The sequence below is a fragment of the Cryptomeria japonica genome, chromosome 8, assembly GCF_030272615.1.
Source record: "Cryptomeria japonica chromosome 8, Sugi_1.0, whole genome shotgun sequence".
NCBI lineage: Eukaryota > Viridiplantae > Streptophyta > Pinopsida > Cupressales > Cupressaceae > Cryptomeria > Cryptomeria japonica.
In genome coordinates, this window is record NC_081412.1 from 395,636,709 (window position 1) to 395,708,797 (window position 72,089).

At 37.9% G+C, this 72,089-nt stretch overlaps 1 protein-coding gene across 6 annotated transcripts; it reads right to left on the bottom strand.

Annotated features, from left to right (window-relative positions):
* Positions 1-3,095: 3,095 nt before the first annotated feature.
* Positions 3,096-44,384, bottom strand: LOC131079437 (probable phosphopantothenoylcysteine decarboxylase). Of its 6 annotated transcripts, none has more exons than XM_058017389.2 (4): positions 44,216-44,384; positions 43,713-44,005; positions 28,114-28,516; positions 3,096-3,621 (listed from the first exon to the last, which is right to left on the bottom strand). In XM_058017389.2, exons 3-4 carry the CDS (start codon positions 28,474-28,476, stop codon positions 3,358-3,360), a joined length of 627 nt encoding a protein of 208 aa, XP_057873372.1. In that variant the 5' UTR covers positions 28,477-28,516; positions 43,713-44,005; positions 44,216-44,384; the 3' UTR covers positions 3,096-3,357. The 6 variants fall into 6 exon arrangements, with proteins under 6 accessions (XP_057873372.1, XP_057873369.1, XP_057873368.1 ...); XM_058017386.2 differs by having other exon boundaries at positions 28,114-28,519; positions 44,216-44,382; XM_058017385.2 differs by lacking the exon at positions 44,216-44,384 and adding an exon at positions 44,053-44,141 and having other exon boundaries at positions 43,713-43,930.
* Positions 44,385-72,089: the final 27,705 nt, after the last annotated feature.

Genomic DNA, 72,089 nt, shown 5'->3' on the forward strand with positions numbered 1-72,089 from the left:
GTAAGGCTCGCCTTTGAAAAGGGTTAATTTTATTTTCTCAAGATCTAAGAATTCATTTACAATAGTTCACCAATTTTGACATTAAGTTGTCAACATCTACTTCAAATTTTCCTTCCAAAGTTGGAATATCAAATTTTGCATGTACGTTGAAAGGGGTGTGATCACTGAATGATCTTCCAATTGTATTTGTTTGTAAGCTATACCAATTCTACTAGAGCAATTGATTAAATTATTTTATCATCTCGTTGTGTAATATTTTCAAAGCAACTTCAACCAACAACTCGAAGAGGTCTAAAGTGTCACCCCTTTCCTCAATCATCTACAGATATTGTACCTAAAAGGAAGGTAATATGATAAATACATTGTCTTCAACCCAAGCTTCTAATACCATAACCATGTGTGATGTGACATACAACATTTGAGAAGTGATTGACAAAAAATTAGTTCCCCAAATATGACATCAAATTGTCAACATCTACATCAATTTTATCTTCAAAAGTTGGAATATCAAATTTTACTCATATCTTGAAAGGGGTCTGATCACTTAATGGTCTTCCCATTGTGTTTCTTAATTCTGCTAGAGCACTTGGTTGAACCAATTCATCATAGCCTTATATTGTCTTTTCAAAGCATCTTCAACCACCACCTTTTAAGTGGTCCATTGAGTCACCTTATTCTTCTACCATTTATGTTCATTATGCCTCGAAGTCAGTAAAACAGTCGATCCCTTGTTTTCAACCAAACTTCTACTACCCTACCCATAGGTGACATGACATATAGGACAAACAACAATAATTATTAAACCTCATTCACTCTCAAAGAAATAAAGCACCAAGTTAAGCTAACCAAAGTTTAGTTAAAGAAGCAAACTAGTTCAAAAGAGCCATGTACATAAGAAAAAAAAAAGAATCAAGCAATTCTCATACTGTGGAAGTTTTTATAAAGTAAACCAATAAAAAAAGTTAAAATTGAAAAAACCTCAGATTTCTAGACAATTCTCAATCAAAAATAAATAAATAAATAAAGTAAAAAATAAAAATAAAGTTGTTTATAAAGTAGCCCTAGAGAAAAGTTTGTTACACTAAAAAAAAGTCCTCAATACTAGCACCACATCATATGGGGCCTTTTGAATTACTATAAGAAAACAACTTAGAAGCCTACAAATTAGACCTTCCACCGCCTCTACACAAGATTCACAATATCATTTATATCACTTACAATTGTACAATGTTAGTTCATTTCACATTTTACAATGACATGCATTGCATGTGCAAGATGAGTGCTCTTTGTTAAACCCCTAAGAAAGCTCAATCAGTATTTACGCATAAGAGAGAGTAATTAGATCAAACAAATTGTAGATGCAAAGGCTTTCTCAATAACTACTTGATTTACTTAGTATAATATTGCATATTTAGAGGAAAGGTGTCATAATCTTCAAAAACATTGAATTTATTATTGTTAAACATTATTTAATCAAAGACTATTAAAAATTGATCATTAAGAATATATGTTTTAATCAAATGGATTGTTTAGTTAATCAATACTTATTTGATGTGTTGTAATTCTATGACCAATCATAAATGATGATCACAAACCAAGCATAATGTATAAAATAGTAATGATATGAAGTCTTGCAAATGTCTAGTTTGAAGCATTAGAGATTACTTTCTTAATGATATAAAATTAGGCATAAAAATTTATTTAGCATTAACCTCTAAGTAATAATAACAATTAAGTAATTATTGTCTCCTCACTACTCTAATAAATAAAAAACATAGAACAACATAAGGTCCAACAAGACCAACATGTAAACAATAACTTACGAGGTCATATTCAAGATGTAAAAGATTCTTTTAATATCTAAGTGACTCATAAGCATCAAGCTAATGTGCTTTAAAGGGGAGTGATCTTACAACCTTTAAAAGCATTATATTTATTTGTGTTATGAATTCATTGATTATTTTAAATTATGTGTTTTAATTAAATGGATTGGTTAATTAAATAATATTCATTTGAATGATTTTTAACTGTGTGAACAATCAAATATGGTCATCGTGAATTATTCATATAATGACAATAAAATTATCTCTCACAATCAAGACTACAATGAATTTTATTTGTTTGTGAACAATCAAAAATGATCATGAATGGTTCATATAATGACAATAACATTCTCTCACAATCAAGACTATAGTACAGAATGTATATGAAAATTTCAAAATAATGTAATATAAGTTCAATCCTAAGTCTTAAAGGTGTATTTCTTAATAATGAAAATTACACATAAAAAATCATACAACATAAAGTTCCTAGAAAGAATAACATTTAAGTAATTATTGCTGCCCCTTGAAGTAAGTCTTAAAAGAATGGTGCTCTACTGTGATAGATAGGAAGCAAATGGTACCCAAGCAACGACAATGAATGCAAAAGTCAATAGGGCTGTGTTCAATAAGCAAGGCCATAAGGTTCTCATGTTGGAAATCCATATTCAAATCTCTTAAAATGGCATCTGTGTGGCTTTTATGTTGACTTGAGTTCATTATGTAGCTTATGAGGCTTCTAAGTTGAATGGGGAGGAGGTTACAAGAAGTTGAATGTGTTGAATGGGGAGGACATCCCACTTGTAACCTCTAATAGTTTACGAAACAAAAAAATAAAAAACAATGAATGCAAACCACAAAACTCATGTCTAACATTTTTTTGTTGCACAATCATTAGCAGGTCAAACCATATAAAAAATTTTGTCATCTCATCTTACATGTCACTTGTTCTCATTATTTTGGTATCTCATTACAAATGTAAGAGCTGTTTCCAATTTCTCAATGTCCTAAGATTGAATAGCAATGGCCTTGGTCTTCATTAGCTAACAAAAATTAAGATTAGTTATGCAGTGTAAATTACTCTACTTCAGTAGAATCACCCAAAATAATCATCTCGAGAATTGCTAACCTCAAGTTTTCACTCAAAGGCAGCAATAGTTCCTCGGGAGGAGAAATTAGATGTCCCTCTATAGAATCTCAATTTTTAAGTATACTTTAAATGAAATACTCAGTTCAGTTAGATCCTTCATGACGCATACCAATTAAATCAACACATGGTCTTGAATCATTAAATTCACTATTCCCAACTCACATTATTTACATCTCAGTTGGAAACATGACATAAACAGGAACCAACCAGCAGACTTAATATAACCAGAGGGGAAGATAAATTAGAAGAAAAGTTAAATCCATATGATTCTTTGAGTTTACTTCGGATACATCTAACTTTATACCAGTCAATGGCACCATGGAACTCTCACTTCATTAAATGAATGTGTTGAATGTGTTGAAATAGCTATTACATACTCCGCATTTCTTAAGCATCAAAGGAAGCCCTGAGAGTAGTATCTATCACAGAAGGTTCTGCCATCGCACCATTTCCATAATCACCGCAAGCCAACTTCTTTGATATTGGTGGGATAAATGATGTTCCCATTTCAGTAAGTACGTCCAAATGCCGTTGGGTGAAAGGGCTGTTCCACATATAAGTGTTCATTGCAGGAGCTATAAAGAGAGGCTTTTTAAAGTCCCATGCACGTACAATGCAGGTCAAAAGATTGTCACATAGACCACCTGCTACCTGCAGATGCCAAAATTTCAATTGACAGATGTCCAACTCACCTGATCACCTAGTTGTCTGATACAATGTACATCTAAAAATTTGCATCACCATCTACTATCCCATTAGAGCTATATTTTTAGCAAACACTACGCGTTAATTCTAATCGACGTCAAATGATATACATATTAGACTCAATTTGGCATCATACCAAGACAAACAAAAGCAGGATTTATAATCCAAGTCAGAAGACAAAAACCAAACCGTTAGCTGATAAATAGGCTAGGTGGCTTAACCCGGTTTGTAATGCAGCTTTTGGGTAGCTTAGCATGCTCGTTCCAAATGCCTCAACAATACTGATATCTGACATGCAAATTTATAAAGCTAACAAGAAATACAAGAATCATGCTTTTGTGACGTATCCAACCAATAAAAAAAGAAGAATAACACACCAATATCAAAATAAGTGCTTTAATATGCATGGAAAAGCCTGGCATCGCTAAGCTTCCATATCAAGAAGGATCGTGAAGGACATTTGAGAGTTATGCCTTTTGGAAGAAAATTTTATTTAAGAGATCCTAAGCAAGGAGAAGGGGGCATATTGATTAAGCATTCTATTGTTTTATTTCTAATCTTTGTTGGAGCATTGGACTTTGATTAAGGATGAAAAACCGCAACTCTTTCAAATGATTTTACACTGAAATCATATTGTACAAATTGGATTAATTTTCAATTTGTGATTAAAGAAATATCCTTTCAAATTTACAATTCATAATTGGTTTACAGCGATCCATATTCTTCAAGATCGCAGCAATTAATATAGTCTGAATCTAATTTGAGGTAACTGACCTTCTGGGTAAATTGATCTGCTATCTAAATGGACTGATTGTATCAATTTGTAACGACATCATTCAGCAACAAGGTTTAACAAATCTTTACAGGAAGGGGACAGCAGTACTGAGTAAAGGGCAATGGTTGCATGAATAAAATCTGTCACTTTAATAAGCTGATTTCATGCTGATTATATATTCTGGTTTAAAAAATTCATCATATTATTGTTGGAATCAACTGCATACATTTTAGTTGTAGAATTAACTCTTATTTCTGGCTGCAGATCTATATCATTTAATACTGTTCCTTAATCTTCTGCCTCAAACTAGATTTATCATCCATAATTACTCCACACATATTTTCAATATTACAACTGAATAGCAACCAATAATATTTAATTTTGTTAGTGAAGCTAACCTTTGGAAATTATTGAAGCAAATTAAAATTAGATAAATATCATAAAACATTCCTTGGGATATTTTAATAAATATCAGAGCTAAATCTTGCCAACTTGTGAGATTTCCTTCTTATGCAATCAAATGGCAAAGCCAGTAGGGATCATCAAATAGAAATTAGAAAAAATCAACATCAAATTCCCAAGAACAAACTCCTTCACAATTTGGGGCAGAAAAAGTAAATATGAAAAGGGAGAAGAAACCTTTGAAAGATCTTACAGATAGTTTGAAAGAGAACTTGACCTTATGTTAGATATGATTGGACATATGTTATACATATGAGGCATAACATCACAAAACACAAAATAATACAAGAAATTCCAACAATCAAAATAGAAAGTTTTTCTAGAGGCTATAACAGTAACAATAAGTAGAAAAGTCACACACAACCATGGTTTCATCTGTCAACAGATATCTTTGTCCTACTTTCATTCAGAGGGAAGAAATTCCTATGGGGGAAGCACAAATTTCAATCCAAGACGATATTACCACCTGTTATGCAAAGTATAGAAATTTCCCTATAGAGATTCAAGAAGCAATAACTCGCAAATTACAAGAATATGAAGAGAGGCAGAAGTGGATCAAGAATTGAATCTAGATCCCAACCAAGATAACTTGGCCATCAACATGTTTTGGGGAGGCTAACACTATCTACATTTAATGGTTCTAGTAAGTGTACTGTGTGTATCGGTACAGAAATTAGATACATCTATCTCTAAAACCTATGACCAAGGATGACACCAAATTGACCACCTTACACTTGAAAGGCACAGTACATGAATGGGGGTACCATGGGTTAGTTACCCAAGGTCGTAGTCTAATTGACACATAATGAATTTTGTAAAGGATTGATCGGATGATTTAATAGAAAAGGTCCTGAAGTTCATTTTAGGGAGTTAGCCAAATTGAAGCAAAAGGGAACAGTAGAAAAGTAAGTGGAGAATTTTCAAAGATCATCTCTAATGGTGTCTGATGCAATAGAAAAAGATTAATTGTGCTTTTCATAGAAGGGTTAACCAAACCTCTCAAGGTTGATTAGGGTGTCTAATCCATTGTATCTACAAGAAGCTATTAAAAGAGCCCTAGATTGAAGACTACAGTCCCAAGTATAAATTTCAGAAAAGGAAATCTTATACACAACCACAAAAGAACATACCACTAAAGACAAAGATAGAAGATGAGACCAGTGTATGGGCAAGAGAAAAATTCATTCTATTGAGGTGGTTTCTAATGAAGAGGAAGAAAAAGATGAACCTAAACCACGTCCAAACGGTAGAGGAACACTTGCTTCTCTTTCAGAAACACCAAGATACCATCCATTCAGATTTCAAGGGACTCTATGTGAAAGCAGAATTTTAGTACTCTGTGATAGTAAAGCTACTCAGTCATAACTACATTAACGAGCTTTAAGGACTTGATGTGACAGTTTTTCATGTGTTTATAATACCATACAAATAAATTAGTCAGCTTAAAATGGGCATAGAGGAGCATAAAGTGTGTGACAAACTTCTATATTGTTGGTTTAGGAGAATCTGACTTAATTTTGATTATTCAGTGGTTGTCCTCCATTGGGAAAATTACTCAAAAACTTCCAAACTTTTGAATTGGAGTTCCATCCTGAAGGAAGGGAGGTAAAACTCAAGGGGCTTCCTAATGGACAAACCAGTCCAATTACAGCATAAAGTGTCGAAGTGTCCACCTACAATTAGCCACTAATATTTATATAGACTCTTTGCACATATTGTTCAATTCACATCAAAGTGGCATGACAAAAATTAATTGGAGTAAAACAAGATTTTTGGGAACTTACAAAAACTTTGCAAAAAAATTATAGACAATCGGAGAGGTAATTTAAGTAGGTTATCTTTGAAGATGTCTTTCAGCCAAGTACATTGAGTGGATGACCACACAAATCTCCAAGGCTGATTTGAGATCCTGGGAACTCTAAGAAGATTCAGTCAAGTGGAGAAGAAATTCCAGAACATCTTAGTTGTGACTGCTTGAAGACAAGCAATCCTGGGAAGGGTGGACTGTAATGACCCCCTTTTCAAATTCGAGCCAAGCTGAAACCTGAAATGCTTATCATACATTTTCCGTGGATTTTGGAAACTTTGCACTAAGAAAATGGAATTTTAACAATAAATTAAGAGGTTCATAATGTCACAAAGTGATATTATAAAATAAAATTATAATAAGAGTGTGTCAAGTTAAAATATAAAATAAAGAGGTCTCCTATAATAATTTATTTTTAATAATTCATCTTAAATATCGATCAAGGTCATGAAGAAAATTTTGAGAGATATTTTGGAGAAAAACTCTGTTTAAGATAGGCCAAGCAAAGAGAAGGGAACATGTTGATTATGCATTCTATTCTCTGATTTCTACTCCTTATTCGAGCTTCAGACTTTGGTTTAATTAATCTAAAGATGAAAATCCTCTAAATCTGGAATTGGAGGATAGAAACCCACAATTCCTTGGAGTGATCTCACACTGAAATCACCATTGTGCATATTGGATTAATTTTCAGTATGTAATTAAAGAAATATCCTTTCAAATCTGCAATTCATAATTGGTTTGTGATCCATATTCTTTAAGATTGCAGTGATTATTATAGTCGGAATCTTGTTTGAGGTAGTGATCATTTGGATGAATTGATCCACTATCTAAATGGGTCAATTGTATCAATTTTCAGCGACATCAATCAACAGCAAGGTTTGCCAAATCAATGTGAAAATTACACAGCGGTACTGCGTAAAGGGCAACGCTCATATGAATAAAATCTGGCATTTTAATAAAGCTGTGTTCATGGTGATTATATATTCTGGCTTAGCTATTCATCAAACCATTGCTGGAATCAACTGTATACATTTTAATTGTGGAATCAACTCTTATTTCTGGCTGTGGATTTATATCATTTAGAGCTGTTACTTAATCTGTTAGTTCAGACTAGATTTCAATATCCATAACTACTGCATACATAATTTCAATATTACAACTAAATAGCAATCCATAATATTTATTGTTAGTGAAGCTAACCCTTGAAAATTATTTAAATGGATTAAAATTAGGTAAATATCATAAAATATTCCTTTGGGAATACTGCAAGAAGTTAAGTTTTTTATCTGACATAAACATCTCCAGAAAAGGGTCTGCCGTGGCTTCAACACTACTCTTCATACATTTTCTTGCAAGAGGCTGCCTTTCCTGCTTGTTTAGCTAAATCCTACCCTATTTAATTTATTCAAGCAGCATAAGCAGCATAAAATGTAAACTGCCTAAACTCCGAGGATAGCTTATCATTTAAAAACAAGATTTTGTTGATCTTCTAATTAGTTTAGAAGTGGCCATTCATGTAGCATCAAAGTGTGGCAGTGGCAGTGACAGTAGCACTCCTGGATGTCTATCTAGCTCTAATATTGCTAGAAAGCATGAGGAATCTTGATTTACAGCTTCAATATGATCATGATATTTACTACACAACTGTAAAGGATCCTTTCTATGAAGTTGATACATTCACATGAATACTGAATGGGTAAATAGATATTTTTAAACTTTTAAAGTAATTTAATTATCATTCCCCAGTTAGAAAAACCAATAGTATTTAATATTTTAATGTATATTATATGACTTTTTTTTAATATGTTTTTGTACTAATGTTTCAATGCTGTACCCTATCCAGTGTAAGAAAAAAACTTATAAAATAATAAGAAGGAAAACTGCAGTTGCTAATATATTACATTCCATCTATGTAAGCGGTAATCAAAGCAAATGCAATGGATATAATTAAATTTAAGAAGTCAAAACAAGTATTTAACTATGCAGAGCATCCTTCTTAATCAAAGTGTCAATCACAGTATCTTGAAATAAACAGAATCTACTTACCCAAATCAGCCTACACATCTACCCCAAATTTGAAGAGTTGAGGCATAGATCGTAATATCATTCATGAAGCCTACTGTTGCAAGATTCTGGTTGACCTAAGTCTGTCTATTCAGGTGTAATATATTCTGTAGATATGGGAGGAATCATAGAACTACATTGTAGTTTCTAGAATCTAAATTGTTTACTCACTAGTGCAACAGATGGAAGAATAGGCCCTGTGAGTGTTAAAGATCTATATTCACTGTTTTTCTAATTGCATTGACCCCCTTAATCCTGTAAGTTGAGCCTTGATCCATCTATTTCTTGATCAACTTGGCAGCATGTTCATGCTGGTTCATTAACTGATTCCCTTCAATTATTAATGCTTAACGGTAGGTACAAAACATTTAACTAAGCTCAAAATATAGTAAACCTATACTAAGAAACTTCCAACAAGGACATCTAGATCTCATCTTTGACCTATCACTGCTATTAATTCCAAATTCAATATAGTTTGTAACATAGGGTTTTATTTAGGATTAGAATGAGATAGCATATAACATGATTTGGTAATCTAAAATCTTAGATATCACAAGCGTATTGGTTCATGAAATCACCATTTTTATTATTCTATGTGACCAGTTCTTCCCTAGTCAACGCCAAGTCCCGGTCCAGTTCAAGCCAGGTTCCAGGTCCTGGTTCAGTCCTTTGTGGGTTCAGCCACGGTCCTGCCCACAGCCTGTGGGTTCGACCCAGATGAACCCGAGCCAGTGAATTTGGATGTTTTTAAAAAAAAAATTACTTTTTACTTTTTATTGTAAGCTATCCATCTATAGCAATGGTAAATCATAAATCAATTCTTAATCTCTTATGTTATCAAATTTATAACAATGCATGAATCATGTTTATTGTTGTTACGGACACTAGATTGTGTCTGCAAGAGTATCAAATGGCTGCCTTCAGTACTCTATCAAGTGTGCAGGGGCAGTGATCTGTAGATAATAGTGAGCAAGGGTCAGAACCATGTTATAACCTTAGCACCAGTTCAATACTTTAAGGATACCTTAAGCCTTATCCAAATTCCTGACACATTTCAAGGTCCTGTAAACTCAAAAAGAAGCAATCTTAATATGCATAAAGACCTTGTGGTACAGCACTAAACAAAGATAGTGTACAAGGAAGCCATCATAAGAGTCATAGTAAACTTCAAATGATAGGCATATCAAAAGAGAGATCATAGTGGTCTATGAAGATTATCCTATGTATCACAGTGTTCTATGAAGAGCCATGGATATGATAGTCATCAAGTTGTTATCTATGAAATGTCAAACACAGTCTACTAAGACCACAGTCTATAGAGCTCATAATCACAAATGATTGTCATGTCAAGTAGACCCAAGTCAAATGACCTACAAGAAGATAGTCATAATATAGATGATGATGATATGGTTAATGACCCATATGATATTTGATCAATGATCAATGATCAATGATGGCTAACTGTTGACACTTGACATTATTTTTTTTAACTTTAAAGTTTAATATATATCATGACATTCAAGTTTGACTAATATTTGACTATTAATATGGTGGTGTGTTCACTATGTTATTTAACTATTAATATGGTGGCATATTTTGAACTTAAATACTGCTGCAAATATGCATATATTTCTGATTTTTATATGTTTTTGTATTGATGACCCCAAAACAAACCCAACCCCCAAAAACATTTTGACCAAACCCACGAACTGAACCACCGGACCTGAACCTGAACCTGAACTGGTAACTTATATATTATTATATGACTGTAATGTCGTAATTTGTATCCCTTCACAATTTCTCACTTAGTTTGGACCCACTTTGACGGTTGTGCCTAATGTGTACTTAATTCATGCCTAATTGTGCTCAATTTCAGATCCATTTCCCCAAACTTGGGGCATTCCCCTATTCACAACCTTTTTCATGGCCCAAACTACTAGGACTAGGGCACACAATGCCCGTCTCAACAATTTGGCTCTGAATTTGGAAATACAAATGTTGGCTGTGCAAATAGCAAGAATTTGCTCTCCAATGTCGGCCTTCCCCATAGATTAAATTCGAAAAGACGTGAAGTTGCATCTAGATACAACTCCCTCTCTCATTTTAAACTCTAAGTCTCAAGTAAGTTCTAAGAAGTAATTCAATTACATTCTTTGAGCATTCAATCAAGCAATTGAGAATAGTTCTGCAATCAAGGAGTCAAGCATACAACTTTGTCACGACAATCATGATCAATCTTAATGTGTTTCTCCATGATGAAGAGCATTAACATCTTTCAAGCAAGATCAAGCCTTGTGTGAGACTTCCAGCCAAGAGTTTCATACTTAAGGTAATATTTGTCAATTCAAGAATTTTCCATTACCGTTTAGCCTCTGTCCTTCTAAGGATATGCTCTCTTTTTCATAAATCATAGCTGTTGTGGAGGTGGAAACAAACACGAGGTTTCTCTTAAGCAAGCCCTTATGCAGCACAACCCTTCTTCCTCATTTACATGTGCACAGATTCAGATCTGACAACAAAAAGTGGTACAGGAGCACTGAACACACTGTGACAAGTTGCAACAACTTTTGAATGGACAAAAACATCAATACTAAGGCACTCAATGCCCCTATCTCGCTCTTATAGACTAAATTTCAGTGAGACAGACCTACAAGACCTTTTGACTACATTTTTCGTCATCTATTGCAATTACAGTCACCTTTGGACTAGGGCGCCCAACACTCACGTCCAGCACTTCCAAGCTCAGTTTTCAAATCCAGGTTCCTCTCGGTGTCTTATTTCCAGATCTAGCTTGTTGTGTTGGTTTTCTATTTTGTAATTTTTTATTGGTGCAAGTCATCTTTTGGCTATGATTTATCCTAGATCATACATACATTTATATCAATTCAAATCAACCAAAAAAAGGGAACATAGATCCAACTATTCAGCTCTCCTATTAGCATTATAGCAGAACCTATTTGTGTTCCCCAATGATTCACTATGGAACTTTGAGATCTTAGTTTGCATCCATAGGCTAGGATATCATTTTCCATACCAATCAATGACTATAAACCAAAAATCATTAAGTAGATGTTGTTCCTAATTCATAATATACAACATCTTTTCAAAAATTAACTTGATAGTCCAGAGTTCCGTGACTCGCGGCGAGTCACGCGAGTCAACGGGCCGGGTGACCCCTGCCGGGTCACGGTGACCCTGACCTGGCTCAGACGGGTCAGGGGGCCTGACTCGCCTGACTCGCCGAGTCTGAGGGTCATGACCCAGCCAGAGTCACTTAAAACAGTGCAGTAAAAAAAACATAACATTTTTTAATTATTTTTTGGCCTCGCGGGGCGCTGCCCCTCAACCCCGCCCTGTATCGCGACAGGGAACGCGCAAGGGGCGCTGCCCCTTGACCCCAACTTGGGGGCGCTGCCCCCAAACCCCCGTTGAAAAATATAGGGGGAAACCGCGCCGATAGAAGTAGGGAAAATCTAACCTACGAGTCTGATTAGGCTCCATATAACAACACAACTTAGAAATCTTGGTAATTGGTATTTAGATTTAGTATTTCAAATTTCCTATAGTCTCATTTGACAATGTAATTCTTATACTGTAATAGTGTCATACATCTTTTCAAAACTAGTTTTTCAAGTACTATATGTATATGTATAACTATATCAGCACCACCACCCCGCCACCCCCCCGTCGCCGTCCCCCTGTCGTCCCCAAACTTAGGCCCTTGGCCCCCCCGTCCTGGAAACGCGTCCCCTCGTCCCCAACGCCCGTGGAACACTGGAAAAATAGGAAGCCATAGTTTTGCAACCAGCTGAGAGGAAGAGGTAAAAAGCTTGCACAAATCACATTGGAGCAACACTACAGTCTAATTGGCTCACTGAGTCCACCGATCCAGTCTTCACTAATGAGGACCTTGAGTGGGTTGACCAAGCAGACAGAAAGGCTGAGGCTGTGGCTATGGCAGAGGAGGAGGATAGAGCACGATCAAGCACAACACCTATGGCTGCTCAGACTGGCACATCACAGGCAGAGACTATGGCTAGTGGCTACTCAATCATCCAGGACATACCTTAGACGCCTTTCTAGGAGGCAGATAGACGAGGCTGAGCCAGAGCCTAAGCCATAGACTTGTTTTTGTTTACACTTTAGAGTTACATATATGTTTGGGAACATTTGAAGTCATGGATTTTATATATATTGGACAACATTTATAACTCTATATATCTATGTTTTCTAATTCCTTCAACTACAATTTACATTTCTACGCATGTGATGGATGTATGTTTATGTATGTGATCAAATTAGCTTCTATTTGATGATGTTATAGTGTCTTTAAGCTTAATTCAATAATGGGTGTATGAAACAAGTTTTAAATCGTTAAAAATCTCTAAATTTCAAGGGTTTTCTTATTTTGCCGAGTCATTGCCGAGTCCGAGCCGAGTCACGAGTCGAGTCAGCCTTGCCGAGTCAGAGCCGAGTCCGAGTCTGAGAACTTTGCTTGATACTATCTGAATCAGGAATAGATTACTAATGAACCTAATTAAGGCAAGGAAGAAATGGCAAACAAGTGAAGCCATTGATTATGAATATTTAGCCGTTACCAATCTTATGAGCAATTTTACCTAGTTCTGTAGCTTGTCTATTAATCCTACTCTTTAAGCTCTCTTGTGTTGTTGTCATACCATACTATCGTAGGAATCAACCCCCAATATATTGAAAGTTCTTGGATTCCCATTCATGCTAGCATAACAACACTCTACATCTCCATCATGCCCAAACACTCTCCTCAAACGAAATATCTCCATCCTTTCAACTTTGATGGATACCCATAACTTGTTTGAAGCTCCCATTTTAACATAAGCAATGGGGATGCTAGCAACGGTTGTAGAATTGACTTTATAATTGCCAATTGTATTTGCTCAAAAGTTCCTAAAGCCTTTTCAAAAAATCCATTTTGTGAATATCTCTTCATCATTGTAGTCCATGAAACCCCAGTTCGTCAATGCATTTCATCTACCTTTTGCACTCACCCTCTCTCTTTCTTTGTAGCCCAATGTCTAATGGATTTCCTCAGACACAAAGGACATTCGTTCCCAATGTTAAGCACCCATACATGCCATGAAATTTCTTAGTGAGCCATCAAAAACTTCCCCCTTTCCTAATCGTGAAGCTTTTTTTTTTCCTTCTCACTTGCTCTTTTTGCACCTCTTGTAGTGGGGTCTCTCCTTTTCTTCTTTGCAAAATTATTCTTTGTGCATGCCATCTCACAAAGTTCCTAGCTTTTCATTGATACTAGCAGCAATTGTGGAATTTAGCTTTCCATCGATTTTAGTTCCAACTCTGTCACATATTGGAATCCCCTATATGATAGCAATCCTAGAAGCATATTATAGACCATCACACAATGCCAAATCAAAAGGGTTTGAATATCAAAATGAAGTATGTGTTGCTCACCATAAAATGAAATGACATGCATTCCCTTGATCACCAACCAACTCGTTGCCCAAGCAACATGTCTCTTGCAAGAAATCCTCATAGCTATGATGACTCTAGTGATCTAAGATACTTCCAAGCATAGTTACAAGACTCGTCTGAACTTGCCCAAACTCGACGAGTCCACGAGCAATTCAGGTCAAAAGAGACCCAAGCACCCAAGACTCGAGCTTGCGCAAGTCTACAATTCTCGCCAAACTTGGCGAGTCTCGAGCCCAAGACCCTGTCACACAGGTGGAGATAAAAGGCAATAAAAAACAAAACAAAAAAAAGACTTTCAAGTCAAAATAAAAACACTATAAATTATCCCCTCCATCCTAAAAAGTCATTCATTTTGTTTTCAATCGCGAGGAAAGAAAAACTACATTTTGAGCAAAAAATGCATGCCATTGGAAAGAAAACCAGCAAATTGATTGGGGGCAAAACAATGTTTGCAGATCATTTGGGCAAGTTAGTAGCTTCCAAAAATGTATCTAGAGGAGCTTAAGAAGGATTATGAGGAGGTCGCCACTGATTTGGAGCTACATTTCTTCATTTTGGAGCAAATTTGAACAGGTAAGTTAAAAAAATTTGTTGTTCTTTGTTTTTTATTTTCAAATTTCCATTGTGTTTTACGCTGTTTTATTTTATTTTAGATTAATAAAAAAAGAAGAAACCCTACCTTTTTGTTTTTTCCTTAATTTTTTAGCTGCAAACCCTAATTTTTCTTAGTTTCTTTCTTTTTTTATTATTTTAATTTAATTAGAAAGTGTAAATGTTAATTTTTTTTCATTTATACTTTATTGCAGCTTACTATTCATTTTTAAATTGATCCAATTTTCAAGCATAATGTCTAACCCAATTAGAAAAGATATTGTTGGAAACATGCCATCCGTATGACAAAAAAGGTGAAATAACATATGCTAATTGCAAAACAAAATACAATGCGGGAGGTATTAATCGGTTGAAGTATCACCTTGCACACATTTGATGCCCTGATGCTAAACCATGCACAATAGCACCCCTAAAGTTGTACGTGAGTTCAATGACAACTAGAGACTTGAGCAACAAAAAAATATTAAAAAGAGGCAAAGGGAAGAAATGGCAACCATTGGTGGAGAGAGTTCTTCAATCCTCCATTTCCTGGATCTGAGTAGTGACAATTATAGTGACAATGTTAGAATTGGGCCTCAAATTCATAAATCTTCTTCCACTATAGATTCATATTTTGTTCCATGTGATCCTCCCAGCTCCCAACCATCGCTTGAGAGCATTAGCTGGAACAAGGGCAATCATGAAGTTGCAAAAAGTACAATTGGAGATTTTTTATTCTACTGCACCATTTCATTCCATGCAACCAAGTAAATATTATTATTTTTGTTTTAAAATAAATAGTTTGATTTTTATGTCTAATGATTTTTTTGCTTTTAAGAGTATGTCGCATTGAAAATCTGAAAGTGAGTACTTATTTTGTTTATTTAATTGGTTTTAGGTCTCCTTATTGGCAAAATATGGTAGGTGCCACTATTGTTTGTGGTGTGGGGTTCAAAGCCCCTAATGATGAGGAGATAAAGGCCTATATTTTGACTCAAAAAATGGCTAATGTGAAAGCCAAAATTGATGAACAATGTGACATATGGAGGAAGAAGGGTTGCACCATCATGACCGATAGTTGGACAGATAGAAGTAGAACATTGTTGAATTTTCTTCTTTCTTCCTCAAATACTTGTACTTTGTAAAATCCATTGATTTAGTGATTTAGATTTTTAATTTTAATTTATTGAATCACTGATTTTTTCTTTCTCAAGTGCCACGGTGTTCTTGAAGTCAATTGATGCTTCAAGAAATACAAAAAATGCCTTTTTCAGTGAAGCCTTTAAGGGAGTCTTGGCCAAGATGGATGAGGAGAACGCGGTACAAATAGCTACAGATAATGCAGCAAATCATGTTGCTGCAGGTAGACATCTTATGGATAGGCACCCTATTGGCAGTTGTTGTCATTGATAACTAAGTGTTGTCATTGATGTCAACCCTCAGCTTGTATATTGATGATATACTCAGTATTGTGTTGTGATTGTCAAATTGTGGAGAAGTGTTGTTGAGGATACTAAAAACAATCGTCAATGTAGTTATGAGATTGTGTGTTGTCATTATGGTGCAGTTGTGTGCAAAGCTATGATGGAGATTGCTATGATGGAGATCACTAGGTGTTGTTATTAATGAAATGTTGATGGTGAGCTATGTGGTATGTGTTGGAAGTAAATAATGCTGATATGTTATGATTGATGGATGGTGTAGATTGATGTCTCATGTATATGGTGTTGATTATTGAATAATGTAAAGCTCAGGTGCTGTTGTGGATTCAAGTGTAGGTGTAGATGGTTGATGGTTGAAGGTATTCTCTATTATGGATGTCCACCTTCTTGGTGCCAATGTCTACACTCCAGCATGTTGCAGTAATGTGAAACGCAGATGAATAGTAAGGAGATGACCAGATGGTTGATTGTCCTATCAAATGTATGATGTCATTAGTGTAGAATGCAGAAGTGTGTTGTGCAAGTGGTTCATAGTTGATGTCTACCTTCTTGGTGTTGATATCTATACCTTGCATGCCATGGTGTTGTGATATGCAGTTGAGTAGAGATGTTGTTGATGATGTTGATGTCTCACCATTTATGAAGAACAATGATAATGAAGATGTTCATATGAGGCTTGCTCTTGTATCCTTAAGATAGTGACGGTGTTGATGCCTACATTTAGTATACTGTTGATGTACAGTGCTGGTGGTGATGCTCATGATTGATAGCAGAGATGGCAACATAATAATATCATATTGAGATGAGGATTAGATGTATTGAGATGAGGAATAGATGCATTAAGTTGAGGATTAGAAACATGATGATGGCTGGCTGGTCTTGTGCATACTAAAAGTTGTTGTAGTATCTCATTTGTTGCTTCTAAGTGAGCAAATGACATTTCAAGGTGTTCTGGTCTCCAGAAGTTGATTAAGTGTGTGAATGCTAGAAAATATGCTGAAGACAGTCTAGAAGAATGCTCTGCATTACTTCACATTTACAGATGCGGCCTTGCGGTTCAAGATATAATGTGTATGCTCTGTGGACATTGCACTCCTATCTTTTCAAGTCCCTGGTGTTCCAGTTATTGTTTCTGGTTATGGTAATATGTCAGCAATTTGATGACTGCTTAGGACTAGTTTGGAGAATGCTCCGCAATGATGTCTTTGTTGTTGCGATTTGGAGGACATGCTTATAATGTTCGTGCAGTGTCTCAATTCAGATTCCAAGTGATGAAGTGTTTCGGAAGTCTGTTTATCAATGTCTTATCTCTTGACTGTGTTTACTGGCATTTCGGTAATGAAATGCTCTGTATTAATTTGATTTTGCCAGTCTTGGCTTGGCAGTAAGAAAGATGTGTCTAGAAGTGTTGATGGATGTTTTCGGAATGTCTCCATGTGGTCCACATGATGTTGGTTGATCTTTTTGGTGTAGCATTGTGTTTGGTGTTGCTTTTTAGGGTAATCTGCAAGTATCTGGCCAACAGGGCTTGTTCTCTTTGCTTGCGCTATGTCTTTGGGGGTCTATGCTTGCATCGGAATTTGTATTGAGTTGAAATTGGGTCCTACAATGGCTTGTGGGGATTTGCATTAAGTAGATTCATTTGGAAGAAGTGTTTTTGGGCCAATTGGTTAAGGGCTACATGTTACCATGTTGCTGACTTTGGAGGATGTGTGCCAACATGTGTGATGCTTGGGACTGCATTGGATGATGAAATTAGATGTTTTAGGTCCTCTCTATCTCTTAGATAGGACCGATTTCACCGCAATTATGTTTTGTGGCTGACTTAGTGGGATCATTCCTTGTCCCTTGTTTTGGTCGACCTAATTAATGTTTTTAGGTCTTGCAGATGGTATAAATAGAAGATCATTTAATTTGCAAGTAGTGTGGATTGTATATGGATTAGAGTGGAATGTGGAAGATGCAAATGTGAAGCGAAAAGAGTGAGTGGTGAAAGTATTGGATCTGAACTGTCAAATGGTTGCTTGAAGCAATGAGTCAAGAGCAGCTACATTTCAAGGAGATTGTTGGATGCAGTGAAGTTGAAGGCTTATACATTACAACTCATATTTTCATGTATCTTTCTCAAAGATAGTGAGTCTTGTTAAAAAGTCCCTTATATCTTGCCCTAAGGTAGTGAACCTCAACCTGCAAGTCCTTTCAAAATCAATGAGCTTCCCTAGGCAATGAGCCCTAATACAAACATTGTAATACTTGTTCATATAATGTGAGTCAACTCTCACGATGTTTTTGCCCTTCTTGGATTTTCCACGTAAATTTGGTGTTCTCTTGTGCATGTGTGTTCATTGTTTATCTTTCATTACTTTTGAATGGCTTCATTAGGATAGGTAAGGATCGAATCTTAGGAATGCCCAATGCAAGGAAGAGTGGGAGGTCAAAATTCAAAATTACCCAATGCAATAAGCAAGGATAAGAAATGCAACATACCCAATACTAGAGTAATGAGGGAAAAGAAAACCCAAAAGTACATTGATGTGGCAAGGTCTGAGGTTCTAGAATATCAAATATCCTTTAGATATGTCAATAGGGAAAATTTTGAGAGCCTATTATATAGTGGATTTCAAGACTTGAAGATACTTGATACTGCAAGGAGTAGAGCAACCAATTCATTTAGAGGGAGTGGGAGGAGAGAAACAAAACTCTGAAATCCCACACAGGAGACAAGGGATTGGAAGCAGGGGTGCAAGGAACTAAGGTAAGGGATGTCAGAAAAGGGAAGTCTAGAGATCCCAGGCATAGGAAACTAGGTGATCAAGGAAATGAAGGAAACAACAAGGTAAAGGCAAACCCAAAAGCTGGAAAATTTAAAAGGATCAAGAAAACAAGAAAGCAAGGTTGAAGGAAAGACATGACAAGATGAGAAAGCCCAAAAGCCTGCCCAATGTTGCAAAGTGACTCAAACACCTTCATACAAAGAAATTGGGGCATTACAGTCAACTACTTAATCTTGATGGTTGCCATTAGCCTATTATTTTCCTCAATGCCTATTGTCACCTTTTGGTTATATAGATATTTTTAGAGCGTACCCCTATTAGCTAACCAATTCACTCCCTCTCTACCTTAGCCTAGATCTAATTTATTCTTAGAAAGCACGTTGAGCATTGCCTCAATCATTATCCATGATGTCTTCTCTCTTCCACATATGCATCCTTACCTGAATTACTGATCGGCACTGAGGAGCTCTGTCATTTCCTGCAACATCATGTAAAAAAGCACATGGTTGAACATTTTTCCCTAACAAATCAATTGCTACCTCGAGATGCATACACCCTTAAGGTCTTGTCATCCATGAATGAAATGGAAGGAATACTTTGGATGCTGAAAGGAAAAATCCATGATATACAGATTAATATGAACTTTCCATGGACCCAATATTTCTGCACTTACAGGTTTAGGAGAACTGAAAACCCTTAGAGAGTTAAAATTCTAAAGATGCCAAAGAGATATTTTATGGCTCTGTTTTCATCCAAACAAGAAAGGGAGCAGATCTTAGTAGGAAAAGCCATGGTTCACAAAATGGGTGGAAACCCTTATGAAACACTTGACTCACCCAGTACTGTCCCAATATGAGTGATTTCCTCTTCTACCGAGAGAATACTGGGAGGAGTATGTACTAAATAAATCAGAACAGCCATGGGGGAATAGATAACTCTACATAGAAATGACAAAGCATCGAATTATTCTAGAACTTGGAGGAGTGGAATAAAAACAACCTATAGTGTTGGCTTGATGATGATTGTAATATATTCATCATATGTTGTCATTGATGAAACACATACACACACGTGTCTATATTGTCTACCGGTATAACTTCAAGTTGTTTATACTACAACCGGTATGCTAGAGGTTATACTAAGAGGTTTATCTCTAACCGATACTTTGTGATAACCGGTATGTGTATAAGAGATAACCTGCGGATATACTAAGTCGACATCAAGATGGAGATTAAGATGGAGATCAAGCGGAGATCATGACAGGAGATTCAAGGATAACGGTTCATATGTTTTACTCAAACTGGTATTTGATTGTTCCAACCAGTATTCGGTAATTTTGTGATGAGTAGCCACAAATCATGATGAATTACTAGCACCGACTGCTTGGCGGTAATTTTTGTGATGAGTTATGATCACTTGTCCAGATTCACTACACCTAGGAAATTATGTTATGATTTCTTAAGGCCGACATGAATTCATAATGTTTATATATTGACATCGCAATGAATTATTTGATATAAGTGAAAGTGTTATGTTATGTGCGAAGGTAAAAATAAAAGAGTTAAGTTGCAGAGTATGCAAAAGAGCAGTGTTGAATATGTTTAGAAGGATCTGATCAAGCAAGTTTTGTGCTACTCAGATAGATCAAACCAATCCTGTTGTTTTCTAACAATTACAGCAAAATCAAATCCCCTAACCGGGTAAGCTCTAACAAGCTTCAATGTATAAATCCTCTAACAGGGTGATCCATTAGTTTGGATTCAGAAATCCTCCACCGAGGTTACTCCTAACAGGGTACTACCTTTAACAAGGTATAAGCTTCTAATCAAGCTTTGGATCTCTAACAAGATTCACTCCTAGCAGAGCACTTTGTAGACCTTAACCGGTCAGTTATCTATTACTGCAGATAGTTAACTTGTGAGTTCCATCTCACCATGGTTTTTACCTATTTAAGTTTTCCACGTACAAACACTTGTGTTATGGTGGATGCTTTACTTTTTGTGGATGTTGTTATATCATTTTGGATTGCATGCATTGTGTTTAAAAGCTTTGTTAAGTTCATCTACCAGTTAGTGTTTGAAGTAGTTTTATTTTTGGTGTCACTGATCCACCCCCCTCTCTCAGTGCTTTTCAAGTCCATCATATAGACTATGAGAATAACCCTTAGCATTGCGGGTCCTATTATGAACATGAAGACCTAAGTAGGTTTTTCCCTCACCTACCACTAGTGAAGGAAGCACAAGCTGTGAACACAACAAAAGAATTTTCATATCTGCAAACAAAGGACCAGCCAACACATTCAAAAGAATACTGGAAAGATAGATGAAAATAAATTCCACAACCATAGCTACCCCTCAATTAGCCATATCAAAACCTTTGATTTCCTAATGCAAGGATACATCAGCAGATCAAAACTAAATTTTTACACAACCAAGTCTAACTCGATTTAGGAGTAAAAAGGGCAAAAGGTGGAAACTATTTCCAAGCAAACACAGGAATAGCTCACAAAGAGAAGATATTAATCTAGATGTAGAGAGATCAAACCCATCTTTCCAACTCTAAATGCACCATGCTGGCACAATGGTATATACTTCAAGGAGCAAAGAACATGAAGCTTGAGCATGAAAACTTGGAGGAAAGTGGAAAATTTGAGCTTAATTGTCAAATTCGCTCCTGACCCTTCCAAGGGTAGAAGAGCGAATTCTTCCTAAGCTCCCTTTTGCTCTCCTAATTAGGACAAAATCTCACTTTGAGGCTTGGATTAGAGAAAAATCAACTTGAATTCACCTTTGAAAGTGAGTTTGAACATGCTTGAACTTGAAGATTTGATGAGGAAGAGGGGAATTTGAACCAAAAGATCAAATTTGCTCCTGACCCTTCCAGAGGTACACAAGCGAATTTCCCTAAAATCCCCTTTTTGCCTCTTACTTTAGACCAAAACTCATGCTTCCAGGGCTCAACTAAGGCAAGATTGATTCATACGTGCCTTTGGAGTAAAATTAAGCCAAGTTATATGATGAAGTACGGAGGAATTGAGCAACTTTGTCAAATTTCGCTCCTGACCCTTCCAAAGGGTCTAGAGCGAATTCCTCTTGGGGTCATGTACCTTCCAAGGGTACAAGAGCGAATTTCTTAGGGTCCCTTCTTGCACCTAGTTTGGACCACAAACCTTGCTCCCATGGCGTCTTTGAAGAAGTTAAATGCACTTGGAACATGAAGAAATGGAGAATTTGGGCAAAAACGCCAAATTCGCCCCTGACCCTTCCAAAGGGACAGGAGCGAATTTTCTTAAAACACCTATTTGCTCCTTGTTTGGATCGAACTCTTTGTTCCTATGGTGTGATTGAGGGAAGATTAATGACTTAAAGTGATTTGAGACCTAGATGAATGACCTTGGACCTTGAAAGAGTTAGGAATTTGACCAAGATTGCCAAATTTGCTTCTGACCCTTCCAAAGGGTCCAAAGCAAATTTCACTTTAAGCATGTACCTTGCCCAAGGTCCAGAGCGAAATCCTTTTTTAGGCCTTTTTGGGGGTCGAATAAATGATGTCTTCAAGAGAAAGGGATTGAAAGGCGAAGATCAATGCAAATTGAAGTAATATGGAGTGTGAATTGAGCCTAAAGGAAGAAATTCGCTCCTGACCCTTCCAAAGGGTCCAGAGCGAACTTCTTCAATGGACCTTGAACCTTGCCTTAGCCCTTGAACGACCCCATTCCTAAGCAATTTTTGGGAGCAAATGACTTGTCTATGCCTAGAGGGAACACAATTATGAAGTCTAATGCCTTGAAGAATGAGTTATGATAAGGGAATTAAGTGAAATTGCTTAATTCGCTCATGTACCTTCCAAAGGGTCCAAAGCGAAATTGATCCTAATGCCTTCTTGTTGATGGTTTGAAGTGAGAAATACCATGTTAGGATGAATATATCATGTGTACTTAACACCATTTTTGTTTGTTTTGCAGATCAACAAAATCAAGTTGGAGGAAGATCAAGCCAGGACAAGGGCGACCTCTTCGAGTTTCATCATCATCAAGGACACTTCAAATGCGTGAGAGAGGACTCAAAGTGCTTCCAAGTTGAAGGACTTCAAGTGTTCAAGGAGTTGCAAGCAATAGAGAAAGCTATCCTCAGAGTCCTCATTCTACCAAATTAAGAGATCACAAAATGTCAGAGAGGGGATCATACAAACATTTCAAGGCAATATGAGCTATCAGAGGAGTGACTTGACCATGACTTCCTATCACCATTATGCAAAATCAAGAAGAAGTCTCATCAAACACAAGAGAGCCAAGGAAAGGGTACATCATTCATCGGGTACATCGAGGAAGAAGGAGGATCAACCAAGGTCATCACAGAGCAAGTACCAGACAAGGTGGCATCCCAGTCATTGTTCCTCCAGTCAAAAAGGTCCACATCAGCATGTCCAGATTCGATGAATCATGCTTATGCACGAAGGCACAAACTCTGATGTACCTACCCTTGTTTCCTATTGGTTATCATGCATTGAATGTAATTTTCTCAAGGGCTAGAGGAGTTTGTTGTAACAAACCCTAATTAGGGTTTTCATCTTAAAATCCTAGCCATTGATTGTAAATCAATCTGAGCCATTGAAATGTAAAGAGCTCTCTATATAAAGCTCTGGCTCTTCATTTGTAAAGGTTAATAGAGGTTAGAATAGTTAATAGCAGTAGTTAATAGTCAATAGATAGTCTAAAGATAATAGAATAGAAGTTAGAGTAGAGTAGGAGGAGAAGGCAAGAAATTGTAAATGAACTCCCTTTTCATTGAAGTTATGGTGAAATGTGTCGTTTCTATCCCTTTTCATTGAAGTTATGGTGAAATGTGTCGTTTCTTTGCAATATGCATGGTCTCTTGTTGGATCTTCATGTTAGATGGTAAATGATTAGATTGAATGAAATAAATTGTTGAATGCACTCGTGTGGAATCCGCCTAGTCCATACCACTAGCCTCTTACTGATTGTAAGTGTGCCCTGTGTGGTCAACTGGCATTGAATGAGCTTAATCTCGAATTGTTATGCGTCTATTGTTCATGCATTAACTTGAATGGTGATCAGTGTCTGATAGTGTAACAATTTGAACATATTCGAAGCGTTGCTTAGAAGATTGCATTGAGATGGTGTCGGATTGTTCAACTTGATGGTGAGACCCAACCGAGTAGGACTCCACCTAATCATTCATCTATCTTCTTGCATTCTAGTTCTTAGATTAGACTCTCTAAACCTTACACCTTTTGCTATTTATTTATCTCCCAGTGAGTAGATAGGATTCAAGTTCCAGCAAATCGAGCACTCAGGCATTCGAATGTAAGTCCCCTTATGATTCCAACAAAATCACATCAAACCAACTAAGCTTATCCACACGTAGAGACCCTACATACCAGAACCTTGGAGTTATTTCGATTGATCCTTAAGCAAATCTTCAGCATTCAGATAACTTTGTTCAAGAGAGGATAAGATACCTTGGTATTTTATTCTGTGTTCGCATGTGCATGAAAAACACATCAACACTTTGCCATGAAATAGTTCCAAAATTTGTAGTAAAAACAAAGCTAATAGCAAATCTTTTGTTAATGGTACCAGCCCAATTAGAACTTGTATAACCTGGCAACCAAATCTCTAAAGATTGCTTGTATGAGATGCTACAATACAAGAACCATGCCTAGAGGTCCAGATCCGATACGAGTGCAAAACGGGTCTGGGTATAATCTGGTTCCACCCCTGAGTTTGTCCTTTGGCCTGAGCACTTGGATTCGCCGTGGGTTCGGCTTGGCCAAACCCACAACAAATCCAAGCACTTGGGCTAAACCCAAGCATACCCAATCATTTCCAAACCCATGGGTTCCCAAAAATGGGACCCACTTCAATAAAAACACTTTTAAAACATAAAAAAGCATGCCAAACCCTAATTTCAACCTATGAATGCCTCCTTTTGCTTATTTCACTCATTTTTCATCACAGTAGTTGCATTTTTCACAAAAAAATTCCTCCAAACTTGTTTTTGAAGGTTGTTGCATTTTTCTTCAAAGGTGTAGACTATGGAGGTGTGAGACACACACCAAAGGATTGAAATCATTGGAGAAGGAAATATTTGACAATCAAAAGTGAGTGAATCTTCATTTTTTTCAAGTTTTCAAGAATTTTTTCAAAAAAATTCAAGTTTTTTTTTTTTTTATTTTAAGAAGTTTTGAATATTTCTTTACACTTTGTATGCATAATAGGGGGTTATAATGCCAAAAACATTTCAATAATGTTTTCAGCTTTCCATTTTAGGTTCATTATTCGTACATAATGGTTCCAAGTGGAAGCTCTAGTTTAGTTGCCCAAGACCAAAGTGAAAAGAGGCCTTTTAAAATTGATGTAGGTTCACCACTTTGCTGTTATACAACAATGATCAAGCAAATGTCTAGCAATGGGAGCTATCTTTGGCAATGTAACCATTGTGGCATAAAGTATACAAGCTCATACTATCAAATGAAAGGTCACTTATGCACCATCCCTAGACATGAAGTAAACGCTTGTAAGGGGTCATATAACAAAGGGATATAAAAAGCTCTAATACTAGAATATATTAGAGAACAAGAGGAAGTCGACATGATAAGCAAGAAATCAAAGATTGATCATCTTCTGGTCAAGACAAGCACAAAGAGGCCTCCTAGTGGCTTCACAAAACTGGCTGGCCCACATCCTTTCATGCCAATGCCACCACCTTCTGAACCAGAGGATGTCGTGGTTACACAAAAAAGGGCCCATTGGATAGGGCCTTCAAAAATGAAATCAGAGAGATTTCAAATCAAAGCATTGCTCGTTGCATTTATGGCAATGGGCTTCCTTTCAACATTGTTAGATCACCTTATTGGCAGGAAAAGGTGAATACCCTTTGCAATACACCTCTTGATTATGTTAGTTCGGCCATGAAAAGGTGTGAACCACCTTATTGGCGAAGCAGAAAGCTTCAGTAGAGACACGATTGAGAGTGATCAAAGATACATGGTTGAAAACAGGTGTGTCCACCATTTCTAATGTATGGAAAGATTGCAAAAATATGTCATTGATCAATGTTATAGCAATGTCCCCTAAAGGAGTGATGTTTTTGAAAGCAATGGATTGTGAGGGGTAAGTAAAAGATGCAAGTTTCATTGTCAATATCCTCATAGAATCCATTGAGTGGAGCCTCAAAATGAACAATGCTAAAAATTGTAGCGCAACTAGGTCTATACTGGAGGCTACATATAACCACATATTTTGGACAAGTGCAGTCCACTCACTCAATTTAATCATGCAAAATATTGGCACACAAATTGATTGGGTCAAACAAGTTTACATGGAGGCCGAGGAGATTCAAATGTTTGACTAATCATCACATGTCACAAACCATATTCAAGACCTTCTCCAAGTTGGAGTCGTTAAAGGTAGTTTAAATTTTATTTTTTATAGTTGACATATGACATGTATTTGTTATGCCATGATAGGTTGCTGAAACACAATTTGCATCTCACACACTCCTCTTAAGACGACTTGTGAAGATGCAAGAGGTCTTGAGTGCCATAGTCATCAACACCTTGTGGAGTGTATGGAAGTAGTCAAACACAAAAAGAGCCCAAAAAGTAAGTGCATTGATCCTTGATGACAAGCAGTGGGATCGTGTGGAGTATGTTTTGAGTTTCACTCACATGGGTGAAATTTATGATGGCATGGACTCTATGGTGGAGAAAATAAGAGCAATAATAGAGGCTAAGGAACATGACCCAATAGAAACATTTTTCAAAATTGTGCAAAACAAATTATTGTAGACCGTTGGAACAAGATGACCACCCCCTTACATCTCTTAGCATATGATTTGATGCCAAAGTTTTATAGCAAAGAGATACTTGCATTGCCAAGGAGGATGCCACCATATAGAGATGTGGAGATTGCTACTGGCTATAAGGTTGCATTTAGAAAGATATATTCAAATGATGAAACTCAAAATATTGTCTTGAGCGAGCTTAGCCAATTCCTATCTTCAAAATATCATGATACTACCTCTCTTCATTCCAAATATAGGATGGATGTTGATGAGTAGTGGTATGTACATGGTCAAGGCTCTGATTTCTTGCAGCCTCTTGCAATTAAAATTCTCTCCCAAGTATGTATCTTTTTTATTTTTTATTTTTATCAAATCCATTTGATGCTACCATATTAAAATATTTTTATTTTATAATTTATGTTTTAAGTTTTTAACTAGATGTTGTATGCAAACTCAACAAGTTACAAGTTCTTCTTCAAGTGAGCGGAATTGGAGTACATACTCCATCCACTCAGTCAAGCGCAATCATTTGGGTGCAAAAAAAAGCAAAGGATTTGATCTACATACACTCCAACCTTCATATATTATCACATAAGAAACCTGAATACAATGAGGGTGTGACAAGGAATAGGGATCTAGCCCTTGAGTGTGCTGATTTAGATGCTACAGTTGCACAACTTGCCCAAGTCTCTATAGATGGGGCAGCTCTTGCACTTGACACAATCATAGCTAGTGGGAGTGGCGATCTAATAGATTGTGGTTCAAATGATGTTGAACCAAATGTTGACCTTGATGCTTCTGATGAAGATGAATATGGATATTAATTATGAGCCATGGCTTGTAATCAAAGTTTTCATTGTGTCATGACATTTTGAGACTTGAATATTATCATTTTTGCAAATTATGAATATGATATTATGAGGTATTTATAAAAATTATTTATTGGTATATGCTGAGGACCTATTCAGGATGTTTATAGATGCTTATACAGTCTCCCCTTTTGTTTTCAACTATTTCAATTTGGACGACCACAAAAACTTAGGTTCAAATAAATAGCCCAAAGCTGCAATTCTAGCAGAAAAATGATCATACTAAAATTATGACGCATGAAATGACAATGGCTGCTTGCTAAAGGTTTTAGCATCCAATCAAATACTAGACCATTTCACTAAAAAATATCTATATCCTGCCAAACAAGAAAAACTATATAAAGCAGTAACATATTCTGAATTAGATATACCTTAGCAAGTGTGTTTGCTGATAGTGGAGCAACTACCATAGCATCAGCCCATTGCCGGAGTTCTATATGCAATACAATGTCACCTATCTTGCTCCAGCTTGACCATTCATCGTCATCAGTGTAAAAATTAACATTAGCAGGAAGAGATGTTTTATCAATGAAGTGCAATGCAGATTTTGTAGCTACTGCTTTGACTTCTGCCCATTCACATAGACTGTGGGCAAGAATTCCAAATTTAATTGCTGCCACACTTCCACTTGCAGCTAGAATAATTCTTGGCTTACGAGATACATTAACATGTGTTTTGTGTTCACCAACTGAACAGTTCATCGCATCCATGCCTTGCATATCCATGCTTTGCATCAAAATATTGATTTAAAAGGCATCATTTAGAGGGCATTGCCTGCTAACACAAAGACAAACAAGACATTCAGCATATCAACCATAACAAAGAAAACAAACCTCTCATGAATTTCTGAAATGCAAATAGCATGAATACTTCGTTGCACACAGCCTGGGGCAAATTTGAGTATATTTCATGCTGCATATACCCAAATGAACAAGAATTGGAAATTTCAACTTACTCCTGAGCCAATTGATATATCAAGATTTTGCAATGAAGATGCGATATTGAATTCAACACAGATTTGCTACAATCTAGAATTTCAATGACAAAATTTGTTGTCTTAATTCCTTTTTTGTTTCTGGACAGTCCTCTAATTTTGTTGTTTCAAAGGGAATACCACATGATATTCCTTGGAAAGTTTTGTAAGCAAGGTAACTTAACACTCTATATTATAGAAACCAAATAGTTAAAAGAGATTTCTTTGAACACCTTAGATCTTTAAAATTGATCATTCAACTATGTATGAAATATATTGTATTAAAATTATGTGCACTAAATAAAATTATACACAAACATAACAAAAGAACACATCAATTTATGGTGGGAAAATCACAAAAGTGAAAAAGCCCGTAAGCGTCATTATATTGAAAAAACTTACAACAATGTCTAAACCATTACAAACTCATAAGAATCTAGGGTTTCAACAATCCCTTCCCCCTCCTCCAATGGCCTCACATAAAACCTCTCTCATGCAATCATAGTGAATATCAAAGTATTCACACATAATTAAATTCTCTCTCTAAATATCGCATACTTGAGATTCCTTAAAATAAGGGTGAAAACATAAGTTGCACCCATTCAATTAGTTATCAACCTTTTTATGAGACCTTTATTATTTAATTAATATTAAAGAAAAATATTTTTGTGTTAATTAGTTAAATTTTTTATAAAATGTTATAATTTATTTTATAAGGTCCTTGTAATGTCCCCATTTTGAAATAGGATTTAATAATAAATAATAATAATATAATATATTAAAACATTCAACCTGTTAATGGGCCTAGTTGGGTGCATCCAGAACTTAGTCATTCAAAGGAGGTGACATGGACGAAACCAATGAAAGGATGCTATAAAATCAATTTTGGTGGAGCATCTAAAGGCAATCCGGGTCCATTGGGAACGGGGTTTGTTGTTAGGGATTGGCAAGGGAATATTATTGCTTTGGGAGCAAAGAGACTAGACAACAGGACGAATAGTGTTGTAAAAGATAAGGTAGCTACAAGGACTATGTTGATTGAAGGAAATGTTCCGAAGATCTATTTGAGAGAAGTTGTTAGCACTGTTGTTTACACATTCAACCGAGTTCATATTAAAGGTGATACTGGTAAGACTCCTTATGAGTTATGGTTTGGTCATATTCATACTGTGAGATATTTTATTTAGAGTATTTGGTAGCAAGTGTTATATCAGGAGAGATGAGGATATAGGAAAGTTTGATGCAAGAAGTGATGAAGGAGTTTTTTTGGGTTATTCTACAAAGAGCAAAGCCTATTGGTGCTACAATAAGAGACTGAGAAAGATAGTAGAGAGTGCAAATGTGAAGGTGGATGAGAACCTTGGGAAAGAGATCAAAGCATGTGGATATGATGATGGTCAACATGTTGGTATAACACCTATTCAGACTGAAGAGTTGAAGCAAACTGATCCGGTAGAGACAATCAATCCGGATGTTGTTGTTGTTGTCGGTGGAGAGGTGCGAGAACCTAAAAATCAGAACAATCAGAAAACTCCGAGGTATGTAAGATTGAATCATTCAGAAAATCAGATTATTGGAGATAAAATTAAAAGTGTGATGACTAAAAGAAAGCTAGCTGCTAAAAAGGTATGTTTGATTTCTAAAGTTGAACCTAAAGATGTTGTTGAGGCTTGTAAAGATGAAAATTAGATGAGAGCTATGGAAGAAGAACTGGATCAAATTGAGAAGAATAACACATGGGAGCTTGTACCTAGACCTAAAGAAGAATGTGATTGGTACTAAATGGGTATTTAGGAATAAATTGAATGAAGCCGGTGAAGTTGTCAGAAATAAAGCAAGACTGGTATGTAAAGAATATTCACAAAAAGAAGAAATTGATTATGAGGAGACTTTTGCTCCGGTGACCAGACTTGAAGCTGTTAGATTGTTGCTTGCATAAGCTGCTTATAAAGATTTCAAGGTATATCAGATGGATGTCAAATCCACCATTTTGAATGGTGACCTTGAGGAAGAAGCTTACATTGAGCAACCTGATGGATTTTCATTATCAGATGATGGAGACATGGTATGTAAATTGAAGAAAACTCTTTATGGATTGAAACAAGCCCCTAGAGCCTGGTATGCTAGATTAGATAAGTATTTGTTGAAATTGAGATTTAACAAAGGGACTACTGATAGTAATCTGTATTTTAAGATTGAAAATGATAACATCTTGATTGTTGAAGTCTTTGTTGATATTATCTTTGGAAGTGATGATAACTTGAGCATGAAGTTTGCCAGTGATATGCAGAAAGAATTTGAGATGTCTACGATAGGTGAGATGAAATTTTTCTTAGGTTTATAGATTTCACAGACTACAAAAGGTATTTTTCTATCTCAAACTAAATATGTGAAGAAATTGATGAAGAAGTTTGGGTTAGATGACTCCAAACCGGTTGGAACTCCTATGGTGACTGGCTGCAAATTATCCAAGAATAATGAATCTCCGAAAGCTAATCAGAGTTTGTACAGATATATGGTTGGTGGACTGCTATATCTTACTCAGACTAGGTTGGACATTATTCATGTTGTGTGCATGGCTGCTAGTATCAAGCTGATCCGAAAGAGTCATGTCACTATTGTGAAGAGAATATTCAGATACTTGAAGGGAACTGTGGATTATGGTTTGTGGTATCCGAGGAATGATGATTTCATGTTATGTGCTTACACTGATGCTGATTGAGTTGGTGATGTTGATGACCAGAAGAGTACATCCAATGGTGCTTTCTTTTTGGGTAAGAAATTGGTTTCATGGGCTAGTAAGAAACAAGATTCAGTATCCTTATCTACTGTTGAAACTGAGTACATTGTTGTTGTTGGTAGCTGCACTCAAGTGGTTTGGATGAAGCAAATGTTGAAAGATATCAGTGTTATTTATGATGAGCCTACTGTCATATATTGTGATAGTTCCAGTGCTATTAACATGTCAAAGAATCTAGTGCAACATTCAAAGACTAAACATGTGTCAATCAAATATCATTACTTGAGAGAGAAAGTCAATGAAAAGGAAGTTAAGTTGGAGTATGTATCTACAAAGGAACAGATTGCTGATATTTTCACTAAACCTTTGCTTACAGATACATTTGTCTATTTGAGAGACAAGTTAGGGGTATCCACCCCTCCTAATGAGAACTAGATGCATTGAGCTGCATCAATTCGGTGGACTTCACAGTCTTATCTTTTTATCCGGATTGATGAGTTTGTGTTGCTCCTCTGGTGGAGTAGTCCGCTTATGTGTTTTAGGGGGAGAGATTCATGAGGATGAGTTTTGGGGAGTAAAGCATAATCTATATCTTGGCTTTGGCATTGTTGTCAAAGGGGGAGAGAAGCATGTGAAAAACTATTTTATCTGCTTGATCTTAGGAGAGTTTGTTGGAGATAATTTCTTTCTTTGCACTGATTGTTTTTCACATTCATATGTTGCCATCAATGCCAAAGGGGGAGATTGTTGGACATTGATGCTACTAGGATATGTTGTTGTCATTGATGTCAACATATTCCTGCTCCGGTGATTGCAGATTGGTTTATTAGGATTATGGTTTGGTGTATGGAATATTTCTTGTATCACTATATTCTTATGTATTGGTCTTGGTGATTCGGGAAGCTTAATTGATCATATCAGATGATCCGGTTTTGCAAATTGTTTATCTGATTAGTGCTTTGCAGAGTTCAGTATTTCCTCCGGTATATTCCAATGTGATCAAATCTTGTGCTAAGATTTGGGAAGATTGTTTGGGATGGTCTTGTGTATCTTCATTTCAGATGGTTCGTGATTTGGTGCTCCACAAGTTATCTTTTCTTCGTGACATTTGTTGTTCGAGTATTCTTGAGGTTCATATGTTGATCGATGAAGATTTAATAAGTGGTGTTGGTGCAATTGTTGCTGATGATTCTAACATGCTTGTTGGTGTTTCCTAAGCATGTCCTATTTGTCTTGACCATCCGCATTGATCGTTGTGCGAGTTCTTGGTGATTTTGTTGAACCGGTGATGTTCTTCGTGTTATGCGGTTTTCTTGGTGGTGTAGCATATTGCGATTGATCTTGGCGTGATTTCCGGTGGTGTTGCGTATTTGGAGATTTGGTTTAAGACTATGTTATATTATGTAAATCATTGTATTGGTCCGGTGGTCGATCTTTGTATCGTGTGATGTGATTTTGTAATTGTGAATTGAGGGTTTAGCCGAACTTGTTGTCAAGGTTGATGAATTGTATAAATAGGTGATATTGTCATGTAATTTAGTTATCAAGGTTGTGTCTACATTATCAGAGAGTGGTGTATGTGTGATCAAGTGATTCATCCTTTGGCATTGTGATTGAGCAGAGTTTGGTGTTGCAAAGCAGACATTGTGCTTAACCGGAACTGTCATCAGGCGTTTGGAGATGCTATTATTGCAGTTCATTCCTTCCGAATTGTAGTCTGAATCTTGTTGTAAGTCAGTGAGACTTCCCTGAGGGTTTCAGCCTTTCGAGCCATTATCTTTTGAGCAATGAGCTCTAGGCAGTGTGCCTGAATGCATGTGCATTCCTAACAAACTTACTCTGACAGATAAATATTCCACCATCCAACATGCATTCCCCATTGTAATGTTTTCACATACTACTACAGAGTATCATCTTACTGTGGGTAGGTTCCCATAGTGGTTTTTCCCTTAACTGGGTTTTCCACGTCAAAATCTTGGTGTTGTGTGTTGTCTTATCATCTTGCTTATTTTTGTTATTGCTGCGGTTTATCAGATTTGTTTTTGTGATTAAGTTTGTAGATCAAGTGAAAACTGATTCACCCCCCCCCCCTCCCAGTTTTCCCTCAATGTTGTTGCCAACAGAGAAGTCAAGTCAAGAGGGTCACATAGGGCGAAATTTGTCTAAGTATGGGAAAACTTCCATTGCTCATGCTTTGGAGCGAACTTCCTTTGCCTTGGCATTGAAGCGAATTTCTTCCTTGCCCATTAAAGTGGAGCGATTGCACTTTTTCTAGAGGAAGGTAGTATGAGGAAGATGAGATTAAGATTGATAAACTTCCTTTGCTCCTTTGGAGGAGTGAACTTCCTAAGTTGACTGACCTTGCTCATTAGCTTGGCATAAGCAAGAGATAGAAGAGAATTTGATGGAGGAATCCTTTAGATCAAGTCTAGCTAAATATGCAGGTGTTTCCTTCATCATCCAAGTTACCCAGTCATACTTCAGTGAGAGGTGAGATAAGAGAGCAAAATTTGACTAAGTATCCAACAATTTCCATTGCTCCTCCCTGGAGCGAAATTCACTTCCTTTGCTCCAATCTTGGAGCGAATTTTGCTTCCATTGCTCCCCTTTAGGAGCAAGATCCCTCTCCAGGCCTTCCAAATCATCTAAAATTACCTCTAGCCATCATGAGGTGTCTTGGTTCGAACAATGAATGCAATCTTTGATCAACAACCTTGAAATGGGCTAAGTGTGGGGGCCATTTCCATTGCTCCCTCTCAGGAGCGAAATTCTCTTCCTTTGCCCTCACCTTGGGGTGATTTTGCTCCCTGTGCATATTTAGGGGCAATTTGATGAATTTCAACTAAAGCAACCTTGTTTTGATAATTAAAAGGATCAACCTCATCAAGTTCATCATGATTTTGACTAAGGAATAGAGGATGAGTTTGAAGGTCACTTCCATTGCTCCTCTCCACGAGCGAAAAACACTTCCATTGCTCTCCTTCGGAAGCGAATTTCCCTTCCATTGTCTTTGGTTAGGAGCAAAATCATCTCTAAGGCTTTCATAGGGGGTAACTTGATAACATTTTGTGCATGAAAGCAGGAACCTAAGGCATGAGTTGATAAGACTGATCTAGAGGAATTAGTTTGAAGGTCACTTCCATTGCTCAAGGTTCAAAGCAAAAAACATTTCCATTGCTCCTCATTTGGAGCGAAATCTTCTTCCTTTGCTCCCCCATGAGAGTGAATTTGCTTTTAGAGCCTCACATGAGCATAATTCAATACATTTGAGTTGGTGGAATGAAGGTAAATGGGTGAAAAGGAGTTAAGTTTCAAATTTGAGTTTATTTCCATTGCTCCCTGATTGGAGCGAAATTTACTTCCATTGCTCCTCAGTGGGAGCGAATTTGACTTCCTTTGCTTAAGCTTGGGAGCGAAGTTGATTTTAGAGACCCCTTAAGGTTGATTTGACACCTTCACATGTGTAGATGGCAAAATACCCAAGCATAAGTTGATGAAGGATGAATTTGAATTCATTTCCTTTGCGCCTCTCCAAGAGCAAAATTTGCTTCCATTGCTCCTCCTTAGGAGCGAATTTGACTTCCATTGCCCCATCCTACAAGCGAAGTCATCCTCAAGGCATTCGGTGAATGAGATTTAATGACTTTTGCACATGAAGACTAAAACTTAAGGTTTGAGTTGGTGGAATGGAGAAAGTGGATGAAATTTTGGCTAAGTATGAAATAATTTCCATTGCTCCCTGATAGGAGCGAAATTCCCTTCCTTTGCCTATCCTTAGGAGCAACCTCCCCTCTGAATGCACCTGTCAAACCTGCGACACATAAAATAGGAGATCATGTCAAATTGAGAGCATGTAAAGGTTATATATCATGTGTGTTTGATACCCATTTGTTTGTTTTGCAGGAGGTAAAGAAAGAAATCAAAGGGACCAGGTTGGAGGAAGATCGGAACAAGTATCCCAAGGAGGAAATTTCAACATCAAGATCAAGATACAAGGAAGATGACTTCAAGAGGAAAGAAAACTTCATCGGCAAATACAAGGGCATCAAGACGTAGATGAAAGAATCAACAGCATGAAGGGAATCACAAAGAAAGAATTTCAAAGGAATGAAGAAGTTATGACATCAAAGGTTCATTCCAAGGCATTATCAAGATTCAAAACTAAGAGGGAGTCAACATCTACACCCTACACCTTCATGGCTTTCAGCATTGAGATATTCAAGAGGATAGTTTCGAATCAAAGTTAGAAGATCATTTGGTCAACTGGAATTATATGACCTTAACTTCAATTGCTACTTGCCTCACGGATATGCATCGTCTTGATGGTGTTTATGCCATTGGTAGTGATTTGAACATCATTTTGCTCTCCTTAGAAGATCGCACTAGCTTTGTAGAGTTGTTCTTTGATGGCGAAGCAGAGCTTAGTTTAATTTCACTCAATAATTCATTGTCTCTTGCATTCTTAGGATTAGATTAAACTCCCTCAACCCTTATGTCTTTTGCCCTTTTTTATTCTCCACGCAAGTAGATAGAATCAAAGTTCCAGTAATTCAAGCATTCATGTATAATGTAAGACCCCTTGAAGAAACAACAATCACAACGACCAACTGTGCTTATCCACGCATCGTGACCCGACATTGAGGAACCTTGGAGTTGTCTCAAGTGATCCTTATGCGAATCTTCAGCATTTGAGAGACTCTGGTCAAGAGAGGATAAGATACTTTTGGGTATTTTATTTTGTGTTCGCATGTGCCTTAAAAACACATCAACATGGACGAGTTGGCAAAAAGAGCCTCAAAAGCCATTGCGAGAAGATGATTTGGCATAGGTCGATTTTTCAATTGGATGTGGCAGATCATGCACACAGCTTGGATTCTGGACATCTAGAATTGAGTACTTCCAAAAAAAAAACATCACATCTCTCACTCCTTGGCAACAGAGTTGTACTACACGTGTTCATACAAGGGAGTATTTTGTATGCGATCTTCAGAAGATAGAACTATTGCTTATAGATGATGACATCAGCACAACTTTAATTCACAATCAATAGGAAGGAACGTGGAATTTATGCAGTGAGATACGACAAATATTGAGCCTTGAAGTGGATGTATATCTCATGATGAAGACAAGTGTGGGAGGTTTATTTCAGGCAACATTGACATGCAAAAACTCATTTTGGCAAATTTCCTTAAATTGTGGATTGAGACTATTGGCAAAAACATGGACATGCCATTGCTACTATAATCATCCAAAAGACAAATGGCATTCTTAGGCGAAGTCATAGACAAGAGGTTAGTCACTATCATGGTGTTTGGGCACCCATTAGTGTAGCATACGGTGAAATCGGTTTTGGGGAAGGAATTTCTGAAATGCTTTTCACCGCTATAGGGTGAACACAGACATCACTGCAATGTTTTTGGTAAAAATGTTATATGGTGGAGTGACAAAAGGGAAAGCTAAAAAGTTGTGTCAAATTCTCTTTAAGCATAACTTTCTAGGAGCGATCGACGTCGCACTGGACAATGTGGCCCAAAAATTAACGGTTCCCCTTTCGCAGAACTATTACATGACATGTGGTGGGGACAATGAAATCAGAAAATTCCCAATTGTGAGGACTCTGGAGCCAAATGTGTTCGAGGAGCATTGGGAGGCTATGGGTCACAGCATCCTCTTCTTGCAGAGACTCTTGGGAGTAGTAGCTTGCAAAGAGGGCGGTTAAATTAGCACTTACATGAAGGAGGGTTTGGTGGTTGCTGAAGAAGAAACCCAAGATGATGCTAGTTCTTGGTCTATCTACGACTAGTGAGGAATGGTTGGAGAATGCCATGCAAGATTTATGGAGATGGCCAAAAGCCCGGCTCACCATGCGTGTGGTCTGGAGTGCCCTATGGTTGCTCGTGTCATTGCTTCTCAAAAGCCCCTTGCAAACGAAGATGAGGAAGCCAAGACTGAAGAAGATGAGTAACCTATTTGTCATTCTAGGGTTATGCTATTATAGATAGTATTGTCTATAGATATGGTAATAGTATAGTGCTTGCGTCACTGATGAGTTTACTATAGATTGCCCACATTCTGTAAATGTCAGTGGGTTTCTGGATGGCTTGCAATTTGGGGGTAGTTTTGGCTGGTTCACCCCCTATTTTGTTAGGATTTTCTGTGTCGGGTTTGTAACAAGGTAGATGTTTTCGGGCTATATAGGGTATACGTATCTTTTGGATATATGGACACAATGTTCATACTTTAACACAATTTTATTATCAATATAATAGGAGCTGGCCTTTACCAGCTACTTACTAACCAAAAAAAAGGTATAAGGGTTTTAAGTAATTGTTCCCATTATATTGATAATAAAAGTGTGTTAAAGTATGATCATTGTGTCCTCAACTGAGACAACTAACGTTTTGTTGAACCTGTTGCGTTTCAAGTGTGTTCTTTGCAAATAACAACAACAAATAGAATTTTGACAATCTTAAGCACAAAAAGCAACTAATGGTATTTGCTGAAAATCAATTTATATTCAACAACACTGATCAAACCCTCATTACATCCGTTCATCATTTATTTAATACTCAAATAAAAATAACAAGCAGCTAGAGAAGAACTGATAAATACCAGTATATTCTGTTAAAACCCTATTTTCCTATTGTTGGTCATGCACAGATTTTATGACAGCAAGCTGCAATTTATTTTAAACTGACCCAAAATACTCGCATGTTAGCCCGATGGAAAGACATTGGCAAGGCGTCCCTTCTGGCATTTGTTTCGGAATTTTTGGACTCCTCCTCAACAAAAATCATACCCTTTCAAGGAAGAAAGGTACGGCAGATCAGCAAGCTGTACATGCACAAAACCCCCATCTGTCACACACTTATTCCTGCCTCTGTTCTGACTCTGCGGCAATCAATCTTTTGCATAAAAATTAATAAACCCCTTTCCAATCTGTCCAATCTTGGTTTCTGGATAAAACCAATTGAAAGAGCAAAATCAGCTGATATTTCACAACCTCTGACAACAGCAATCCCACGTTTTCCTGTACTGATACCTCTAATCACTGCAGAAGAATCTTCTGCTGAAACCCTAGGCCAAAACTCCTCTCAGAGCTCCAAACAAAAATATCAAAACTTAGCATAATGAAAAGAAGACCTAAAATCTTCTTTAATCTTCTCCATTTAGGGTTGGTGCGATTCCCAAGAAAGGTGCGACTTGGCCTTTAATGATGTTTTAACTTTTATTATTTATTTTTGACTATTGAAGTGTCAAAAAATAAATCATCTTCCATTTAATATAAAAAACTGGCCCCATCTGATGAGAAATAGACCCTCACTTAAGTTATAACTTAAGTGACTTTTTAAAACATTAAAACATTAAAGTTCGCCATTTAATATTTAATTAAAAATAATTAAATATTAATATCTCTCTAAGTATTCATCAGAAATGCCTGTCGTTTGAACTGGAGACTGCCAAACCATAATCTGTCCTTGCCCAACCTACTGGCTATAAATAACAGGACTGCTAAAAATAGAAAGTATCTCAAACAGAGTCCTGGAGACCTCAAACAAAGACCAGACCTGGAGTGCTTGCTCTAAAGATGGTGAATCAAACTTTGACGGACCCTCTACCCAACCTCATCAGCCTACGAGGGTCAGTGATAGGCTAATCTACTCAACTGACAAATGTCAACTAGAAGGGGACATCACAAGTGCCCTATGGTTGCTCGTGTCGTTGCTTCTCAAAAGCCCCTTGCAAACGAAGATGAGGAAGCCAAGACTAAGGAAGATGAGTAACCTATTTGTCATTCTAGGGTTATGCTATTATAGATAGTATTGTCTATAGATATGGTAATAGTATAGTGCTTGCATCACTGATGGGTTTACTATAGATTGCCCACATTCTGTAAATGTCAGTGGGTTTCTGGATGGCTTCCAATTTGGGGGTAGTTTTGGCTGGTTCACCCCCTATTTTGTTAGGATTTTCTATGTCGGGTTTGTAACAAGGTAGATGTTTTCGGGCTGTATAGGGTATACGTATCTTTTGGATATATGGACACAATGATCATACTTTAACACACTTTTATTATCAATATAATGGGAGCTGGCCTTTACCAGCTACTTACTAACCAAAAAAAAGGTATAAGGGTTTTAAGTAATTGTTCCATAATTCCAAGATATCCTAAAAGGGACATTACAAGTGGTATCAAAGCATTTCATTTGTGGATATATTGCATTGTTCCTAAACGGAACATTACATAAATCAAAATGGTTTATATCATAGTATCATTAATCGAAAATGACTCGACAAACCAAAAATATAAATGAAATTCACTTACTTGGAATCTAATTGAAAAAAATACTATTTTTCCATCTGAAATGTTACAAAATAATATTTTTTGAAGGCTAGGGTAAAGGTCTGGCAGTAGTAGCCCTCAGCAAAGTCAAGGAGAAGGACCTCCCGTAGGGTCTGGAGGTGGCGCTTATCATGCCCAAATAAAGGACTTAAAGGCCACAAGGACATTCATGGCACACCCCATTTTAAGTGTGAAATAACATATATTTAAGTTGGGGGAGTTGCACCCAACCCCCTGCATCCCAAAAAACACATATGCCCAATACTAGAAGGGCACAATTCATTATGGGTTAAAAAATGTTGGAGATAAAGAATCGACATTTCATGGTTTCACAGATTCAAACTGGGCAAATGATGCTAGTACTACAGAGAACATTTCAAGGTTTTGATTCAACTTGAGGTCATGAATGATATCCTGGTTCAACAAGAAACAGGTAGTTATAGCATTAAGTTCTGCTGATGTGGAGTACATAGTAACTTCTTATGCTATTTGTGAGGCTATCCAGCTTTGCAAATGGATAGGAGAATTTACTAATCCAATGTTGAAGCCGACAATAGTTTATTGTGACAATCAAAGTTGCATTAAGCTCTCTAAAAATCCAATGTTTCGTTATCACTCCAAGCATATCGATATTCGTTATCATTTTCTCAAAGACCAAGTTTAAAGGGAGTGGTATTTCTCAATATATTCCTTCAAACGAGCAGATTGCAGACATTTTGACAAGGCCCCTACCAAAAGGAAAGTTTAATGTACTGAAAATGAAGATGGAAATAACAGAGAACACCTTCCTCACAAAGAGAAAGTATTTGATTTTTTGAGATTGCTCAGATGGTGCTATGGCGCAACAATTAAGATAAATCAAATATTAATTTAGTGAGTAATGCTGCCTGCTGGGCACTGAAAAATGTAACAATTATTATTATTTAAAACTGTTGTTGAGGAGCAAAATTTGTCTTAATTTGAGCACAGATTTTAAGGTTCTTTTCAGGCACTGCTTTGTTTTATTTTCTACTTTATTCTAGCTGGACAGTGGACAAACGACAGACATATTTTTAGAAAATTCATTAGGATGAAGACATCTAAATATAGGATAATCTGATCACCCAAGTTGGCGGCCTATTTATGACCTTGGGCACTCACTATTTAATAACAAACAGAACAGAAAACTTAGAATAATAAAATATTAAAAAATCGAGAGTTACATATAAATTAAAACAGAATTAAGAGGGGATTGTAAATGTTATGGGGGCAAACACTAATAATAATATTGTCATTATTTTGGCCCGTTCATGGGCTTTCTTGGGTGGATCCAGAAAAGAAGTTGGGGAAAGGGGAAATAAAGGTAGGAGTTGTATGGCAGAAGCCAGAGGAAGGTTGGGTGAAGGTGTACTTTGACAGGGCGTCAAGGGGTAATCCAGTGCCTCCTGGGGCTAGATTTGTTGCTCGGGATTGGAAAGGGGATATCCTGGCCATTGGGGCTAGGAGACTGGTGGACAGCATGAACAATGAAGCAGAGGTGCAGGCAGCGTTGTTGGGGGTGAGGATGGCACATAGTCTATCAATTTCTTGTTTGCATCTGGAGGGTGACTCACAAATAATTGATAAGGCCATTATGAAAGGCGTGGCGGCTTCATGGAAAATCAACAAATACATTCAATTAATTAAAAAGGAATTAGAAACTTTTCATTCTTTTCAAATCTCTCATGTACGAGAGAAGGCAACGATCTGCCCAGTGTACTTTCCAAATCGGCCACATCAATGCATGAGGTGAGCAGGGAAGGTGTGCGAGGATTACCGAGGTGTGGAGTTGGCCAATGGGTGATTCGTACATCGCCGAGCGAGTAAGACTTAATGATCATTAAATGTGGATTTGACAAGGGGTGAGGTGGTGCAATTTAAATGCAAGGGTGGGCAGCCATTTTGTATTTCCCAAGTTGAGGTGTGCAGAGGAAGCATTTGAGATAGTGATAGGGGGGATGACTAGGAGAGCAACAGCTAGCAAGCATGGAGGCAATTTTTTCACTTCATTCCATTAAACAACAACTTACCTTTTTTGGCAAGATTTTTGAAAAAAGGCTCCGGGGTTTATTCAAATTTGATGACCCCACTTTTCTACAAATTCTAGAAGTGTTGCTTGGTGAGGAGTATCTGCAATCAGAGTTTCGTTACAAAACGAACATTGACATTATCTCCAAGGTAGTCACATGGGAGCTGGTTTTTGGCTCAAAAGAGGAGGTGGTGTGGGTGGTGCAAGTGTGTGTAGGGATCATTCTTTGTGCGGGATGACCTCTACCATGGTGAGAGCGGAGGTGGGTAAAGGACTGCGGCAGCAATTTGGAGAAGGCATAATGCAGGATGGAATGGAAACGGAGTTCAAGCCCTTCATCCTTCAGAACGATGGTGCTGACCATGAGGCTCGGACGGAGGAGGCTCGTGTGGGCCGGGGGGCTTTGAAGGATTACATCTGTGAGAGGGTAGTGTAGCTACATTTGGCGCGAGAGGCAAAGAAGAAGGGTGCAGAGCAGTTAACAAAGTTTGCCCCTGAAGATTTTTGGGTCAATGATCCAGGTAAAAAGAAGAAAAAGCTGTAACTTTGTTTTAGTTTCTATTTTGAATTGTGGTGGTTGGTCGTTGGGTCTGTTTTTTGGTTTAAATTTGATGCAATGTAACTGTGGCAGTCGACCACATTTTAGGATTGGCTGGTTAGTAGTCTATAGGTGTGGTTAGTGGTATGGTGGCTTGGGGGGTTCAGGTGGTATAGAAGTTAGTAGTTTTTTTTTTCATGCTCAGAGACTGATGCAGGGATTAATCCCTGATTTTGATATGCTTTATGTTTTAAATTACTTTTATATTAATAAAACATACTAAAAATTACAGATCAAAAAAAAATATTGTCATTCTTTTTATTTATTTTCGTCTCTGACATAACAAAAGTTGTCAGCACAATGACCGTAGGACAAAATGGCCAGATCCTTCACTTCTGAGTGCTGCATGTGATCAGGAATCAGTGCAATGAAATGAACCAAGGGATTTTCCTTAAAATCACGTGTAAGAGTAGCCAGGTAAGGTTGATGGGGCTTTTTTATTCTTTTTAAATTTGTCTATTTTAAAAAAGACTACTTTAAGGGCCGGTTCCCAGTATACTCACCTGGGTACGACCAGGATATGGCTCCAACGACCCCAGCAACAACAGTGTATCCCCCCAATATAAGAGGAACCAAGTCAGATTGATACTTTTTTTCTTTCTAAAACTGTCTTTAAAAAAAAATATCTGCTTTTTTAACGGCCAGTGCCCTGTGTGTCTGCCACAAGTAACACCACCTTAAGGTCTTCCAGGCCAGCACCTCGGGGAAGCAGTCTGTAAACACTTTCAGACCAGGTAAGGTGGCTAGGTCAGGTATACCCAAAAGCATAGAATTTGACTATACATGTTAACAAATCCTGATACAGGATAGTCTATGAAGGAAGACAAGAAAAACTGGGAAGGGAACCAATACTTGGAGATGAATTAAGAAGAATCACTGAATCTGGCATGCCAAATGAAACTGCCAACGTTCATTTGTTTGGCACCCCAGACTCAATGCTGGGGTTTTTCAGTAGTATATGTTCAACTGATGTTTTCAGCAAAACCAACTTTTGACAAACTAGACTTCCTAATGTAAGCTCTACACACTACTCCAAAAAACAAAGTGATAGCATTAATTTACAACTGTGTCAGGATTGATATTCCCTTTCAAAACCAAAATAAGAACCTTAACCTTTAAAACAGCTTCAGATTTCATATTAAAACTAGTAAATTCTAGCACGAAAACAGTTCTCACCAAAAAAAATTCCATATAACTTTTATCGTAATTTGTGTGAGTGCAAAAGATAACTTCGAATCTAACCAACTTATTCAGTTCAATGTCCCTACCTTATACAGAAGATGGACAGCCTTTCAATTCTTTCTGCTTCCTAGAGAACCTTCAAAATTCAAATTTTCACAGAGCCCCTCACTTAAGCTAATAAAATTCACACCGCAACTTCACTGGCTTCTACTTTGGGTAGCTTTTTAATAAAAAACAAATTTTGAAAACGTTTCAAATGAAGGAAATTCCTCAGAGCATAGTCCGCTCTTTAACCAGCAAAAACCTGTCATAAACTCCACAAATAACAAAAAAATGTATAGGACTTTCTACAAACATGCGTTTAAAATGCCATCGCACCCTACATTCAAAACAAGACAATAAAACATCAAACAAAAGTCAACAAACCTGTCCAAAAGCTCAAGCCGGCACCTAAACTAATGTAACCTCAAATTAAATCGAAACCTAACAATATTATCCATAAATAACAAATGCCACCATTATCATTTTCATTTTCCCTGCCCAATAAAATGAAAGAACAACATAAAAATTAATAAGTTTGAAAACTTACACTAGCGGGAATTAAAAATTTCCCCCCTTTCGATTTCTTTGGGCGCTTAAAAATTTCCCCGTTTGCACTCATCACAGTGATTAGGGGCGGCCGTAAGTAGGTGTGAGTCCCACGTTCAATGATGCAATGCCAATGCCATTTTGTATGCTAATTTTTATGTGGACATACCATTTCATATGCGAATTTTACGATACCATTTCATATGTGACATTTTGTGGGAGGATAGCCGTGGAAAAATATATTAATTTAAACAAAAGATACATGTGCACGAGGTTCCTCTTATATGTTATTATTGTAGTTGCATTTGACTCTAATGATATCTATTTGTTTATGGTTGAGACTGAGGGGAGAGTGGAAGATAGAGGGAGATAGGTAGACAAAGAGGAAGAGATATAGATGGTGAGACAGAGTAATAGACGAGTAGAGATATAAGAAGATACAGAAGGGGAGAGGAACGGAGAGAGACAAAGAGATAAACACATATACAAATAAATAGAAATTAAAGATATACAAATAGATATAGAGAGAGGGAGAGAAGGATAAGGGAAGCTAGAGATGTGGCAAGATAAAGAGAGAGAAGATTCTACAGTCAAATTTTGTTAGTGTTACTATCCTCTCACTAAACATAGCAGACTACATTCACTGTACTTTGTGGAAAATTATCATATGGCAATTATTAATTGTTGGTTGTTATTTGCAAGGAAAATTATTTGTTTAGTATGATGAGCTTTAAATAATCACCTTGTCAAGCAGGTATTAGCTTAATCATTTACAATAATAAACGACACTCCTTCTCATCCAAAGGACAAGTGAAATGATAACGTATTCAGACATGTAAGGCTATTCCATGTAATGTATAATAATAAATATGACTTAACTATATATTTTTAATAAATTGTAAATATATCTAACTAAATAATATAAATAAATAAATGAACTTTTAAACATTATATGTAAATAATTATATTATATTTAATAAATTATGTATGTATTCAAATAATGAACATAATTAAATACTAAAAATATAAAATGTTTCATATTTAATTAACATTGTATATAAAATAATTAACAAAGTTGACTCTTCCAAGGAAGCTTTGAAGTCCTTTCTTGTGACGTGGAAGTGGAAGAGACACAATGGCTTCCACCCTCTTTGGGTCTATGGCCAGACCATCCTTGGATACAATGTGTCCAAGTAGTTTGCCCTTATCAGTGGCAAATACACACTTGTTGGGGTTCCAGGACACACCATATTCTCTGCACCTTTTGAAAACTTGCTCAAGATGAGCAAAATGGTCTATAGCATGCTTGGAGTATACAGTAATATCATCAAGATATACTAGTACAAATTATGCTAATATTCCCTTAAAAGCAATATCCATGGCCCTTTGAAAAGTTGCACCTGCATTTGTTAGTCCAAAAGGCATCTTACAATAGGCATAGGTGCCCCATTTAGTAGTGAATGCAGTCTTGTATTGGTCAGATTCTTGGACTAAGATTTGGTTATAACCTGAATATCCATCCAAGATTGAAAATCTTTCAGAGCCACTAACTTTGGTTAAAATTTGTTACATGGAAGGGAGGGGATAATGGTCCTTAAGGGAGGCTCTGTTGAGATCCCTAAAGTCTACACACAATCTGATTTTCCCATTTTTCTTCCTAACTGGAACAAGATTAGCTACCCAAGAAGAATGCTTAATTGGAAAAATAATGCTAGACTCTGTAAGCTTGGATAGCTCCTTCCTCATCAAAGGTTCAATTTTGGGGTTTATAGGCCTTTGCTTTTGTCTGACTGGTTTAGCATTAGGATCTAACTCTATGGTATGTTGAGCTAAACTAGGATCAAAACCTTTTAGATCCTCATAGGTAAAAGCAAAAATATCATTATACTTTTGACAGAGATTAACAAAAGTACTTTGATCTGATCGGGAACATACCTTTCCCAAATTGAGAGTGTTTCCTTCTGCCATGGCTATTGATTTGTAGTCTCCTTTCTTGGCAGCCAGGTTCATTGCTCTTCCTTTCATTTGATCATCATGGTCGAAGATCCCCTCCAAGGTGATCAACCCCTTGGGCAACTTGTTAGAACTGAGTTGCATGGTTTGATCTCCGTATTGGTCATGTAGCATGCCCTGCTTCCTAGGGAGAACTCTGCTTCATCCTTGGTGCAGGAGCACAAATGCAAAAGTTGTTTGTTTTTTAATGTTTTTGATTTTGGGATGTTTTAATCCTTTTTGTGTGTTTGTAATAGGGCCAATAGGCCATAAATGTTTGCTCATGAGTTGTAATTGCCGTAAGAGACCTTTGTCATAGCCATGTAGGCATACAGGCTCTTATGAGTGCCAGGTAGAGCAAGTTAATGAAATTGTGAATTTTGGCTTGGAATAGGTTGTTTGAGGTGTTTTAATATTTCCTAGGTTGTTTTGGGTTATTTTGAGGTGATCAAATGTGGTTTGGAGCAAAGTTGCTCAACCTAGCAAAAATTGTCAAAGTTGCTCATAACAAATTTGCAATTGTTCAACTCTTGAAAGAAACCAACATGCAAGGTTGGTTGAGTAAGTTGTAACCATCCCCAATGCTGGTTCCACACATTTCTTGAGTTTTTTCACATTTTTTGCTGCTCTAAGCTGTGTGTACAGCCTGTACGGATTGTTAGACACAATTCAGGGGCATGGAAATGTATATATGTGTTTTACCTTTCATTTTATTCAAGTCTAAGGTTCTAAAGTTGTATAGTTTGAAAGTTATTGCGTTTTTTGTGCAGGTGGCTGGAAAATCCCTACAAACTAGGGTTTTGAGCAAAAATGTCTTTTTCCTAACATTCCACAGTTGAAACTTGTTGAAACTTGTTGGAATGTTAGGAGAACCTGTAAATATTATTTTTATTTTTGTTTTAGTTCAGGGGAGGCCATACTTTGGTCATGACATCAAACCCTAGCTTGGCTTGTGAGCTTGGCAAGCATAGGGAAAAGGTTGAAATTGTGCCCTAGATGATAAAGGGTGATGCACAGAGGTAGAAGAAGGGTGGAGAAGGGTGGATTATGTGTGTGCAGACCTCAAACAATCAAAACTCTCCTTGTTTAATCATTTTAAAGTGGTTTAAAGTTTCTGCTCCAAGTTTGGGTGTTGAAAGAGCAAACTAGGCCTCCTTAGCTCTATAAGGGTTAGATACCCAAGGTTCAAAACCCAGATGCAATTTTTAGATATTGTATAAAAGTTCCAAAAGGGTATCTGAAAATCAAATTTTCTCCTATTTTTGTTGGGAAAAATCTTGAAAAGTTTCAGTTTTACCATTTTGAAAAGGCTACAAGGAATAGGCCTAATTTTAAGCCTAAATACCACCAGTCTTGAAATCGGTGAGGAGAAGATGTATTGAAAAGTGTGTAAGGGTGTATTAGGGGTATGAGACCACCATTAAAATGTTAGGTTGTGTAAAGGAATCAAAGATCCTAGGTGGAGTGTTTGTGCTCACGGTGTGAGTGAGTAGATTGAACTTACTCAAGGTGTGACCAAGAGAGTTTGGAACTCTCTTCAAGAATTAGAAATTGCCACAGTCCAAGGACCTTAGGATAGGTTCAGGGGGGAGTTATAGCAGACCCTAGGAGGGTGAGATAGCATTTAGCCATTGGATAGTTTAATAGAAGCCTTGAGTAGAAGCCAGTTGGCACCGGTTGGGGAAGTGAGTACATTCACTCTACATCAATCCTGTAGGAATCTCACAATCTGCTAATCAGGATCAAAGACCTGCCAATTCACTTGGTTATCAAGCACTTCAGGTCTCACCACCAATCTAATATGTTGTTCTTTCTTTGCTGCAACATGAGATGGAATGTCATGTTGGGCACCTACTGTTGCCAGTCCATTAGCATGATTATTTTGATTTCTATGGACACTGGAAATATTGAAGGCCTCAAATCCCTCAATTAGGTCCCATGCTCTATGCTTGTAGGACTTGAGAAGGTTTCTCTTGGTGATATTCTGAGCTCTGACCTGATTTACAACCAACTCACTATCTCCATGCACCTTAGATTTGATCCCTCTGCTCTGTGTTGTTTGGAGACCCAAAATCAAAGCTTCATATTCAGCCACATTGTTAGTGCAACTAAACTGAAATTTGAAAGAAAATAAATATTTCTCCCCTTTGGGAGATATCAGCAATACACCGACCCCTGCACCATTTTTGTTCCTTGAACCATCAAAGAACATGTCCCGTGTCCCCTACATATCATTTCCTTCCTTTGAAAGATTGGGGATGGGGGTGTCTTCTTCATGTGTACAATATGTACCCATGCCGGTATCATTGACCTCATTAATGGGATCAAACTGAAATGCATTTGCCCACTCATCGAGTAGGCAATCAGGAACTTCATCCAACTAAGTTGTAGGCTCTCTTACTAAAATTTCATCTTTCTCCTCATGGAGAGTACAATTCATGTTGATAGGACTTGGGGTATATGGCTCTATATGATCATTGGCAACAGGTTCAACCCTAATGGTTACTTTGGTACCATATATTGTCCTAAACAACATGTGTGACCAATTAGAAGATAGGTAGCTACCTATCTTGGCAGTGAATTCCCCAGATAAACAAATGGCAAAATAAGCAGGGAGGTCAATCACTGAGATGTCTTGCAACACACTACAACCCGGGCAGGCATGCAAGGTTAGATTTAAGTCTTTAATGACTCCCACGGTCTGAATTGATGTATCATCAAGCTGCACCACCCCTCTTGTTATAGGTTCATACTTGATACCTAGGCGGTCAACTATATCCTTAGGCGTGATTGAACAGCTAGCCCCACTATCTATCATGCAATTATGAACAATTTTATCTCCTATGATTAATGACAAATAAAAGGGAGGAGGCTTACTGATTTTCTTTGAATTCTCTACCTCCAAAGGTTGCACCAAGCTTGTGGAAGTTGAAGAACTGTAACTTTGACTGGTACTTTTTGCAGCCTCCATCCCCTTTAGGGCTTCCTAAAGTAGGTCCCTTTGAGATGGAATAGCAAGAGAATCCCACATAGATACATTAAGGCTGACCCTCTTCATATGTTCAACAATATTGAAGGAAATGACAACCTTAACAGGGACCTTTGCCACATCAAGGTCCAATTTTGATATTATAGGAGACCTAGTTGGCTCTCCTTGCATGACCTTTTGAGTCAAGTCTCGCTCTTTGTTTGGAGAAATCACCTTATCAGGGGGATTTGGCATTGAAGATTGTGGGACGGGTTGTGAAGCTTGAGCTACAGATGGAGTCTAAACCATTGTTGCAGAATTAGTACTAGGATCTATGGCCCTCCTTTTTGATCTTGTGTTGTTGGCCACGTTGTCCCCACTTGTCTTATTGATTCCACAAAAATCGACCTCTTACCAATTCATAAAAGTTGTATATCCTTGTGTATGACTAGGAGAGTCAACAAATTGTTGTTGCCCTGATGTTGTTGGCTCCTCTTGTGCTACTAGGGCCTGAGAAAACTCACCATTCTGACACAAGGCTGGAACACACCAATCTTGCTCCTGAGCAAGGTTGTTCTAATCTGACACTAATTCTTTTGAAGTGCTTTCAGTTGTGGGATTCAAACTATTCAAGGCCCTAGCATTGCTCCATTGGTTTTGCCCTTGAAAATTTGATCTTTGTTGCTGATAATTTTGGTTTTGGGGCTGATAAGGCCTATTGTTAGCCCGCGACAACTATCTCTTGACTGAGACCAAATCATTCCCAAACCCTTGCATCTGTTGGCTAATATTTTGCACTAAAACCTTGATCTCCTGAATCTCATAAGGTGGAGGAGGTGCATGTGTAAGTATTTGACTTGCAGGTGCCATTGGTATTGGTGCTAAAACAGGTTTTTGGGAAGGAGCCTCTGAAAATAAAGGCATTAAAGGCCTTGGAGCTAACTTTCTTGCTTGTATTAAGAAATTTTTTGCCCTTATGGCAATCTCATAAGCTAAAGGGAGATAATTTCCTCCCATGGATTCAACCATAGATATGTTGGAATCTAAGAACACTGAGAGGGGCGGGGGGGTGAACCAGTGTTCTACAGGAATGTTCACTTTTAACCTTATTATAACATGCATTCACCAATCGGTAAGCCGGTAAATATAAAATCGAAAGAAGTAAAGCATCAATAAACCAATCACACAAATGAATACCATAACACGAAGAATTATATGTGGAAAACCTCAAAGAAGAAAAACCACGGTGGGATTCGTGACCCACAATATCAATCCACTGGCCATATGAAAATATATTACATAATATGGGGGCCTGCACATGCAGGAAGGCTTACAACCTAGAGCACATTGCTCAACACAAAGGAGTCTCACTAACTACAATCACTTTGAATAATAAAACATAAGACTAAACTCATTTAATGCATCTGCTATGCCTGATTGAGTTCTAATTCAAGCTCTGACTGTTTCGATTCTAAAACCCTAAACCCTTACCGAAATAACCTTCGCATTACAACATCCTCGATTACAATCATTTCCATCATATCCTTAATATTACAAAATTATCTAATCAACTGACCTATATACCCTTATAATCCTTCATGACTCATGTTGGCTTACATAAATATTACAAAATGATTATACATGTCGGCTTATTACATATATACATAAATATCAAAATAAATTGTCAATTATCGGATCTACCAATGATGTTGCCCTCCTATGTCGGTACCCTACTTGTAAGTCATGTCAACCTTCAATGCCAGTACCCATAGAATCCTTCCTACCAATGAAGATACCTGTTGGTGTCAATGAAGAACCAAATCAAAGAATGAAGCCGGAACATGTTGCCATCAATGACAACATATGAAACCAATCAAATGAGTGTCAATTGCCAACAATCTCCCCCTTTGGCATTTATGGCAACGCTTATGTGAAAAATGATAATGGTTTCCATCTACCGATTTCACCTTGAGACTACTCCCCCTCAGCTGAATATTCATCTGTGATCATGATCTGTACAAAATACTCCATATCTCCTTATGTCAAGAATATATTTTTCACCTATACCTCCCCCTTTGACATCAATGCCAAAAAAAATACCAAAAACTAGGACGAAGAATAAAATATTGTACAAAGAATGTGTCCCAAAACACCTTACCGAAGCTGAATATACTTGAAAATTTCTAGATAGGCTTTCTCCAAAAGCTCTAGATAAGTGTCCCAACCGGACTTGAATGTGTCAGAAACTGATACAAGTCCATTAAGCATGTGAGCATGGGACTCTTTCTCTTTAAGCTTTGTCGGTGTGGGCTTACCAACCATATCAATGCATTCCTTCTTATGTACACTCAAGGAGTCCAACCAGGGACTCACCAATCCTCTGAGCCCTTTAGCTCTCCTAATAATCTTGTCTTTATCCCTTTCAAGAGCTCAAATTTGAGCTTCTAATACCAAAATTTTTCCATCAATAGATATAGTCAAAGAGTTGGAACCATCAAAAGAATTGACTATACCTACAATTTTTTCCTGTGAATCCTTAATCCCTTTATCTATATCTACAGTAAGTAATTTGGTGTTACAACATACTCTATATATATTAGTACATTGCCTTAAAGAATTACCAATTAACTTTAGTTTGTCAGAAATCTCTTTCTTCTCTGATTCAATCATCTGATAAAAAGTAGCTTTCTTGGCTTGTGTGAATCTCTCCAATGCCTATCGATTAGATATCTGTTGCAATGATTGAAAATCCTTAGAAATGTACTCAGTAATTATTTTGAGCTTGTCGGATGGACTTGCTTCTTTGTCAAAATGGCACTCTGGGACAAGTTTGTGCAAAATTGGGATTGATTGATCAATAATTCCTTTGTTCACTAATCATTCCTTCATCATCTTCTGAACAACCATCATCATGAGATCAATAGAACTCATCTCAGTTATGCTCTTTTGTTCTACCAATGAGGTGTCAATTGACAATAATGATGTGCTCACTATTGGTTCCCTGTCAGATTCCTCTCCCTTCTCCTCTGATGACTAATTAACTTTAATAACTTCCTCTTTTGCACTGGTGGCTTCGCCACTTGGTGCAGTATCAGTTACTGCCAGTTCCACATGAATTGTATCCTTAACATGTACATTCTAATCCAGATAAATATTGTCCTCAACATTTGTAACTTGTACACTCTGTGAATCTATTGGTATCTCCTATGTGTCATGTACATTAGATTCTATCAGGGACGCTACATCCAATGCCTTAGTATCTTTCAAAATTGTAGGTGGGGTACCTACTATACCTTTGCCTTTCCCTTCAATTGGGATGTTAGTAGTGTCTGTTTTAGCTTTCGATGAAGTGTAGAAACAAGGGTTGTCAATAAAGAACTGAACCCATGCCTTATGGGTTTCACTATTTATTTCATTAACCCTACTTGACATAAGACTAACTATCGTGTGCTTGCTTCAAAAAATTGTTCTGTTTGCAACTTATGTGTCATATCCAACTCATTTGGAGTAATTGATCCACAAGTAGTTAATAACTCTTGATTTTTTATGCGCTTATCCTCCTCCATAGCTGATAATCTCCTAGCATCTAGGTTGTCATATAGTTGTGCCAGTATTTGCTTCTCAATTTCTAACAAGGCTATCTTAAATATATCTAGATATAACAAAACTGCTTCTTCAATTTCTCCCTACTCATCATCATCTAAGTGTTCATAATAGAATTGCACATTGTTCAACATACCATCCTTAGTGATTTCATCTATCAATTTTGCACGAGCCTTGGGTGGAATAATAGCTACATTACTGGATACAATAGCAAGGTTTGTGTCATCCATCTTCTTTCTTCTGCCCGTACCGGATGGTGTAGAAGATGTATGATATGTTTCCTTTGGAGCTCTTTTCTTTTCAGGTTTGCTTGTTGGTACCTTGATTGTGACCTTCCTTATTGATTTCTTCCTTGCTTCCTCCTTAGACTCCTCACCTTTCTTCCTCAATACCCTCTTGAATGCTAAGGGTGTGTTATCTTCAGTTCCAAAGTCTGATGGAATAGGCTCAATGAAGATTTCAGGCTCTTTCCTCTTCTTTCCTTTTGCTGGAACAACATCCATTAAGGCCTTGATGTCTTGAGATACTTGTTCAACAAATTTTCTGGCCTTGCCTTGTTGTTTCTCCCTCTTCTTTCGATTGAATTCAGTTTGAACCTCTTGCTTCTTTTGTTTTGCAGTACCAAAGGAATTTTCAGTCTCATCAATAGGAGCATCAATCAACATCTTAGCATAATAATCCAGAATCTTAGCATTAACCTAATATCGCATCTCCTCTATCCATATATTTCAAGGTTTAACTACTTCCATTAAGGTTTCATCCTTTTAAACCATAAAGCGGATCCCGCTTGAGTATTTCTCAACAATTTATTTAGGAACCCTCTCTCTGGATTTCATTGCCTTATGAAATGCCTTGAAATAACCCAAAACCTTATCATCTCACTAACTACCCAAACTAGCAATAGATTGTTTCATTTGTCTACCTACCAGGATATCAAATGCCCATTGTCTCTTCCCAAAATTGGGAGTTTCATTAAGGAAAAATAGCATCAAGAAGACAATAAGATTCCCATACTGGAATATCCCCTTTTTCTCTCCTTTAATCTTCCCAAGGTTAATTAACAACTCATCTAACATCCATCCACAAAGATCCATCTTCTCATTTTCCCTCATAATCTTATGTGTGACATATATGCAGGAGCTAGAAATAGATTTGAGACGATTGGATTGAGTTACCTTATACCCAATGATCATGCTGCCAAATCTGTTGTCTCTATTAGTGATGGTGTTGACCCTCATTGATCTTCAGTCCGAACTTGCGCTGGTGAGTTTGTTAACTTGATCATTTGAAATCTTTTTCTCCGGATGCTAACCAATCTGCAACAAACCAGTGATAGCCCTAATGGCCTCCTTCGTGATCTTGTAAGGTTTTTCCAACCAAATGAACTCTGCTCAAGATATATCTGATGATCTCATCTTCAAATTCAGGGATATCAAGAATGCCATTAAACCCTAGATCCTCAATGTGCTTATACTCGGGCTTGATTTTTCTAGAGTCTCCCATCAACTCACTCATATACATGCTCTTGATGTCACTGGTACCCAGATCCTCAATGTGGCAGTGAATGTATGCTCTGACATCTTCCACATAAACAACTCCTTCTAGAACACAGGAAAATGCAACAACCAAATCATCCAAGGTGGCAATATGCAGACATTGCTTGAAAATTGGCATGGGATGATCCTTAACCTCGACAATAGTAGGATTTTCAATGAAAGTAGGTGCAGAGGATGATCCTGTTTCCATGATGAAAGATGATTTCGATAAGTACCCGAGAAACGATTGTCAGTGAAACCCTAGAGAACTCTTTCGATCGTTGGTGGAATCGCTGAAGAAGATATCTGATCACACTGAATCGCCTTAGACTCGCTTTTTATCACTCTTAATCTCCCTGAATGCAAGGTCATAAAAAGTGAAGTGGATTCAACCTTTTAACCTCCAAGAAACCCTAATTCATCATTAATATGAATGACTTCTGGTGGAACATAGCGGATCTTAGTCGAACATCTCCATACCAGATAAACATTTTCCAATGTCTGGAACATCTTCTAGAACCTCTTCCTGGGGCTTAAGCAATATTTTCATGAATTTTGTCTAACCTTAAGGCATTTGCCTCAGTTAGCGGATGAGCTTCCTGCCGGTGCAGGAGCAACCTCCTCTGTCGATTGAGTAACTAGAGCACTTCCATCTGCTGATTGATCATCTAACTTCCTGATCCATTTCTTGATATGATCTTGTTGGATTTCATTGACCTTTTCTTTCCCTTTATCATTTGATCCATCATTGCTAACCGATGGATTTTTGCTTCTACAGAACTTAGCTATGTGTCCAATCTTGTTGCATGCATAACATGTAACATTGTTCTTTTGAATTACTTTGCTATAACCGACATAATTGCTTGACCTACACTGATTAGCTATATGTCCAAATTTTCCACATGCATGATATTTAACATTCATTTTGCAATCTTCTATCTTATGACCATACTTATTGTATTTAGAACATTGACTGGGAGGAGAATTATAGTTTTGATTTGCTCTATTTCCACGTTACCTAGCCATGTGACCAAATTTATTACAAATAAAGCATCTACCATTAAATTTGTAAGCATTAAGTTTCCTCATCGGTGTCTTCTGGTTTTGATCTTCATTTGAAGTACTGGAGCTTTGACCTTGTTCAAATCCAAGTCCACTGGAATCTCCATTCTGTCTTTGGATTTTAAATAATTCATCAAGTTGTGTGGAACTAACCTTGAATTTGTCCTTGTACTCACTTGCAATAGTTAGATCATCTCTTAGAATTATCATTTGTCTTTCAAGTTCTTTTTCATTGCTTTGGGATTGCACTAATTCTATTCTCAACATATCATTTTCATGAGCCAATTGGATGCATTCTTCAGATCTATCTTACAAAGATCTCCCAAGGTTTTCTTCATTCATCTCTTGGTCTTCAACCTCCTTTGACATCCTCATAGTTAGGCTTGCATTTCATTCTTCATGACCATATTCTCTTGACTCGGCTTCAAACATTTTTCATTAAGGGCATCTTTCTCTTCATTATCTCGATTTTGCAGAAGTTCCTTCCTCCTAGATTGAACAAATGATAGCCTCTCTTGTAAGATAAGAATGAATTCCTTGGCACAATTCAATTCATCTTGTAACTTCAGGTTCTTCATCCTTTCAACATCATAATCTTCAAGTTCTACCTCAAGTTGCTTCTCCATACTCATATCCATGGATTCCTGATTCAACATCTCCCTCAAGTTGTTAGACTTCCTCAATTGTTGGAATCCAAGAACACTGATGGGGGGGGAGGGTGAATTAGTGTGTTCACTTTTAACCTTATTATAACATGCATTCACCAACCGGTAAACCGATACATATCAAATTGAAAGAAGTAAAGCAATCAATAAGTCAATCACACAAATGAATACCATAACATAGAGAATTATACGTGGAAAACCTCAAAGAGGAAAAACCACGGTGGGATTTGTGACCCACAATATCAATCCATTGGCCATATGAAAATATATTACATAATATGGGGGCTTGCACATGCAAGAAGGCTTATAGCCTAGAGCACACTGCTCAACACAAAGGAGTCTCACTCACTACAGTCACTATGAATAATAAAACATAAGATTGAACTCATTTAATGCATCTGCTATTCCCGATTGAGTTCCGGTTCAAGCTCTGACAGTTCTGGTTCTAAAACCCTAAACCCTTACCAAAACAACCTTCGCATTACGACATCCTCAATTACAATCATTTCCATCATAGCCTTAATATTACAAAATGATCTAATCAACTGTCCTATATACCCTTGCAATCCTTCACAACTCATGTTGGCTGACATAAATATTACAAAATGATTATACATGTCGGCTTATTACATATATACATAAATATCAAAATGAATTGTCGATTGTCGGATCTCCCAATGATGTCGGCCTCCTATGTCAGTACCCTGCTTGTAAGTCATGTCGGCCTTCAATGCCGATACCCATAGAATCCTTCCTACTGGTGAAGATACCTGTTGGTGCCGATGAAGAACCAAACCAAAGAATGAAGCCAAAACATATTGCCATCAATGACAACATATGAAACCAATCAAATGAGTTTCAATTGCCAACAAGTTGCAATATCATTATTCAAAGCCTTACGATAATATAGAAAAGCATGGTTCGATGAGGGGTTCACCAATGATGGGATCCTATCCCATGTTTTTTGAAATCTATAATTGAAATCACCCATAAACCTGTGGGGTGCTCTTTTAATTGTGGTCAGCTACCCCATAAGTGACAGATGGTCACTTTTGTCTTCAAAATGTTTGTGTAGCTTTTCTCCTAGCTCATCCCAATTGCCAATGGAGTTAGGAGCTATCCCTCTATACCATTGGAGGGCTTTTCCCTTGAAAGAGGAGGCAAGAATTGTCACTGCAACATTGTCTTAAGTGACATCAAACACTGTATAGATACTCTCCACATCTTGGATATGTTCTTCAGGGAGGTAGATGTTTCTCCAGTAAAAAATGGTATAGCCTTTAAGGTTGCTACTGGAATATCATTCTTTTGGGCCAGGATTAAGGGATTGCCACCATTGAAGGTGACAAAGGTATGTGCTCTTGGCACTACCATAGCAAATAGGGGTATGTTGATATGGATGGTAGCGTCTCTAGACTGTGAAATTTTGATAAAAGGAGGGGTAGACTAAGACCTCAAGGGTGTAGGTGATTCTCCTTAAGTTCACCTTGTAGGTGACAATGAAAACCTACCTCTAGTTCTTCTAGACTTTGAATATGAAAGCTCAGGGTATTGGAAATTACCTCCAAAAGATGCTCTAGTTTGAATCCTTGGCATGTAAGTGACAGCTAGTCCTCACCAAGAGTCTGAAAAATTTGTCCTTAGAGTCGCCAAGTGCTTGATTGATTGCCTCCAAAGGCTAAATTGCTCAGGAAAAGCACTGAATCCTCAGCAAGTATGTTGAAATTGTGTCCCACCTGGCGTGCCAAAATACTGTTGTTACAAAAGTTTGCACCCTTGATGACCTAAGAAACCTTGGTCATCAACCTTGAAAAACATGGAATGACCCAAGTGACAGTAAGTTGTTGTTGAATCGATGGTAAGGCATAAATCGCCTGCTCTGCAAGTTTCAAATTTCAAACTCATGTCGTTCATGGTGGACTCTGCTAGTGGGGATCATCCCCCACTGCCTATGGACCCTGCTTTGGACTCTGTGATGCTAACAATGTCTGTCACATCCCCTCCTGGTCCCACGGTGGATTCTCCTTCCGGTTCGGTTGTGATTCAGCTTGACGGTTCTACTTCGGAGAGCTCTCTGGTCACACCTGTGGTTTATGATCCTACACCCGATGTGTCGGTTGTTCATGATAAACAAAATATCACTGAACCTCCTATTGATAACATGAATCTCAAAGTCTCGAAAGACATGTTGGTCAGAAACACTAAGAGTGTGGACCCCAACATTGTCCCCGTCTACTCGCAAACTGAGGAGGGAATGTCTTTAGAGCTCCCTGACATTTTCTTGACTGCATTTTGCACAACATGGCTAATACTCTGGTGGGAAAACTCTTCTCCCTGCACCCCACAGTGGAGATGGTTAGAAAATGTGTCAAGGACAAATGGAAATTGAAAGGGAGTGTATCTATTAGCGCCTTGCCAGGAGCCCTCTTCCTCTTCAAATTCACTGATGAGGAGGATGTTGCTCCTGTCCTTTCTGGCTGGTGGTCCTATGGTCAAAACAATCTTTACCTTTGTCGATGGAAGGTTGGTTTTGACCTAGCGACTGATTTACAGAAAACTGCTCTGGTTTGGGTTCGGCTCCCGGGGCTCCCCCTTGAATACTGTGATGAGTTCATCTTTAAATGGATTGGGAATTCCTTTGGTGATTTGTTGGTGTCGATGAGATTACCAGAACCAAATCGTACCTGGTCTATGCTTGTTTCTGTGTTCAAGCTACTGTGAGCATAAATCTCCCCAACTTTATAACCCTCAAATCCAGGCTAGGAAGCTGGACTCAGGCCCTTGTTTATGAAAATGCCACCCTTTTCTGCCAAAAATATCGAAAAGTTGGGCATATTATTTCTCAATGCAATGCTCTGGCTCCCTTGCCTCTTAAGCTTAAGGGCTCAACCCTGGATGAAAGCCATGTGCCAAATGTTCCTCCCAAACATAATGGCTTGATTGTGGGGCATGTTGTGGCTCCTACTTTTGGCCCGGACCTACCTCCCCCTGAAGTTGAGGACTTAGTTATGGAAGAGTACCCCTTTGCTGAGAGTATTATCAACCTTCTCAAATCTCCTACAAATAATGTGGACGAGGCCTCTAAATCGGCCCTGAAGGAACAATGCATCTCCCTGTTGACCGGCTCGGTTTCATCGATTGATCAACTGGAAGATGGTGAGATTGCGAGGGGCCCCATTATTGGCCCGGAGACAGCTTGCTCCTCGATGATGTTATCTCATCCCACTTTGCACCAGGGTGTCCCCTCTCTTGGTGCACCTGCTGCATCATCCAGCTATTGCAAGACTCTTGTTGATGAGGCCTGGATTACTTAGAGATGCAAAACCAAGAATGCAAATCCTGATGTGGGGACATACCTTAAAGTGGGCCAACCATCGCAAAGACTATCGAGACAAAAGGAAGCAACAAGGGATATTGCCAATGCAAGGCAATAGACCTTAGAGACGTCCATAAAAGGTAATAAATGAAGGTCCTCTCATGGAATATGAGGGGCCTCAACAACCCCCAAAAGCAATATACTCTTAACAATTGTATTTTGAAAATAAAATTATGGTCCTTCTCCTCCAAGAAGTTAAGATGTCTATGTCTTATTTTTCCCTTGTTCCTGGAAAAATTTGGCTTGGTGCTAAGTTCATTATCAGTGATGCTACTGGAGCCTCTAGTGGCTTGGTTACCATGTGGGACCCCTCCCATTTCTCTGGCAGTCTTTTATCCTCCTCTTCCAACCTTTTGGTCTCTAAACTCTCTTCCCCGACGGACTCTTGCCTTCTCATTAATGTTTATGCCCCCGATATCAGATCGGGTAGACTGAATCTCTGGAACAACATAATTGATCTAATACAAAATAATGTCAATGCCCACTAGTTGATCGCAGGTGATTTCAACTCTCCTTTGATCCCCTCTGAGAAGTTGGGGGGCCTCCCGGAGTACTCTGACAGCATAACTGATCTTGTTGACTTCATTGGTAGGAATGGGTTAATGGATGTGGAACTAACAGGGCAAAAATTCACTTGGTCCAATCTTAGGAAGGGAAAGGATCTTATTCAGGTCAGAATTGACAGATTTATCATCTCGAGCAATTAGGGAATTGGTCCCTCCTTAAAGCCCACTGCCTTTTTCCAAAATAGTCTCTGATCACAACCCCCTGCTCCTTTGGAATATCACAAATGTTGTAAGGAAAAATCATCCTTTTAGGTATTAAATTATGTGGAACTCTCATTGGGAGTTCAAGGACTGCATCAAAAGATGGTGGAGCACTTGCATCCTTGGCACACCTATGTTCTGAATTGCCCAGAAGCTTGATTTGGTCAAAAGGAATGTCTAGGGTTGGAATAAATATACCTTCAAGGACATCTTCAAGTAAAAAAAGGAGCTCAATAGTTAACTGACAACTATCCAAGAGCACATTGATCAAGGTGACTTCCTTGAAGCTACCCATATGGATGAGTCTTCTCTCCACAGAAAATGGGATGAGAACTCCCACAAAGAAGAACTCTATTGGAAACAAAAATCTTGGTTTCAATGGCTCAAAGAGGGTGATAAGAATATGACTTTCTTTCACAGATCTGTTATTATCCATAGGCAAAGAAACCACATCTCCTCCCTCTTGGATGATAACAATAAAGAGGTCAATGATGAGGATAGTTTGGGCAGACTGACTACTAACTATTTTGCCACTTTGTTTAGGGAGGATGGTGACTCTGGGGCCCCTGCTGGGGAGGATCTTCTCAATTGCCTCTTACCCCCCCTCTCGGTGGAAGACAACAACCTCATTTTGGCCCCTATTTCAGAGGAGGAAGTCAAGTCCGTTGTTTTTGCTATGGGTTCCTTCAAAGCCCCAGATCCTAATGGTTTCCCCCCCGTCTTTTTTCCAAGATTTATGGGATGTGGTGGGCCCTGATGTTGTTCTGTCCACTGGGGTTTTTTTTTTCAGATCTGGAAGGCTTCTCAACAAGCTCAATAACACCTTCATTGCCCTTGTCCCTAAATTTTAGGAGGCAACCAATCTTAAGGACTTCCACCCTATCAGTCTCTGCAACACTATTTATAAAATCTTCAACAAAGTTCTTGTTAATAGACTCAAACCTTTCCTAGGTTCTCTGATTATCCCTACCAAGAAAGGTTTTGTCCCGGGTAGACAGATTCTTGATGTGGCCATCTCTACTCATGAGATAATTCATTCCATGGATAAGTGCCATCAGTCGGGGATGGTGCTCAATCTTGATATCTCCAAGGCTTATGATAGACTCAACTGGAACTTTCTCTTCAAAATTCTGAAGATAATGGAGTTTGGAGATAAACTCATTAAACTTATTGGGGAATGCATATCTACGCTCACCTACTTTGCGCTTCTCAATGGGAGCCCCCTAGAGAAGTTTAGGGCCTCCAGAGGTCTATGACAAGGGGATCCTCTCTCCCCTTACCTTTTCATCATCCTTGCTGAAGTGTTGGCTTCTAATTTGAACTCCATGGTTAATAGGGGATCTCTCCTAGGCATCACACCCACCTCTACGACGCCTCCTAATGTTCTGCAGCAGTTTTTTGATGACACTATTCTCTTTGGTATCTCCTCTGTGTGGGAAGCTACGACTTGGAAATCCTTTCTCAACTCTTATGCTTTGGCCTTTGGTCAACACATTAACTATGAGAAGAGCAACATTTACTTCTTTCACACTCATGTCCAACTCCAAGATAAAGTATGTAGAATCCTTGGTTGTCAAAGGGCCTCCCTCCCTAGCACCTACCTCGGTCTCCCTTTGATTGTTAAAGATGTCTCTTATTCCTTCCGAATCTCTATCCTCAAAATAATGCATAAGAAGTTGGCTGGTTGGAAAGGTAGATTCCTTACTAGTGCTGGGAAATTACAACTGCTCTCCTCCTCCCTCAAGGGGATCCCTGTGTACTTCCTCTCCCTTTTTATTATTTCTGCGGCTATGGCTGCTAAGCTGGAGGATATCCAAAAGTCTTTCCTTTGGATGGGGATGGAAGAAAAGAAGAGGCTTGCTTTGGTGGGCTAGGACAGAGTTTGTCTCCCAAAGGCCATGGACAGGTTGGGAACCCGCAAGATCTCTAGGTTCAATAAGGACCTTATGACCAAAATTGCCTGGAAGCTTTTGAATAAGGATGCGGATTGGAGCAGGATCATTAGGGCTAAATACCAAGGTAATGGGGATTTTTCTTCTATTCTAAAAAAGGAGGGCCTCCCCAGGGGTTCCAAAATTTGGAACAGCATCTTGAGCTACATGGACCCTTTATCCCATGGTATGAGGTGGCTTATTGGAAATGGAAGGAATATTCTCTTCTGGGAGGATTACTGGTTGGGAGAGAAGCCCCTTACTTCTTCCCCCTCCCTTAGAAGGCTCCAAAATTCTGCCAAAATTTTCTTTGGAGAAAGGGGCAGTGATTATTTCATCAACAACATCTAGAGGGCTTTGGAGGACTGTTGCATTGATCATCCCTTCCTCCTCCCTGCTGCTAGAGAGCTCCAGAAGCTCTTGGTTGGCACCTTTCTCCCCCTTTTTCCTAGGGAAGATAGATTCATTTGGAAGTGGGACCCTTTTGGGGACTTCTCTATCATAACTACCTACAACAACTTTCTAAGAGAACCTGATTACACCTCTATCTAGAAAGAGGTCTGAAATCCCCAACTCATCCCCAAGGTTAATTTCTTTTGGTGGACTGCTCTCCTCAACAAATTTTGACCCAAGACAATTTGGTCAAGCGGGGATTCCAATTTCCTTATAGATGAATCCTTTGCAAAAATGATGAGGAAAGTCCTACTCATCTCTTCCTCCACTATGTCTTTGCTCGGGAGCTTTGGGGGGTGCTCTACAGCAAGCTCAATATCCGTTGGATTATGAATGACAATTTGTTAAGTTTGTCCCAAGAGTTTTGGGGCCCCTCATCCAACCCCCTTATCCAACAATTGTGGAAGCAGATCCCCCCTCATGTGAGCTGGAGTATCTGGAAGGAAAGGAATGACAGGATATTCAGGGACAAAGAGGCCTCTGTGGAAACTGTGTTTGCTCGATTCCTAAAGTTGATTCTTGAGAATATCTTTGTTTCTAAAAGCCGACTAGCCTCCAAACCTCCCTCTACCTAGGACTAGGAAATTTCTAGATGTTGGAACATCCCCCCCTCATTCTCTCTTGTTGACTACTCTAAGAGACTCCTAAGGTAAAGTACGGTCTGGTCCCCTTCGGCCACACATTTCAAACTCAATTTTGATGGGGTTGTCAGGGGGGGTCTGGCTGCTAGGGGAGGGGTTATCAAAACCCAATTGGGGGCCCTTGTTGCTTCTTATGTGGGTAACCTGAATGGGCATTCCTCTAATCAGGCTGAAGCAATGGACTTAGCCTGGGGAATCTGTCTTGCCCTCACCATGGGAATCAAAATTATGGACATTGAGGGTGACTCTAAGTGATAACTCAATGATGACAAGTGAGTACCAAACCGGTACTGAGAAGGGGGGTGAATCAATACAGGCACAAACAAAAACTTCTCCTGAACCGGTTTGATTGCAGACTGTAAACTACTGGCAATCCCTAACACCGGTCCAAACCAGACTACTACCGGTTAAACACAGTGCAACTGTGAAAGACATGAACCAATCAATCTTCTTAGCTTTCCACACAACCTACTCCCTCATTTCCACTTTGTCCTTATGCATAAACAGATAATTTATCATCAGAAATATAATAACTTGCTAGATCAACATGATTCACTGCTTGGCAAAAAAAAAAAAGCATCACATGAAAAAGACATCACATATAACACACATATTTCTCACATGGAAACCCATCTGGGAAAAACCACGGTGGGGATGAATACCCATAAGCTGATTTGAACTCTTTTGAAGTCCGCTCTGTTAGAAGCCTAGTCCGGTTAAAGACTGTTACAACAGATCCTGTTAGGAACCGATCCTGTTAGGGATCACCCGGTTAAGGGATGGCTAGAATACCTAGTTAAGGGTTAAACCCTGTTAGAGGTTACCTTGTCAGAGGATTTTATGAACTCAATGGCTTTGAGTCACCCTGTTAAAGTATTTACAGCAAGCTGGTTAAAGCTACTCGGTTAAGGGATTTTCCAACTATTGAAGTAGTTAAAGATCAACAGGTATTACAATGATATGGTAATAGCACTCAATGCCAATGCAGATCCGCTTTAGTTCCTTCCTTCTGCACACACACTATGCAGGTATCAATCCTTTTATCTGGTCTGGCAAGAATCACGTATCTCTGCACTTAGATACACACACGACATTTACCAACTTTTACATGAAACACAACATCGACCTTATAGAACACAGATAGGTCAACAACATAAACCCTAAACCCTAAACACTTAGGTTAAGCAATTGATCGGTTCAATCCTGACCATTGAGCACTTTGCATTTGAATACAACGGTCTTGAACAGATCTCAAGAAATTCTCCATCGTTTGTTCTTCACCGCTTCATGGAGGCGATAACCCATCACGTGTTCTCCACTATTTGCAAAGACTTCGCACATTCCCAAGGTAGATAGGATTAGTCTCCTTCATGCAAGATCCTTCACGTGCACAAGGTTGACGTGGCAACACAATCTAATCTCCATTGCAATGCTAACTCATCACACAATGTCATCGGTTGAATCACACAGGCTTGGAACACTTCAACCAAAAACCCTGAAGCTAAGACTACCAACTGGTAGTCCTACCACATTCCATGTACCGGTTCTTGTTTCGACATACCGGTTCTGGTTCACAACATCATACCGGTTCACTTGGACAAGCATACCGCTTCACTTATGGCACATATATCGGTTTACACCACCATACCGGTTCTCTTTGCCAGTTGCTTAACTTTAATATATCGGTTCACTTCTCATCATATTGACATCAATGACAACATACAATATCATCATGTCATCATACTCTTGCACATATGCCAACAATCTCCCCCTTTGGCATTGATGGAAATATACAAAGATATCACTCAGCATCACATCTTCTCCTAAATACTACAGATATCTATTCACTTCACATCTTCTCCCCCTTTGACAACAATGCCAAAGTGGAGGCACAAGATTCCTTTTTCTACTACGTTGCTCCCCCTGAGGAGTAGCATCCTTCAACACATCAATCCTGAGAAGATATAGCAAAGTAAGATCTGATTGATGTGGAGCACTTACTTTTAGTTCACCTCTTGAAGGGGAAACACCCCTAATTCACCTCTCAAATAGGTAAATGAAGCCTTCGATAGAGGCTTGGTGAATATGTCTGCTAACTGCTCCTTACCGTAAACATGTTCCAATGCCACCTCTTTGTTCTGAACCTTTTCCCTCAAGAAATGACACTTGAGTTCAAAGTGCTTGGTTCTAGCATGTAAAACCGGATTCTTGGAAATGTTAATTGCACTTGTATTGTCACAAAATATACTTACTGGTTCAGATACAGGAACTTTGAAGCCATTAAATACATGCTTCATCTAAATAGTTTGGGTACAATTCATAAAAGCTGCAACATACTCTGCTTCTGTTATAGACTGAGAGATACAACTCTGCTTTTTACTCATCCATGAGACAATTCTACCACTGAGAAAGAATGCACCACCGATTGTGCTCTTCCGGTCATCTACATTACCAACCCAATCAGCATCTGTGAACACTTTTAGATTGAACTCATTATTGTATGGATACCATAACCCATAGTCAATAGTTCCTTTCAGATATCTAAGAATCCGCTTGACTGCTACCAAGTGGGATTCTCTTGGGCTTTGCTGAAACCGAGCGGTAATACCCACTGCATGTGCAATGTCCGGTCTGCTATGCACTAAATAATGCAACTTACCAATCATTAATCAGTATTCCTTCTCATTTACCAATGCCGAGTCATCTTCTTTTGATAGTTTACAATCGGTCACCATTGGTGTACCAACCAGTTTACTGTTTTCCATGCCAAAGGTATTAAACACCTCTTTGACATACTTGGACTGAGTAATAAAGATTCCATCTTTCATTTGTTGAATCTGCAGTCCAATGAAGAACTTAATCTCCCCTATGAGTGACATCTCAAATTCCTTCTTCATCTCATCGGCAAAATCATGACTCGTCTTGTCATCTCCTCCAAAGATGATGTCATCAACAAATACTTCACAGATCAAAATCTGGTCTCCTTCTGATTTCAAGTAGACATTACTATCTTCACAAGATGGGAGTGCAAGCGTTCATACCAAGCTCTAGGTGCCTGCTTTAGTCCATACAAGGCTTTATGTAGCCTACACACCATGTCACTGTCTTCTAATAGGGCAAACCCATCTGGTTTCTCTATATACACCTCCTCTTCAAGTATTCCATTTAGGAATTTAGATTTTACATCCATTTGGTATACCTTGAATCCTTTAAAAGCTGCATATGCAAGAAGCATACGAAATCCTTCCAATCTGGCTACTGAAGCAAAGGTTTCTCCATAGTCTTCTTCTTCTTCTTGAGCATACCCCTTACACACCAGTCTGGCTTTGTTTCTTATCACTGTCCCATCTTCATTCAGCTTATTTTTGAAAACCCATTTGGTACCAATGACATTTTTATGCTCTGGTATGGGTACCAAGGACCATGTACCATTCTTTTCTATCTGATCAAGTTCCTCTTCCATTGCCTTGACCCAATCTTCATCTTTATGTGCCTCTTTGAATGATTTAGGCTCAAATTCAGAGATCATACATGAGTTTTCTCTGACTTTTCTTCTTGTAATAATTCCCGCATCTTTGTCTCCTATGATCTGCTTTGGATCATGATTGAGTTTGACACACCTAGGTATATTCTTAACAACTTCCTCTTGCTTTTCTTCATCATCCTCATCTTCATCAACATCTACCAGTGTAGGAGCACAGTTGTTGGTACTGGGCAAATTTGTAACTGGTTCCCATAAGGTTACTACAGGTTCATCTCCTACATGCTCTCTACCGGTTTCCTCAGATTTCTCAGAGTTTTCATCAACACTAACATTGATGCTTTCAACAATTCTTTGAGTTCTATTGTTGAAACATTTGAGAGCTTTTCTCTTAGTGGAATACCCTAGGAATATTCCCTCACCACATTTAGCATCAAACTTGCTCTGATGTTCACTCCTCTTGATGTAACATTTACTACCAAACACTCTAAAGTAGCTTACCACTAGTGTCTTGCCGGTCAAGTACTCATAAGGAGTCTTATCCTTTCCCTTTTTGATGAGTACCCAGTTCATTGTGTAGACTGCAATGCTTACCGCTTCTCTCCAAAAGGTGTGAGCAACTTTTCCTTGGATCAACATAGTTCTAGCTACTTCATCCACAATCCGGTTGTTCCTCTTTGCTAAGCCATTTTGCTGTGGAGTCTGGGGGGCAGACAATTGCCTCTTGATGCCATTCTCTTCACAATATTTGTTGAATTCACCGGAAGTGAATTCCCCTCCTTGATCAGTTCTAATGCATTTGATTCTTCTACCACTTTCCTTTTCTACCAATGCTTTGAAGGCTTTGAACTTTCCAAAAGCTTCTGATTTGTCCTTCAAGAATGTGACCTACATCATTCTTGAGCAATCATCTGTAAGAATCATAAAATACCTATCTCCCTACACACTCCTAGTCTTCATAGGACCACACAAATTAGTATGCACAAGATCAAGTAAATTGTCAGCAGTGAAAGATTTACCTTTGAAGGTTGAGGAAGACATTTTCCCTAGTTGACACTCTTCGCAGAAAGGATTTTCTGGTTTGCTCAGCATAGGTAATCCTCTAACTACCTTGGTCTTACTGGCCTTCACAATGTTATCAAAGTTTACATGGCAAAGTCTCCTATGACATATCCAACTATCATCAAACTTAGCCATAAGACATGTACTTATATTTGCATTCAGCTGAAATAAGTTACCTTTGGTCTGCATACCGGTGGCCATCAATTCACCATTCTTTCCTTTGATTTTGCACACTCCATTTTTGAATTCCAGAGTGAGTCCACTGTCATTCAGCTGGGCAACACTTAATAGATTGTGTGTGAGACCTTCCACCCAATACACATTGTCAGCACTGCTCTTTCCATTTAGAGAGATGGACCCTCTGCCGTTGACCATACATGGTGCATCATTACCAAAATGAACCACACCACCATCATACTCTTCCAGGGATATAAACTTGCTCCGATCACCAGTCATATGGTGAGAGAAACCACTGTCAATAGTCCACTCATTTGAATTATCAAAGCGGGAGACAAGAGCCTTTTTATCTAACACATCTTCCTTGACTGCAACAAACACAATATCTTTGTAGACGTATAAAAATGACCATATTCCTAAATGAATATTTTAGGTTCATGTCTCTATTTAATTAAATCCAATTTAATTAAATTACCCGCATTCCTCTATTTAATTAAGTAAATTATTCAATTTATTTAAAATTAAATTCACTATACCCATTTAATGAATAAATCATTTTATTCAATTAAATTCCCCCTATCCACTTTTAATTAAATTCAAATTTAATTAAATAGTTATCCTAAATTGAATAAATCTAATTTATTTAATTTCCCCAAATTACAACCAAATTGAATAAATCATTTAATTCAATTAAATCCTATTATCCCTCCATCCACTTGCAAAATCCTACATCTCCCACTTGCCTTCCTAAACCCCTTTCTAATCCCTTCTAGACTCTTCTAATCACTTCTAATTAGCCTAACCCATCTTCTAAACTTTGTCACATCCCTAAGCAAAGGGAAGTCACTTCTCAAAACCTTAAAGTCTTTGATAACCATTAAAGCCTTCAAGCCTTCAACCACTTAATTCCTTAAAGTCTTTGATAACCATTAAAGGCTTCAAGCCTTCAACCACTTAATTCCCCAAAGTCTTCATAACCATTAATGGTTAACTCAAACCCTCTTACATGGTTAAAGAATTTCTTTTAACTCAACCTTCATCCAACCCAAGGGTCTCATCAAGCATTTAATGCTTTGACCATGATTATCTCTTAATCATTTGCACAAGGGTTTATCCTTGGATTAACTCTTAATCCAATGGGTAATCTCAATTTAGACTTGACCCTTACCTTCTAGATAACCATAAGGTCTTCTCATGCATTTAATGCCTCCAACCCCTTCTCTCAACCCAACCCTATGTTGACACTTGTTACCATTTCATTGGTGCAAATTGCAAACATGGATCCCCAACTTTCAAACTCAACCCTTGATCAACTCTTTCAATCCTGACCATCCATTGCCCTGTTTTTGCTATAAATAGAGCTCTCATTCCTCCATTTTGGATCATCCTCCAAATTTGTAGTATCACACTTATGTTCAAATACATTCAAGCTTTCATATATCATTTTTATGCTCATCATTTTAGCCTCTTTGAAATTAGGAATTAGTCTAAATATGCATGTTTAGAATAATTTCTTTATCGTTTTAGCTCAATCATAGACTAATATATCATGTTAGGATAGTATTTATACTAACCTTGTCGTCTTATAATCTAGTTTATTGCATTTCTAGAATCATACATAGCTTAGGATGCATCTCATATTAAAACCAACAAAAGCATCCCTCGTTCTTGCATTTGCCATCCCTAAACCATTTTGCTCAGTGATCTGAGAGCAAAAACATTGGTTTGAGGGACATTGTAAGATAGAGAACCATGGGACCCACCTTGGGAAGCTGAGTGATACTTTATGACTCCATAGCTTGCACCAAGGAGTCCTGTGTGTGTGTGTGTGGACAAGTTTTTTTTGGAACATTTTTCACATATTGAGTTCTATTGACCCGCTTTTCTCGCATACAATCTTCATTTTCTTCATTTTCTGATTCCTCATCTGTGACACCTTCATCAACTCCTACAAAACAGTTTCTTCAGTTTCCTCCTTTGAATTTCTTGAACCTTTCTGGTTTGTCCTTGCTATCACCATTAGGACAGTTTATAGCGATGTGTCCTATCCGGTTACAAGAAAAGCATTTCAAAGGAATCTTACCTCTGTATTTGCCAGTTCCCTTAGGAAGTCCCTTGGCAAGAAGAGCTTCAAATTCCATTAGAATCTCTTCATCATCCATTTCTCTGCTCTGTCTTGGTTCACCGCTGGTGCTTGCTTCTTTTCCTTTTCTGGACAGTGCAACAGATGCTCTAAAAGTTGATTCAGTCTTCTAAATACTGCCATCAAAACTATTTAGCTCATAGGCTGTCAACTTTGTAATGATGGAGTCTAGGGATACCTTAGTCTTGTCTATAGATCTCAACTCCTGAATAGGAACAACCTTATTGCATAGACCGGTAATAAGGATCTCAAAACTTTGCTGACAACGGTGGAATCTTCCATTTTACCACCTGCACTCTTGATATCTCCAACAATAGTTTTGATTCGTATACCATATTGTTGAATGGTCTCACCTTCAACCATCCACATGTCTTCAAACTTCCCTCTAAGGCTTTCTTCCTTAGCTTGTTTTACATGCTCATCACCGCCATAGATATTCTCAAGAGTATCCCATACTTCTTTGGGATTGTCTTTATCCTGGACATCAATAAACTCTATGTCAGATAAGCTACTGATTAGGGTTTCCATGACTTGCCCATTCTCATGAATCTCTCTCTTTTGGTCATCGATGAGATTACCGGTAGGGATAACATAAACATTCTCAACATAGCTCCAATGTTGAGCACCCATGCTTTTGATGTATATCTTCATTCTGTCCTTCCATATTTTAAAGTTATCTATGTTGAACTTTGGACCTTCCCTCTTCATCATTACAATAGGATCTTTCCCTCAAGCGGTTAAGCTTACAACACAGAGGACCCGAAGGATGCTCTGATACCAATTGATAACTCAATGATGAAAAGTGAGTACCAAACTGGTACTGAGAGGCGGGGTGAATCAGTACAGGCACAAACAAAAACTTCTTATGAACCGGTTTGATTGTAGACTGTAAACTACTGGCAATCCCTAACACCGGTCCAAACCAGACTACTACCGGTTAAACATAGTGCAACTGTGAAAGACATGAACCGGTCAATCTTCTTAGCTTTCCACACAACCTACTCCCTCATTTCCACTTTGTCCTTATGCATAAACAAATAATCTATCATCAGAAATATAATAACTTGCTAGATCAACATGATTCACCGCTTGACAAAAAAACAACAAAGCATCACATGAAAAAGACATCACATATGACACACATATTTTTCACGTGGAAATCCAACTGGGAAAAACCATGATGGGGATGAATACCCACAAGCTGATTTGAACTCTTTTGAAGTCCGCTCTGTTAGAAGCCTAGTCCGGTTAAAGACTGTTAGAATAGGTTCCTATTAGGAACCGATCCTGTTAGGGATCACTCGGTTAAGGGATGGCTAGAATACCCGGTTAAGGGTTAAACCATGTTAGAGGTTACCTTGTCAGAGGATTTTATGAACTCAATGGCTTTGAGTCACCATGTTAAAGGATTTACAACAAGCTGGTTAAAGCTACCCGGTTAAGGGATTTTCCAATTGTTGAAGTAGTTAAAGATCAACATGTATTGCAATGATCTGGTAATAGCACTCAATACTGTGTGTGTGAAAAGTGGACCAAGAATTTGTATCTGCAAGACACAACACTTCAATCAAGTCATTACATGCATGGTTAATCAAATATAATCAATGAATAATAAACCATAACAAATCGACCCATTGCCTTCTAAAAGATGCGAGTATAAGATTGCTCTCAGATTATTTAGCAATACCAGTGACTAGACAACATCAAGACAAAGGATTTAATCTATATGAGCATGATGAATGTTAGATGGATGCAATATTAATCTAACAAGATCTTTGCAATATTAAGCTAAATGATTTAATCAATATGAAACAATTAATATGCAATGAGCCTGGAGCAAAAATAGTATAATAACAATATATTCTCCAGCCTCTTTTGAATGAGAGATGAGCCTGAATTTATAGAAAATTCAGAAAGAAACCAATGGTTGAGATCAACTGATGATGAGCAGTCAAGATTTTCCAAGAGGAAGCACAATCCAGGTGAATTGATGTGATTGGATGCTTTTCTCAGTTTTAA

Bases quoted from the DNA above. Each gene is read 5' to 3' on its own strand.
- LOC131079437 (XM_058017390.2), bottom strand. From the start codon at position 28,476: ATGCAAAGCATGGATATGCAAGGCATGGATGCGATGAACTGTTCAGTT. The intron at 3,622-28,113 runs GTATATCTAATT...TGGCATCTGCAG, and splicing joins CAGCAAACACACTTGCTAAG to GTAGCAGGTGGTCTATGTGA.